The 68,440-nt window shown below is 39.1% G+C and overlaps 1 long non-coding RNA gene, 1 other non-coding gene and 1 pseudogene across 2 annotated transcripts; 2 read left to right on the forward strand and 1 right to left on the reverse strand.

Annotated features, from left to right (window-relative positions):
• Positions 1-12,790: 12,790 nt before the first annotated feature.
• Positions 12,791-48,045, forward strand: LOC143665371 (uncharacterized). Its single transcript, XR_013166919.1, has 3 exons — positions 12,791-12,834; positions 47,508-47,556; positions 47,782-48,045. It is a non-coding gene; the product is annotated as an uncharacterized LOC143665371 (long non-coding RNA).
• On the reverse strand, positions 12,793-19,484 carry LOC143665780 (cullin-2 pseudogene; annotated as a pseudogene).
• LOC143665829 (U6 spliceosomal RNA) lies at positions 47,492-47,596 on the forward strand. Its single transcript, XR_013167229.1, has one exon. It is a non-coding gene; the product is annotated as a U6 spliceosomal RNA (small nuclear RNA).
• Positions 48,046-68,440: the final 20,395 nt, after the last annotated feature.

Consider the following 68,440-nt stretch of genomic DNA (forward strand, 5'->3'; position numbering starts at 1 on the left):
GGGGAAAGCAGAAGAGTGCTAAAGATGTGCTTCATCTACTTTCCAACCTTGGTCAGGAACTTGTCAAGATCTTATTAAGTTGTCATCACAGACTCAAAGATACCCAGCCACTCTGGCTGATCGCACAGGTATGGGCTCGAGCCCTATAAACCTCCAAGCTCTGTCAGTCAAGCCATATTCCTCGTATATGATATATCTTTATAAGTGATCAAATCCGGTTTTGTTTTCTATAACATGTCCCATATCCAGTTACTAAGTATGAAAGAACGGAGAAGGGAAGGGGTTTCTCAGGAAGCGAACTATCTGATAATTTAAGTGTTCTCATGTTTGTTCATATCTGGTTTATTATAGTGGCTGATTATGAAATACATTTAAATAAAAATGTGGTCAGTTTTGGTGATGTCTCTGCCCCAGTGACTGCCTCCAATTGCAGTTATGGACAATGTTCCCTCTCATTTAAGAAAATTCTAAGACCCGACCAGGCAGAAGTTGATTTGAGGCTTCATGAGATCTGGCTTCAGTGATTGGGCCTTGGTAAATGCATCCCCAAACATTATTATTTGACTCCGTCATTTCGATTAAAAATAACCAAAAATATGACTTAAAAATTTCCACCACTCATCTCCACACGGCTACTTTTTAGAAAGTGAGATACACTTTTTTTTTGGCTGGGAAACCATACATCAAAGCCACATATTTGTACATGTATCAAATTGAGACCAAAGTGAAGAAATTCTAGCAAGTGCTCCAAATAATACTTCTTCACATGAAATATATGTAGAAAATAACTCTTTGCTTTATTGAACAAGTTTTAGACTTTGGGAGGCAAGAATTGGCCGTATTTCATTCTTCTACGTGCTATTTACTCTAGTTCTGAAAATAAAAATTAAACCTAGAAAACTATGCTTCTCCTCTCATCACCTTTTTTCCTCTGCAGTGAAGGAGCAGAGGGAAAATGTCAATAATGAGGCTCTCAGAGGTATTCCTTGTCCTTGTATCCTATTTAATTGGCTAAAAGTAGATGCTACGATGCTCGGCTTGCTGGTCCATTTTTTTCCTGCAACCACTCTCCAACAGTTTTGTTGCTCCAGACAAGGCAAGAGCCTTCTGTCTGCTGAAAGTTACTGGTTGATAATAGGCTCTGGACTCCTTTCATCCATTCTTGGAAGAATATTTGACAAGTTAGGCCACTTCTCTCCTCTGGCTCCCAAACTCCTTCTCAATTCCAATTTCCGTGAAAAGTGTACTTTCATAGAGACTTGCCTTTGGGTATGCCATTTTTGTGTGAGATTGACACTTTCACTGGCTCTGAAGCAGAATGAGGAGCAGACCTCAAAGGCAGGGCTCACAAGTACTTAGCTTACAGTGTGATATTTATTTCCCTGTCTTTCCCTTTGGATTAAGAAAATGTTGAGGAAAGGAACTATGTCTTGATGTCACCATATCTGACCCAGAATAATGTTTTAGTATATTTTAAAATTACTTACCTGCTTAAATTAATTAAGACGACACATAACAGTATTATTTAATCTTTACCATTAACATCAAAAAACAAACAAAAGTGAGAACAACAAATAACAAAGACAAACTAATTAGAGTTTGAACCTATGTTGAAGATTAAGAGTAATGATCATTTTGGTTCCTTAGGAAGGATTTCCTTAAGATAAATTAAATATATTATCTCATACAAGGATCTAAAATGCAGCAAAAGAAAAGAAGCAAAAAACAAACGAAAAGAAACAGCAAAAAGTCCCCTAAGACCAAGGAAACTCTAACTGCTTTTTTATATAAGAAAGACCATTTTTAATGGGCTATTTATGACAACTAATTAGGCCAATTCTCTCTCTTTCAGTCCTCACTTTGGGCATGATGAGTTTTGCTTTCCCACTTTGAAATAAAGCAGGATTAACAGTATTGAAAAAGTAATTGTCCACTTAAACTTGGGTATCCTTGATCCCTGTAAAAGAAAAATTGAACTCATCAGTCAAACCTGGAGGAGCAGAGTTGAACCACAATTTGGTCTTGTGTTGGGGAGTAGAATAAATAGAGTCTGAAATGTGAGGCTCTCCATCCATTACTGAGTATCATTGATTCTACCTGGAAGCCTACTCACTACCTACCAAAGGATTAAGTGGAGAAGTTAATAGTTCTGTGATGTGTGCACACTACTTGTCATTCCAGAGAGTACATTTTCACTTGGCTTCTTTGACAGACAGAAAAGAAAGAATAATACAAGGACTGTACAGCTGCTTCTGCATGAGGCAAGGGTTTTCCATCCATACTGTAGTATTTGGCCTCAAATCACTTTTTACACCTCACAGTGCATGTCTACGCAGCAAAGAAAGAAAAGGAGTTGGAACTGTATGAGGACACATGAGAAATGGAATTGCTCCTCTTGGCATTAGTCATCGGGTAATCTAAGAAGCTACTCCCTGAGACATGCCATATAGTTCTTCATTGCCTCAAGTGATCTTAAGGTGGGGACAGCCAAAACCAAGGCTTTTACATCTTGGCCATATATCTGCCACTGATGGCCCAACCCAGGTGTGGCCAGTGGGTCCTTGAGGGAACAATTGGGTGTCCTGCTTCCCCTCCCCCACAGAAGACACTGGGGGACCTTTTAAAGAAGTGATAAATAGCTTAGAAATCATGCAGACTTCAGTTTAAATATCAGCTCTCCCACTGTCTAACTTGTACAGAAGCTTTTCTGAGTTTCAGATTCTTTATCTATAAAATGGTAATAATGCCAAATAGGGTTACCGGTGGTAGATGGTGTAATGATACAGCTTTCACAACGTGACGGTGTGATTGTGAAGCCTTCTCTGATGCTCCTTTTATTTACCTTATCAATAGACGAGTAGAACATATGGAATAAATAATAGGGGGAACAAATGTTAAAATAAATTTAAAAAAGAAGATAAAATGAGAGTAAATGAAGCACAAAACAAAGTGAGCATATGGTAAACACTCAGTGAGTGGCAGCCTAATTATTACAGTTCTCTCCTCTTTTCCTCTTAATGTCCCTCCTCTGTTCTTTCCCCTCTCTCCTTCTTCCTCTCCCTCTGCATGTTTACCTTGCTTCTGAGTTGGGCTTGCTAGAGACATCTAAGACCCTTAGTTCCTGCACAAGACAGTTCCTCTGCCTGAGACCTCAATGGCTCACGTTCAAGACTCTTCTACCACAGGATAACTTCAGACAACTTGTAAGTACAGCCCATGAGTTTTGCTTCTTCACAAAACCCACCTTTAGAATGTTAATTGAAGTTTGCCTTCCACCTGAAGTAGCTTTTTTCTTATACGATTTGCCTATTGCGTGGCACAGTGGACTACCCCCAACACCATCCAAATACTGAAAATTAGAAAGCCATAATCCTTTTATTATTGTTGAATTCAATTTTTAAATACATTTTGAAACTTATTTGGAAATAATTTAATACTTACTGGAAAGTTTCAAGAATAGCGCACAGCTCTCCTGTGCTATCTTTTAACCAGATTCACCTAAATGATGCAATAGGTGCATCATTTGCTTTATCATTTGTTCTCTCTCTCTGTGCACACACATACACGCACACTTATGTAAACAAAGAGATTTTCTATGTCATTCGAAAGTAAGCTGCATACAAAATGTCTCTTTTCCCCTAAATACTTTAGTATATAATTCCTAAGAATAATAAAGTTATGTTGTACACTATGTTATACATATGTTGTGCATAATCACAGTACCATTACGAACTGTACTTTAATTAGGTCCTTGATATACTTTTGTCTAATCCATTGTCTTTATTCCAATTTTCTCACCTGGCTCAATAATGCCCTTTATTTCATTTTGTTCTTCCAGTAGAGAATCAAGACTGTGCTTTGTATTGACTTCCCTGTCATATCCCTTTAATATGGGCCTTTTCCATAGAGAATCTGAATTTTCTAGCAATGTATTTTTCTTCTCAGCATAGGCCTCCTAAACTCAGACTCTATGTTGAAGGACAATATTACCTCAATTTCTACCCATTCCTGAGATAATGGAACTTGCCTTTTCAAACTGTGTGTAAGAAGCATGATTTCGATCCTAGACTGTATTTACCTCTATGTTAGCTATTTGGAGAGTGAAAGAAATAAACACAGCTAAAATGCTCAATTCCATTGCTTCGTATTCTAGATAGGAATAATGGGAGAACATTGTATGGAATCTGTGGACTTACAAAAACTCATTAGGAATGACATCATTTCACCTATTGCGCTAACGTTTAAGGTTTTAGAGAACATTTGTCCATTCATTATTCTTCAAAGGGTCTTTTAAAAAAATATTTAAAAGAGCCATGTCCACATCCTCTTAAACAGTCTCTCATATGCGTTCGAACTTAAAAAAAAAAAAATCAGTGGCATACTTATTGAAAAATTTCTATGGTAAATGCCAAAGAAAACTTCAATTGCTAAAGAAATAAAAAATGTTGAAATTCCATTAGCATCGACTTTTGTTTTATAAAGCAATAGTCTAAATGACTTATGAATAACTGCCTTGTTGGGTCTTTCACTTGGGAAAAGGCTTTGCTGAGAAACATAAAGCCTTCGTACTTTCCTCTAACATCAAGCTCTTTCTCTGCCATCCTCGGGCCGCCCTCTCCCAAAGAAAGTCTGAGCCCCATCTGCACTGGCACCTTGAGGTTGTAGCCTGGACACTCATGTGATAACTCACACACACCCACGGCACCTGCTTGGTCCTGGAATCCATGCTCTGTGACCGGGAGACTCTTAATGAAGACGTGTCTGATTGTTGTACATAGCTACTTGGACAAGAGCCTGTGAGAACGAGCTAATGAATTGTAAATGTGAGTGCAAATGTAAATAAGACAGAAAAAAAAAATAGCAACAGATTGTCCCATCCAGATCGCAAACATTGATTTAGTATTTTCTATTCAAATCAGCACTTCCATCCAAAGCATGACCTCAGCTATTTGGATGCCCTGGCCACACATAAAGCAACGAGGAAGATGTCATCTCTGATGTGGTGTCTAGTTGGGTGTGTGAATCTCTTAGTTGGTCTGTGGTATAAAAATAGTACCGATCAACTCTTATTAAACTAATAAGCCAGCGTCAGCCAATGTCCTGTATTAACATATATTACATGTTACATGTAATAATTCCTTCAGTCTTCACACCAACTCTTTAAGGTAGGTACCAATATTATCCTCATTTTAGATTTGAGAAAACTGAGGCACAGAGAAGTTGAGTAACTTTCCCAGACTCACAGAGTGATTAAGTTTAATGTCTCTAATATTTTCTATGAAAGGTAAATATCAAGCACTCATCTTAACCTATCCAATCATAGACATGGGGATCTGAAAGAACCTATATGGGTTCAAAAGACAGCAGGCTCTGAGTAAGAATTGACAAAAAGTTAAAAGAATCTACCCCTGCATGTGATAGCCACTGCTATTTTGAAGAGTGGGCAAGATCCCCATTTGGCAGAAGGGAGAATGAAGGCCAGAAGGGCAAATGGAGATACTTGCCTGTGGGCATTTGGCAAGCCCTATTTTCAAATTATTGCTCTCAACGGAACAGATGCCAAATGGAATTATAATCACTGGATCTTTGGCTTTCTTTGTTCTTCCCTTTAAAATTATTCCCATTGCATGCTTAACTAAACTTTTAGTGATCCTGAGTGTTTTAGTTTGCTAAATTTTTCAAAATACCATATGCCAGAAATAGGTTAGCTTTTACAATGGAAATTTATCAACTTACAAGCTTATAGTTCTGAGGCCAGGAAAATGTCCAAATCAAGGCATCATCAAGGTGCTGCTTTCTCCCCAGAGACTGGCTACTGGCGATCCTGGGCTCCAAGGCACATGAGATGCCTAACAGTCCCTCCCTCCTCTTCTGGGCTCCGTTGCTTCCGCCTTCTGGCGGCCCTATCTGTGGCTGTTTTTCTGGGCCTCTTTGCGTCCTCTCTAGCTTTTCTGTGTGTCCTCCTCGCTCAGCTGCTGTTCTTTCTATTTCATCCTCTTATAAAGGACTCCGGTAAGAGGATTAAGACCCACCTTGGGCATGTCCCAACTGAAATAGCCTATCAAAAGGTCCCACCCAGAGGAATGGATTACCTTTAAGACGTGATCTTTTCTCCAAGTCATTACACTGAGGAGTTTCTAATGGAACAGCGAATATGATTGGAGAAAAAGGAGATAGAGAAGACAAAAAGACTTAAAATGGAGGTCTTTATTGTGCCTAAATTAATTAATTATGGGGCTCAGTGGTTTCTGGAATGCTCATGTTTTTTCTTTTAAATTTTTGAGGTTTGCAATTTGTAGGATTGAGGGTTTTTTAATTATAAAAATGTAACTGTTTATTCACACCTACAAATATAAGCACCGAGCTAAGCACTGATTGGAGTCTAACCAGATCTCAAGCTTGTAGCCTGTGACCAAGATATGGCTGCAGACACATGTTCACAGTCCCCTACCCCAAAACTGGAGACAGTATACCAATGCCATAGATTTTGTAAAAAAAAAAAAAAAAAAAAAGCTAGACTTCCATTTTCTCATTAATAAACCCAGACTCTGATAAAACTGGAGCTATATTATCCCATGGGAGACAATCAGAGGCCATGTATAGAGAGTTCTTTTGCATGGTTAGAAGCACCAGCTATGCTGTTGAGCAGTGTATGGGAGATGGGAAAGGGAGGGGAATAAAATGAAAGAGCAATCAGATCTAGCTGATGTAATTTCCCTGAACAGCAGATTGGGAATGAATGAGCTTCCAAGAGGGGATACAAACAGCAAATCAAAGAGTGTTGCGAACAGAACTTTAGGAACTGTTTTCATTTAAGGACAAGGAAAATAAAAGGTAAAGGAGACAGATACTAAATATTCAGTGTGAGCCTAAAGATTTTATTTTTCTTTTCCATGTAAATTGCTAAAAAGTCAGATTTCCCTCTTAAAGGCAAGACTGAAAAGAATGCCAAATAAGATTGGGGGAGGAGTAAATAAATTGATAATACATCTAGAGCCCTTAAACAGTTTCTGACATATGGTAGGTATTCAATAAATGTTCATCATCATCATCATTAAAGATAAAGACAACTGAAAATGAACAAACTGATTATCCCACTATCCAGTTTTAGATCAATACGTGTAAGTATGGCCTGTGTACATAGAATTTTTTTCACTTTGTATGTAGAAGGCTGAAAGGTTCTCAGTTTAATAATGCAACTTCCTATGGGCATTTGGCAACATAAGAAGTACTCTGAGCTCTTTATGCACAATTGATGCTGTTGAAATTTCAGTCTTTCTCCAGCCCACTAATTTTCCCCACCCATTGTCTAGAAAATTTAGAAAAACCGAATAACCTAGTGAAAACTTTTCATCATATGATATAAAGTATCTCTTGTAATTGTGCTGTTCTGCATAAATGGAGGTTGTCTTCAGTAAATCGTAGGCCATTTACTGTAGATACTATATTTACATGCCTTGGCAAACAATGGATAATTCCGTGAACCTGATTTAGTAAATACTGCCGTCTGTAGGATTTCAGTACAAAATTACAGCAACAAATAAAGGAAGTCTCTATAGCTTTTATTTAAATTTCAAGGAGGAAAGGAGATTAAAAGTCCTTTCACAGCGTACTTGATCACATTTCACAAAATGGAAAAACATTTTTAAGTGATATTGAAGGAAAGTAAAACAACCTGGCATGGCTTATTGTTTTAAAAGCAGAGTTAAACTAAGTAAGAGGAAAATTGAGTTAGAAATTCCAGACAGGAACCTTTGACCACATATTTAATTTCATATTAGGGATTAAAAATAATAAGATTATTTATCCAATAGTAATGGCATTTATTTTTTCAGCAAAACTTAATTCAGACACAGCATTATTCATATCTAATAAAATAGAACTACATATCTGCTTAGGTATAAAAACATTTTTATAGGTTTGGTAGCATTAATTTGTTGTTAATAAGAGTTGAGATGAAATTCAGAATATTCACTTTCAAACAAGTTAAAACTTCAATGTGGTTGCCTTAAAACCACACTATCTAAGAGATTGTCTTGAAAAATGAAGCAAGTTCTAACAAAAAATGAATAGTTTTAAATAAGAACAAAGTGTTAAATCCCCCCCCACTTAATCCTCCTGTTCAAAAACCTTTAAGACTAACAAAAACCTCCAATACACTTCAAAGAAGTCTCTTTTCAGAAAATTTCCCTTGTTGTTTAGAGTTAATAAGGACCTAATCTTATCTGAATATAAATTTGCTATTGCTGTGAAAAGTTGTTGCATTTACTTTTACATATTACTATAAAGAGGGTGGCAAAAACCTATGATTTCTGAAAGGACCTTATCAGGATATGATAGCCCAATGACGTCCTCAGCCTTTTCCATTTCCCATCACATCAGGACACAGAGCAGCATTTTAGGTAATTGTCAGATACAGTAGAGCCTCTTGAAGTCTTCTTGCAGGATTAACAGCAAAACACGACTTGTCATCACCCTGTTCCACCCCATCATCTTCCACCCTGATCGTGGGGAACTTGCCATCGAGCTGCAGAGGGAACTCCCCCGCCACAGGCTGGCTGGGCTGTGCAGTTCCCGAAGCCCCTGGCATGATGCTGATTTAGGGAAAGCTTCTCATCCTGGTTGCTTGTGAGGTTCTTGCCGGACAGGGCAAGATTTCATGGGAGTGGGTTGTGGTGAGCGAGGATGTGGAGGGTCTCCTGTGTGTGAGAAAGAAACCTCCTTACATCCTCCCCTATGTGTGCGGAGAGAGACAAGTCACCTTTTGCATGATTTGAACAGCTACCAGAAAAAGGGGGGCTACCTCCTTTTCCCGGATTACATCAGGACTTTCTTTCTCAGCATTCGCTGGGGGCATCATGCTACGCTGGAGCAAATGTTTCTGTTTAGATTCCATGTGGCTGGATATCAGTTAGTCATATACCATGGTCAGAAAAAGAGGAAGAAACTGCCTTCACTGAGTCAGCCTAAGAGAAAGGTCTTTTTGTACATGTGTGACAGCTAGCGCCTCCTTTGGGTGGGCGACAGGTTTGTAAAGTTTCCACCAGGGCCCCTAAAGTCATGTTAAGTGAAATCCAGGCAAATTATTTAATCTGTTTACTGGATCTAATGGCCCCAATACATAGCACATAGGAAGAAATTTCTGCCTTTGTATAACCAAAAAATACATTCAGAGCATGTTCATGGCATTTCCTCCCCATGTCCTATCAGACTGATCATTTTCATGAAAGCAATATTCTGCTCACAATTAAGTACATAATAATACATCGCCTATTTTTTTTTTTAGCATTTCAAACTAAATTTATTTTAACATTTGTTCCCCCTATTATTTATTTTTACTCCATACACATCGCCTATTTTTAACCACTGCTATGGATGCTTAGTAATTACCTAACGATGTGATTTCTCAGTTTCCCTATCTGAACTGGAACTCAGCAGTCCCTTTGTGCACTAACCTTTGATAGTAACCTAAGCAAATTAAATGGCAATTCCTACCAGGGTCCTTTAGATTCTAAGAACATTCTACAATGCAAACCAAATCTCTTCAGGCCATGAACCTCACAATCTTTTCATGATAATACAAGGACTAAGCAGACTTTTAAACAAGTCAGCTCTTCGAGGTCTCCAGTTAAAATATTATGTGATACTGTGAGGGGCCATAGAGCTCCTGCTAGTAAAATGCAATTTCCCACCTCAAAATCCCTTCAAGTGTGTCAGCAGTGCTTGTGCTCCCCAGGGCAAACAAGGAAAAATTAGTTTCTGTGAGATTTAGTTTTGCTGCCTTCTATATACTGTTGCCTCTGGCTATATTTAGGAAGGAGGAAAAACACCTATCTTATTCCAGTTTGACGAGGGTATCTTTGGTGTGGCCATTTTAAACTTTAGGCCATGTGAAATAGCACGGCCAGGTGGCTAAAGGAACAAGAAGTGTCTACGATGCCACAATAGCTATTCTCTTATATTTGAAGGTGGCTGAATGAGAAGATTGGATTTTTCTCTCTTTGATCCCAGAGACTTGAACTAAGGCCGGCTTATAGAAGTTACAGGGAGACTGATCTAATCTCAAAATTAAAAAAAAAATTTCTAAGCTAAAATTTTCAAAAAAGAGCTCATTCCTTGTGGAGGCAGTAGACTCTCTGTATTTGTGTGCCCAAGTATAACTGAACATACACTTGGGGCAGAAAAAGGATACATTGACCCATTTATTGACCTTCCCTTTACTGAGAACCTATTATGGGCCAGTTATTGCCTGGGCAAAGGGTTTGCGACCTCTCTCATAGTGAAGGGGTCACCCATAAAACATACACTAAGAATTTTAATAAACGTTTTCTACTTTTATATTTTCTATGTAAATTTATCCCAAATAACAGTACATGATTTAATAGATCAAAACATTTATTTTTGCACCCCATCAAGAAGGATCAATGGTATTAGTTTAATTGACAAGAAACATGTATATATAGAACAAGGCTACTGCTATGTCTCTTGTTCCCCTTTTTCTCTTTCCTTCCCCCCTCCCTCCCTATTTTTTATACTGATGAATTAACTACCCTGTAACAAATGTATAGTATGTAATGAAAATTCCCACATAATATTTACTTAGAACTTTTTGTTTTATTTCTTTCATTAAATAAGATTGTTTCCTCTAAAAATTAGTGCTTATAAAAATGTTTATTTGGTACAAAATTTATATTTTGACTAGTGCATTTCCTAATATAACTTATCTACATAGCTTGGTTGAACACCTTAAGTACATGGAACCTTGGGTAAGACATGAGATTTTGTTGGTTTGTCCAGAGAGATGCTCTAATGAATCCCAGAGTGATTTGATCAGTGAGCGGAAAAGTATTTGCAAAGCCCCCTTTGGGGAATGGTGAGAAAGGGGGAAAATTCAACCTCCCCAAGTTGAATTCTTGATATTCTCACAAGCAGTGTGGACAACCAAAGCTACCGGCTGAGCCCCCAGTCTTGGGGTTTGTTCATATGAAACTTAATCCCACAAAAGATAGGTCAAGTCTACTTAAAATTAGGCCTAAGAGTCACCCCCAAGAGAGCCTCTTTTGTTGCTCAGATGTGGCCTCTCTCTCCAGCCAACACAACAAGCAAACTCACCACCCTCCCCCTGTCTACATGGGACATGACTCCCAGGGGTGTGGACCTTCCTGGCAACGTGGGACAGAAATCTGAGAATGAACTCAGACTCAGCATCAAGGGATTGAGAAAAACCCTAGAATGAGCTGAAACCCAGCATCAGGGAATTGAGAAAATCCTCTCAACCAAAAGGGGGAAGAGTGAAATGAGACAAAGTGTCAATGGCTGAGAGATTCCAAACAGAGTCGAGAGGTTATCCTGGAGGTTATTCTTATGCATTAAGTAGATATCACCTTGTTATCTAAGAGGAAATGGAGAGGCTGAAGGGAACTGCCTGAAAATGTAGAGCTGTGTTCCAGTAGCCATGTTTCTTGATGATGATTGTATAATGATATAGCTTTCCCAATGTGATTGTGTGATTGTGAAAACCTTGTGTCTGATGCTCCTTTTATCTACCTTGTCAACAGATGAGAGGAACACATGGAACAAAAATAAATAATAGGGGGAACAAATGTTAAAATAGATTTAGTTTGAAATGCTAGTGATCAATGAAAAGGAGGAGTAAGGGGTATGGTGTGTATGGTTTTTTTTCTGTTTTCGTTTTATTTTTCTGTTGTCTTTTTGTTTCTTTTTCTGAACTGATGCAAATGTTCTAAGAAATGATCATGATGATGAATCTGCAGCTATGTGATGATATTGTGAATTACTGATTATATATGTAGAATGGAATGATCACATATTGGGAATGTTTGTGTTTCTTTCCTGTAATTTTTTTTAATTAATAAAAAAAATTAGTGCTTATTACTTTGAGAAAATCAAACAACTAAAAATTTTCAGTTAGTCTAATGGATAATTTTGAAAAGCCAGTTGAAAACTAAAATTTTGAAAAAGATTTTCAGATCTCCTTTTTTTGATAATTTTTTACTTAAAACTTACTCATCTTCAAAAATCTAGTCACATCTTTCAAAGGAATTCTGAGACTTGAATAATATATTAGAGCTTCACTTATAGAAAACTTTTCAACCCAATGCCCTCAAATAGATAGTTTTATGGAACAAGAAGACAGCAAAACCAGAGCTCATTCTAGACCAATTTATTATCTTGTACATGACCTGTGAGGACTTGTTCTTTTAGGGTAGCATCTTGAATTTTAGAACAGCCCCACAGAATGAAAACTAGGTGTCCGCGACTTCTCGCTCAGCGTCAAGCCCCCGGCCGGCGGGTGAGACAATGAGGAGAGACAGAGAGGCGCAGACAAATCCGCGCTGGTGAGAAACACAGATCCAAGACACGTAGCAGTTGTAAGCACAGACCTTTACTGGAGTTAAGCTTGCATTCTCTGTTACAGGTTCCGCGCGGGCGAAATATCCCGCGGGGGAACAACCTCTATGCGGCCGTCAGGCACGGCTCCCTGTGGGTCGTCTCCACCCACCCCGTCCGGGTAACCTCTTATATACTGTGCCCAAACCCAATAGGTTAGTGCCACGTATACAGAGGTGATTGGAAGATAGGGTTGGTGGGCGTGTGCGTCATTTGCGGAAGCAGGATGTGAGCGCCATCTTGGCTCACTCGATGGGCGGGGGGAACTCTAGAGCAGGCTGCAGCGTGTCCACTAGGCCAAACCCGGAAAGCGGCTCTCTACAACTAGGCTTTGTCATTTTAGAATTTTTAGACCATGACATCGCCCAGTGCTCTGGCAGTTTGTCCTTGGTAACAACAAACGAAGAGAAGAGTCAGAATAAGGTAAGTTCTTTTCTCAGATATACTGCTGACAGAATATATGATTTCACATTTTCCTTAAACTCAGTTTCCCCACGGATGAACACCAGAGTGTTATAGAACAGTAAATCAACCAATCACAGATTCTTGATTTGGATGTTTACAAAGGGAATTCTACTTTTTTTCTTTATTTTTTTTATTTGACAAGCAGGGATATCATGTTTGTTGTTTCAATGTAGATACAATTATTAGATTATCTGTCATCTGACAATATTTATGTTTTTTTATTTTGTCCTTTAAGTTATATTGTTAAAAAACAAACATAAAACACATCAACTGCAAACGTGAAGGGGAGAAAAAGCACAGCGCCCAACCAGATTTCCACATTTCAGCAATACTTCACTCATTCTTCTAATAAAGTTGCAAGAAATGTCACAATGACCTGAGCTTAAAATTATCCAGAGGCATTTTCTTTGAAGATCATGATGTGGCATGGTGATGCTGTAAACAGCAGAAAAACAGGGGCTGCCAAATAACCAAATTAGGAGGCACAGGCCTGCTTTTTCCCACAGGAACACACCAAATGGTGATGGCAGTGATCTGCTGACACCCCCACTTGGAGGACAGCAACGTCACACTATGGAGCTCTCCATCTGCTGACGCTTGGCTGCGTCCGAGGTGCTGTTTGCCTATCAGAACTTCAGTGCACTTCTTACTCATGCCGACGCTTGATTGGCTAATCACCTCTGAATAAGTGTATTATGTCAAAGCACTTTTCATGCTTTTATGATGCAAACTATAGCAGCTTGGTACATTTCCTGTGTTGTCTTTCTGCATCAATGCCGTTAATTTTCAATTTTGTTCTTTTACTGCTTAAGTTCATATTTAAATGAAAATGAAGGCTCTGCATCAATGTCTTCTTGTTCTGAATCATGGTTAATCATTTTTACATCAAGTAAAGATTTGATTGTTTTTTGTCAGCTCCTTTTCTTTCATCTGACTGCTGTCCCCAGCTCTTTATAGATGACAGTTTCACTGTTGTTAAAGGCAAGAAAAACTGCCCTTTGGTATGCGGTGACCATGGCTACGTATTGTTTCCCCAAATAGTTCATTATTACTTCACCTGTACTAAGATAATGTAATCACGCAAATTTCCTTCCACTGAAATGCTGGCTGTAAAATAAATCGAACATCTGTACATTTTTTTCCAATTCATAAGGAACTGCAAATGTAGTTGAAGGAGCCTGAGTAAGAGGCCATGTGCCAGCAGTAGAAAATATATTTGAAAACTAATTCCCAAATTTATTACTGTGTCTTGGTTTTTGATAAAATTGTTGAACTTGTTGCTGAGATCAGCACTCACGCTCATATCTGTATACATCCGATGTAGCTTGCTGGTAAACTCATAGCCACAAGCTCACTTTAATTTATTGATCATGGCTTTTAGAATCCAAAGACATTGATAATCCATGAATTAAATGTTTTGCCAGCATTCTTTCATAGAACTTTTGAAAAACGTCCTTATCATCAATATATTTGAGAACAGTAATGAAGCTCCTGAGTTTGGCCTCAACTTCATCCTCGGCCATCCCTTTTGCTGATTTCTTTAGTAAGTTGTCACAGTACTTAACAAGTAGTTCACATGCTTTGCAAACAGACGTGGGTTCTTTGTAATTTACTACTGACGTAAGATCCTTAGCCAAATTAATAAATTACATTTACAAATTACATATATAGAGAATATATAAAGCACTCATCAAGGGCTGATCACCATTCAAAAGTGTTGATAAATTGAACAGATTTACCATGTACTTTCTAAAACTGACTCCCCAAATAGTGTTGCCATATTTTCCTACTAAGGCCCTCATCATGATATGATTTTGCAGCTCCTGAATTATATGAGGTCAACCAGTTCATAAAGATTTCCCCAATTTGATGACAACCCTGAAACCAAAAAGATGTTACAAAGTTGAAATCCTTTAAGCACGCTAGCAAAAAAAATTGAATTATTCTTCTATTCTCCTTATAGTTACTGATATTATAAAATGTTGATCATATTTTGAGAAGATGCTCAAAGAGTATTAAATAAAAAAAATTTTAAGTGTGAAGTAGGTATGGCAGGCATTTACTTTATAAAAATATATTACTTTCCTGGGTTATGTGACATTTATGATATTTGTTGACTTTATATACTCTATATACATATAATTTATAAATGTAATTTATTTTAATCTTTGTTCTTATCCTTAAAAATTATCTATTGTGTCTTTTATATTTATTAATTTGGATTTTTTTTCTTAAAAAAAGTTCTTCAAAATTTAAAAGCTCCAGCCCCACATACCTTGATTTGCCCCTCCTAGGATCAGTAAAACTTTCAGTAGGAAATGATTTCTAAACTGAGCTCATAAAGTTATGTAGATTTTCACTAGGTGAAGAGAATAGAAGGATGGGAGAGTGCTTTATGCAAGTGGGGAGGTTTAAAGGAGGAAGTAAACATTGCATGTTGAAGGAACTGAATATAGTCCAACATAATGGGGGTATGGGCAGCATGAGAGAGAAGAGCATTAAGTGTGGGTGACAGTGTAGGAGACAAAGATGTACAGCCAGAGGGACAATTTTGCAGGATATTGCATAGACCCAGTGTGGCTCAGAATAATGCCCACCTCACCCCCCACAAAAACGAAATCCATATTCTTATCCCTGGAACCTATGAATATGTCATGCTACATGGCAAGGAGGAATTAAGGTTGCAGGTGGAATTAATTTTGCTAATCAGCTCTTAAAAATAGGGAGATTATACTAGATTATCTGTTTGGGTCCAATGTAGTCACAAGGGTTCTTAAAAGTAGAAGCAGGAGACAGCAGAAAGTCGGTGTCAGGAGACAGCAGCACATGAAAGACTCGACCAGTCATTGCTGGCTTTGAAGATGGAACGAGGCCGTGAGCCAAGGAATGGAGGAATCCTCTAGAAGCTGGAAATGTCAAGAAAACAGATTCTTTCCTACAGCCTCCAGAAGGAGCGCAGTCCGGTCAACATCTTGATTTCATTACCTTGAGACCTCTTGTAATGGTTAATTTTATGAGTCAACTTGATAAGGTTATGGTGTCCAGTTGCTTGATCAAGTACTGGCTCAGATATTGCTATAGAGATATTTCACAGTTGGGATTAGCATCTATAGTCAGTTGGCTTTAAATAAAGGAGATAGCTTTCAATAACGGGGGTGGGCCTCAACCAAATAGTTGGAGACTTTCAAAGCAAATAACTGAGAGTTCCAGAATAAGAACAAATTTTGCTTCAAGATTATTTCTTCCAGTTTCCTGAGTTTCTAGCCTCAGGAAGTTGGGTTCAAGACTTCAACACCACTCTCACCAGAATTTCTAGCCTCCAGCCCACCCTACAGAATTCATATCTTCCCATAATTGAATGAGCCAGTTTCTTATAATAAATCTCTCCCTCTCTCTACACTCCCTTACACACACACACACACACACACACACACACACATATACCCTGTTGGTTCTATTTTTCTGGACAACCCTGACTGATATATCTGTTTTGGACTCCTGACCTCAGAACTGTAACATAATAAATCTGTGTATTTTGTGTTGTTTTAAGTTATCAAGTTTGTGGTCATTTGTTACAGTAGCAATTAGAAGCTAATGTACCCAGTAAGATATGACAGTGGCCTAGTTTAGGCTGGAGGTAGTCATGTGAAAGAAAAATAGACATATTCCAGAGATCTTTATGCAGTAAAATTGATCAGAATTGGTTCCAGTGTTAAGTGGAGGTTGATAAAAAAGAGAAAAGGGGCATTCAAAAGAGTTTAGATGTCTCCAACATTCCTTGCCTGAGCAAGTTGGTTGCTGTTCACTTTATTTCCTACTATAAGAAATGCTGCAGGGGGTTAAGTCTGGGAGAGAAAGGTCATGAGTTCAGTGGTTCTCTTGTGCCATCTCTATTGTGAGATCAAGTAGAAATGTCCACTGTGCAACTGCAAATCAGAAGACATATGTAGTCAGAAAATGTGTATTTTGAAGCTGAGGGACGATAGGAGGTAAACGAGGTCATGGGGGCTCAAGAAATTTCCTAGAGAATGTGTGTGAAGTGAGTAGAAAAGAGAGTCCACGGGAAGCTCTGAAGAACTCAAACATTTGACGTCCAACTAGAGAAGAGGATGCTGAGAAAGGAGGCCAGCCTGAGAGGGAGAGGAAGCCAAAGGAAAATCATCTTTCAGCAGTAGCAACTCAAGCCCTAGAGTCCTTGGCAAAAGCAATTTTCATACAGTGGTGGGAACAGCAATGCATTCTACTGAGGGAAGAGTTGGAGATGGTAAATGGTAAAATGGAGATCAGTGCTTCAAGAAGGATGAAGAGCAATGAAGACAAGGGCTGGTGGTTTCCAGGCAGCAGAAACACAGTGAGCCATGATAATGTAACAAGAATGGTGTATTGGTCTAGGGCCATGAAAAAGAGGCCAGGTTAGAATAGGGACTGCCAGAGGCCAGAAGATGGGCTCAAAAGAAGACGAGTGAAGGCTTTTGAATATCACAAATCTAATCCACATTGTCCAATCTAGGTCTGGGCTGTATCATCATTCCTCACATATCTAGGAGTGTGCTAATAACTTACTGATTTATTTTAAGGTTATTAGCAACCTGTCTGCCAGCTCAGTAAATTATTAACTAGGATTCTGGGCTTTGCTTTATGAACCTATTTACTTTTTCACACCTACAGTGTGTAGAAAGCAAAATCCCAAGGGATCCTTCTCTTGGGCCAGAGGAGAAACAGCTCTGAACTAATACAAAAACTCCCATGAACATGTGAAAATCCTAAGTTGGTTTACATACAATTAAATATGACTATCATAAAGCTGTTTATCACTTGTATAAAAGTCTTCTATTGGCAGAAAAACTCTGGACCATATTTTTAAACAACACAATAGCGTGATGTTCTGCTTTCTTTCTCCATCAATAAGTGATTGAATGTAACAGGAACCACTGAAAACTGAAACATTCACTTGACAACATCAGCCAAGAGTTCACTGATTTGAGCTGTTGGGAAAAGTATTCAGAGGAGCTGGCATTCTGCCATCACCTCTACAATTTGGAAGCACCCCCCCACATACACACACAAAATTAATCCTTACTCTATTTTCATTCAACAAGAAGTACTGCCAAAATATTGTTCATCTGCTGAAGCTAAACACTCAATGAAATCCAGAGGTAAAATCGTAACCTAGAGACATAAAAAATAAAAAAAGAATTGAAGCAAGATACACATCTGTCTGGACTGCATTTTTATTTTCTCAGCTACCCTGTCCAATTCATAATCGATTCATCATTCACGACTGCTGAGTGGTGGGAACTGAGTGAGATGGCTGTGGCCATGGAATCCAGGGAGAAAGCCCAGCACTGTTGGTTTACTCTCCCTTCAACAAATCATATCTGAAATTAAAAAAAAAAAAGAAAAAAAGGAATTTCTGCCAGAAATTAGTCCAGGATTATTTTCTTGTGTGTACAAGCAAAGTAACCCACAAATTATAGGCTCAAAGAGGCCAAGTTGTCACTGTGAAGGTTAAAACACAAACAAGATTTAGTTCTGAAAGCTGGCTTATCTAAAAAGTTTCAATCATCGATGCAAGTTCATTTATGTTAATACTGTAACTGATCTCCTGGTCTTCACTCTAGGCCCCTCCAATCCATTCTATACCCAGTGGCTGGGCCACGTTTTTATAATATGAATCTGATTATGCCTCTGTCCTGCCTAAAAAAGGCTAATGGCGTCTCTCTGCCATTGGAATGAAGTCCATACGTCTTGCTGCTGCCCAGAATGTGCATAATTGGACTCAATCTTAACTCATTTGCTCTCCCCTTTGATCACTAAGACTTGGCCATGTTGGCTCCTTTCCTGCTCCTCAAACAAGCCAAACATTTTCTTGTCTCAGGGACTTGGTACCTGCCTATCTTTCTGCCTGGAATGCTTCTCCTCTAGCTCTTTGCATCCTGGGTCTCAGCTCTGTAATGCCACTTTTTCTGAGAGGCTTTTCCTGACCACCGTTTTGAAAGTGGGCTTCCTCTCTAACTCATCCATACTTCCTTAAAAGCACTTGTTATAACCTGACATGAACTCGTCTACTTATTAGACTTCTTGGTAATTGTCTCTCTCTCTCTCATTAAAATGAGGGCCAAGGTCCTTTTCCATGTTATTCACCATTTTATACTTAGGTCCTATCGCAGCACCTGATATTGGAGAAGTGAAGAACACACTGTATGGCCATCTCCCATCCCTCACCTATCCCCCTCCTTTTCCCCTCTTGTTAGTTTGGATGCAGGTGTTTTTTGGTTCCACTGTTGTTTGTTTACATGCAGGTGTTTGCTATGTTTCCATTGTGCTTGTTTGCATGAAAGTGTTAGGTATGTGTCTGTTGGGACCACAGGCAGCCAGGGAAGACAATGTCAAATCTTAACCAGTCCCAGCTCTTTACCAGGGCACAAAGTCGCTCACTGGCAGAGCCCCTCCCCCGGAAGATATAGACGCTCATCACTCTCGGTGCAGGGATCACTCATCCCCAGTGCAAAGAGAGGTGCGAGGGGCTCCTGCAGTTGGCTTCCTTGGGGGATGGTTGCAAGTGGTCCCTCATCTCTGATGCCAAGAGAGACATACAGAACTGACATCCATTGACCCTCACCTGAGCAGCTGGCTTCTCTGGGCGACTGGCCAAGATGGGCTCTTCTCCCCTATGTTTTCAGACCCTTTGTGCCATGCAAGCAATAAAGCAGCCACTTGCTGAAAGCCTCCATTGTGTCTAAACTTGTGCTCTGAGGATGCACTTTACAGCACAGAATATGTGTTAAATAAATATTTAAGTAATGAATGAATGAGTCCTTTGTCTAAAATTTGTTTTATGGTTTCAGACTACTGCCCCGTTGAAATCATTTTCTCTTACCACCCTCTCCTCCATCTTAGTTTCTCAGCATCAGAAAGCTGTTCTTCCACAAAGATTTGCTACATGGCTGTTGGCAATTTTTCAGCCATTACACTACGACTTCTGGTTTTCCCTTGCTTTATTCCATTGCCCTAAGAGAAATGTCAGTCTCACAGCTTTTCTTCTGTTACCTTGCTGGTGGTGTACCTCTATCTTTTCCTCAATAGTGAGCATTGAGGTATCTTGTCATCCTTTCCAGCTGAAAAAGTAAGGTTTCAGTAAACAGGTCTCTAAGCTCACCTAAATGACAGCATTATTGTGCTGCAAATCTCAGCCTTCCCTCTAAAAGGCAGTTATGGTCTGGAGATAAGACTCAAGAGGCTAGACCACAGGACCTATTGGGCTCTGGAGGATTTCAGTAGGTCTGGAGTTTAAAGTTGCTTTGCTGCTCTTTTACCAAATCAGTCTCTCAAAATTTTAACTCAGTTTTTTACTTTAGAAGTTAAATTCACTGACAGCTTCCAGGTTTATAATCCATAATATTCGATCTTAGAGGGTATTCTACACACAAGGAAACAAGAGTCTGAGAAAGGTCGTACAGCCAATTAGTAACAAAGTCATAAAGGCTGTACCCCATATTGCTTGTCTCAGACCAGAGGTCCTTCCTGCCATTGTGGCACATTATACGTTGCAGACAAACGTCCTTGGTAGCATTGGGGCAAGAGTTCACTGTGAAAGGCCAACTGAGAAATTACTCTAGAGGTCCAAGGTAGATTCCTGGCCTTGACTGGTGCTTTCCATGTCAAATTTAGATTCAACCAGGCATTTGTTAAACACAGACAAACTATATTAAGAGTAAAATATGTTCTAACGTCAAGAATAAAGGGAATAAAATCAGAATGCAATCCTTGGTTCCAGATTACTCTATTGTTTGAATGTTCTAGTTTTTAGTCTTGTAACTTCTTTTTTCTTTATGTATACTTACTCGTTTAGTTATGTCATTCAGATACATGGATTTAAATGTCAACTATACCGTAATGATTCCCAAATGTATATCTCTAGCCCAGATATCTGCTCTGAATTCTAGACTTAATCCCCAACTATTTAGGTGACATCACCCCTTGAATGTCTAAAGGATAATTCACACTTAATATACCCAAAACAGAATTCTTTATTTCACTCAAGAAAAACCTGTTCTTCCCCAGTTCACTCTACTTCAAAGGGCCATCATGTGTTCATTAAATTTATGACAACTAGCAAAATCTTATTTCTTCTGCTATCTCTATATAGATTGTATTCAGTCATTGCTTGATAAATCCAGAAAGGCTTCTGAAGGAGGTAGAAAATCTCTCCTTGGAGAATCCTATTTTTTGACCAGAAATAGAAATTATAAAGCTTTCTTTAAGAAAGGAAATAATTTAAATTTTCCATGAAGTAATTTTTTATATGCAAGTAAATGCATTCCTTTGAGGGAAAAATACAAAAAGAAGTAAAATCATCCATCTCATGAACCCATGGCCCATGTAAAATTACTGTTAATTTTTGGGTACCTGTATGTGTATATACATACGTATTTTTAATATTTTACAATATACTCTTCCCTATGTGCGCATGCATGTTTATATATATTTTTTACTAAAATGTGATCATGTGACACATATTAGTCTATAGCTTTCCTTTCATGCTTAATAATGTGTCATAAACATATCTTTTATGTTCAAAAATATATTTAAAGATTGTATAATAATACCTTTTATGGATTCACTATTTTATGCTACCAATCTCTACTATTGAACTTTTTGTTCATGTCACTTTTTTAACTAGTATAAATGACAATGCAATGAAGACCTTTGTACATGTTTTTCTGTGCCTGATTATCTGCTTAGAATATATTCCTAGAGGGAAATTATGGGTTAAAAGTGATCATGTTTATATGATTTAAAAGAGTAAAATTCTGAAATCGCTCTGGAAAAAGAGTAAGAACAACGGAGTTTTAATAATTCAACTCAACCAACATTGCTGATTCACAATGCCTTAGAAGAGAATAGAATTTTTTTTGGAAGGAAATTTAGTACATTAAGAATGTACCAAAAACAGGGTGGGCCATGATGGCTCAGCAGGCAGAGTTCTCACCTGCCATGCAGGAGACTCAGTTTCAATTCCTGGTGCCTGCCCATGCAAAAAAAGAATGTACCAAAAATAACATGTTGATATTCTTTGCTTTGTCTATTTAATTCCATTAACTGAATTGGGTTATGGTTTGTTAAAGTCAAGTCCATGAAATGTTTGTCATGAACACCTGCAACATGCAAACACAGCTTTTGGAGAGAATTCTATTATGTATGTCAAATTTGAGCACCCTTTTATAAAATTCTCAGCAAGCCGTGTGTCGAGGGAAAAAAAATGCCTTGAAATCTACAGTTCGTTTATTTTAAAATTTCCTTTCTATATTTCAAGAGATTCTTGCTCCCTCTTCTGTGAGAAACTATTTCAAGTTTCTCTGGAAACTTGAAAATCAATCTTTTCACCCTCCTCATACCCCTGACAGCCAACACATAGGGTAATAACTGCTCCTGAAAATTCCCTCCATGATGTTCCCATGCAGCTCAAGCTTCCATTCTAAATATTACTCAAAGAAAAGCAACACAACTAAGGGAAACACTTTTTATTTATTTATTTATTTTGTCACATGGACAGGCACTGGGAAACAAACCGTGGTCTCCAGCATGGCAGATGAGAACTCTGCCACAGAGCCACTGTGGCCCACCCTGGAAATACTTTCATAGACAGTTTGAAATACTGCAACCAGGAACTTTGAAAAAGATTTGATATATCTGTTAATGAGTCTCAAGGCCAGGATTCATGCTATAGCATTGGAAAAAGTTGCTTTACTATTCGGACCTCAGAATCCTCATTTACAAAAGAAAAAATTGGAAAATAATCCCTAATGACCCTTCCAGATTTAACACTGGGCAACTCCAGGAGTAACAGTGAATTTGGTGTATTATTGCCACTGAGGAACATTCCCTGGGGGGAAGGATACTGGTGAGAGGTGTAGAGAAAGCTGAGTTGATGGAAAAAGCATGCTCTCTTGCGGTGTCTAGACAAATGGGCCAAAGCTAAGACATTTATTTCAAAAATGCCTAAGCCCCTCCAATTCTGTGATCAGTCTCAGGTTGTAGTCTTTGATTTAAGTGCAGTTGAAATTCTCATATTTTAGGTTCTTTCACTAAAGCTCAGATATCTTTCTACAAGACAGTTCTAACCTAAGAACATGGACAAAATGGTGATTTCGAAAAAAAAACCTTTTTATCTAGAAGAAAACCTCAAAACCAAAGAAGTTTGATTTTAATCAAAGACAAACATCCGTGCAGAGTATTTTCTATTGCTTATAATAATGCCTTTTGACCACAAATGATGACTTATCATTGAGCTAATCAATATGAAATATGAACAGAAAATGTTCTTATGAAAAATATTATATATTTTTTATTTTGGTAATCGAGTTTATGGTCTATAGAAATCTCTATTATATATCATTTTCTTAGTTTATTGCATTATATTCAACTCTTATAAAACTTGTCACTGTAAGAGCAAACCTGCAGTTTAAAAATATTCTGAAGAATACAATACAGCAAGTGAGATAGTAACAACTGTTTTCCACAATTGCTGATATGACGCTAGAATTAGGTAGAGACTGGCCAAGCTCTGTAGAAACTGGTTAAAAAAATCAGTGTGTTGTTGTTGAGATGACACCTTATAACAATTATCATGAAAGAGGGCATGACTGGATGCTCTGAATATTTTTGAGAATTAGAAATGCATTAGGTGCAAAACCATCTGGAAGTGGGGATATTTAAACACTGGTATTTTTTATAACTCAAAGATTTCACATGAGATAAAATTCAAATACAAAACAAAGCAACTGGATTTGTTCCTAAAGCTCAGATTCTCAGGGCCCCTTGCTTGCAAGTCACAGTGAACCTCCAGTTCACTGATTGACTAAAAGATCCATCTCCCCCCAGCTCTGTACTGCTGGCCACACACTCAAAGAAGAGTAAAGACTAACTGGGCAAATGAAACAGAAGATGTTTTATTTTAATACATTTGATCACTAACAGATTCCAAAATAATACTTCATTTTCAAAGACTTATTGAAAAGGAAATCAGATAGCATCAAAAAACATTTTTAGTACATGATTCTCCTCTACCACCATTCACCAGCTCATTATCTTGCCCTCACTCGCTCAGCTCCCTCAAATACACACCCAAAATCGAAACCACTGGCTCTTTTGCACAAAAAGGAAAACGTGCATGCTACACAGATGTACTGCAGCCCTTGGGATTCGAACCACCCAAACAGTCTGAGTTAATTACATCAACTGATGTAACCTAATTCCTTTAAAATAGGTGTCTGGCTGTGGAGAATTTTGAATAGCTATTTAAACTTTTCCTTCCCCCCTTGGAGAAGGTTGGAAAGTAGGAGGATATTTTTACCTGAGGAAAGCTTCCTATCACTTTTATACTCTTTTCTCATTCATATTTTTCTTTATTCTTTTAGTGGGTAGATCTTTTATAGAATCTCTTAATAGCAGGAATGAAACTTTCATTTAAAAGATAGGGTAAGAGGATATTAGCTATAAGGCAGCAGTAGGTCGGGTTGTAAAAATAACAATAAAAATAAGCATTACCCGAAAAACCTTAGGATGTCCTCCACCAGACAAAGTCAGTCATGTAAAGACATTTCTTCTAACTATTTTCTCACAGAGATTAGGTGATCTCAGTGTTTCCTAAGCTATTTTCTGGCAGGGCCCAAGAGTTGCTATCAGCCCCGTGAATCTGTGTTCTGTTGCACAGATGGTGGGGAATGAGATTGTTTTGAAAACAATTTCTTGTATGGCTACCCCTCCCCAAACACCAAAACTAAATCCATTCCACACTTCCATATTTACACTTTGAGAAAAATCTCCAAAGTTATAGGAATTTATGATATGACCAGTATGTTTCTATGTAGAAATCAAGCCATCCTAAATGCTGCCTAAAACATTTTAGCTTGCTTAGCCGTGACTGGGCTGGAAAATCGAAGCAATGGCCTGGCCACTGAACAAAGAAAACAGCATCATTAAAATACAGTAATTCTATAATTCTGTCTGCTAAAACAAATGCATCTTTATGGTACTCAAAATGAAAACCTGCCATGTTGGCAGAGGAACTGGTGAGAGTGAAATCGAGCGTAAGTGCATATCTAATAAAGATTACTAGAGGAACTCATTTTTTTTAAATTTCCAATTGTGGAATAAAGTTAAATACTGAAGAATTATCAGGAAAGTAAAAAAAAGGTGACAGTGCATGATTAACTTATGTGCTTGCAATTCTAGGGCATAGTTCAGTGAGCAAAGGGGAAGAATGTTAGGTTTAACATAGTATCGCATGTTTATAATACTCCAATAATAATTAAAGAGTACCTTTCCCTTAGAAAGTCCTAGCTAGTGAGTGGAAGACAAGGACAGGTGGAGTGTTTTACACGAGCATATCATGCATTCAGGAAGAATTTACCAACTAATTAAACAAGGTAATTGATGATACCTAGCAGTCCTGAAATAGTATGCCCCATTCAAGCAAAATGACTGGAGAACAGCCAACTAAACTGAACCCAAATAGCCTTGTTGGATTGTGATGCTCATGCATTCTTGTTGAGGGGCTATTGGGGGCATCACCTCTGAGTAAGTCTGGATGTCTGGATGTGTTTCATAGGACTTCAGGTCACAGTGCCGAATCAGCCACCACATTCCATGAGCAATACAAAGCTGAGATCATTTGGAAAACCTAAGTGATGATTTGGTGATGCCAGTTTTAGAGCTCTGAAATATAAGACCATCACAATCATTCAAATGGAATAGCCATCTCAGTGTTGGAGATACCCTGATTGGAGGTTGTGGGTATGTTAGCACAGTTTTGTTTGCAATAAAATACAACTCAGACTAAGCTTTAAGCAGAATACCTAAGTTTCTCAGCTCATGTAACTGGGATATCAAGGGATAGAGTTGAATGTAGGCAAAACGACACAGATTCTCAGTATCTCAACTCTAGTTCTCTTTGCTTGATTTTGTTATGCATGTTGGGCTGCCTGGGCCTGGAGACAAGACAACTGCTGATGGATGTAGTTTCAAAACTTTTTGATTTAGCATTAGCTTACCCTGATTTAGCATAAAGTGGGAGAGGTATATATTTTAACATTAGCTTTCCCTAATTTAGCATAGCTTCCTTTTCCAACTATACAAAGCAAGAAAGATATACTTCTCCCAAGAAAGAAGTGTTGGCAGATCCTCTTCCTGGCCACATATCTGAACCTAAGACACCCCTTCAGGACATTCCTTCAGAGAATGAATATAAAGTACAGGTTCAGTATGATAATGTCAATAGTTCTTCAAAGAGATCACTCAAACACACACACAAATGCACATTCACCATATTAGAAAACCCATTTTAAAATCTGGTAAGCCAAAGTAAACTATGAATCTCAACCAGATTTCTCTTCCCTCTTACCACCTCTAAACTTCAGTTGGTGAGAAGGGAGAGGTGATGAGCGACCCTGTTGCCACCCGAATTTTCCCACACCGAGTTTTACTAGTTCAAGGCAAGGCAGAGTTATAAATTTCAACAACAATAAGAGTAATGACTGTCTATTGTTCATTAAAAAAAAAGAGTAAAAATGCCATAACTAGAAGTCAACTATAGAAATCAGAATTCAAGCCTTACGAAACTGAAGTGCAAAGTCCGTAAGCAAATAATTCTAAACATGATCAAGAATCTTAGGGCACAATAAGTCTCAACAGTGCTGTTCCACATTTTCACAAAGATTCCTTTGGGGCTGAAATTTTTCATGTTTTTTCTTAGCCCAGAGATAATTACTAGAAGCTTTAGCAAAAACTACTCAGCCAAACAAAGCCTTTTTTTTTTTTTGCCAGTGACCTATGAACTTCACAGGCTCAAAAGCCAGTTCAGAGAAAGATTGATTTGGACTGTTTAATTTGAAGACCATCCAATTAAACTAAACGCAGTAAAATTTGACTTGAAAATAACCCAAGAAAATTTGCTCCCAGGAAAGTGCTGTCTTGCTCAAGTTTGTAGAAAATACCCTAGGAATAGTCCATCTCAAATCACAGCACATTAGAATCTCTCCTTTGTTAACACCAGCTGATTTAACAAGCTGATTCATTTGGGATGAAAGAAATATCCCAAATTAGGTTTCTCTTCATTTAGTAGTTGTATGCCCATCCCATACCTTCCCATTAAATAATCAAGTCAATATTAAAGTTGATGACCAGATTTTGTAGAATATCCACTTTCACCAGACTTCATTAAAGACTTATGAATGGATCAAATGTAAAAAAGAAAAAAGAAATAAAAGAGCAATTTTATGTGGATCAAATGCAAAAAGAGCAATTATATAAAAAGCAATAAAGGTTTATTTTCATATTGGGTACAATTAGTTTTAAAAATGAACTATCTCCAAATTCCACTTTGAGGAATTCATATTTTTTTCTTGGGAAATGAATGAGGCTTCTTTTAGGTTACTAATAATAGTCCACTTTCCAGGAAGGAAGAAGGAGACATCAATGTATTTACAAGAAACTCAATATATTCACACACATACACACAAATGTTTTTAAATACATTTATTGATTGATAGATAGATAAGTATTAAAATGCTTTGCCAAATTTAGTTATGATACCCTACGTAACTATTCTAAGATGGAGGAACAGTTTCAGTGGGAATTTGGCAAGATTAGAACTGAGCTGAGGCTCCTAATCCTGAGATTTAACATCAGGCACTGTGGAAAGTTTCCCACTTTGAGGTAAGGCAATCCTGGAATTAAATTTCAGTTATACCCTAATCAAGCCTGTGCCAGTTTGAAAATATTTACTAACCCAGAAAAGCCATGTTTTAAGACTAATCCAATGTTTTGGGGGCAGCTGTTTCTCTTAATCCTCATTCAACATTGTAATATGGGGCTTTTGATTAGATTATCTCCATGGAGATACAGTGTGCCCAATTGTGGGTGTGACCTTTTGATTAGGTGGAGATGTGACTACACCTATTCCATGTAGGTCTTGATTGGTTTATTGGAATCCTTTAATAGAGGAAACATTTTGGGGAGAGACAGAAACAACAGAAACCTCAGAGCCTCAGAGCCCCAGAAACTTCACAGCAGAGCTGACACAGATGCAGACACATGGAGAAAAGAGACACGGATGTTTGAAGATGCTTGAAGACCAGCAGACACTGCCATGAGATGTTAAGCAAGCTAGAACCCGGAGAGAGCCAAGGGAAGCCAGGAGATGAAAGGCAGCCCCAGAGAAGCAAAGTGAGGAACGTCCACAGTAACAGAGGCTGAAGGCAATGGAGCCCAGGAGCAAGGGACCAGCAGATGCCAGTCACATGACTTCTTAGCTGACAGAGGGGTTCCTGAACCATCAGCCTTTCTTAAGTGAAGGTAACCTCTTGTTGGTGCCTTAATTTGGACACTTTCACTTCCTTAGAATTGTAAACTTATAACTTATTAAATTCCCCTTTTTAAAAGTCATTCCAGTTCTGGTATGTCACATTCTGGCAGCTTTCAAACTAACACAAAGCCACACAGCCTCAGAAAGTTATTGAACTCTCTGAACCTTAGCATCCTCAGCTGCAAAACAGAGACAATAACTAACTCATGGTGTTGCTTTGAAGACCAAATAAAGTAATGTGTTTATAATGGTTAGAACATTTTTTTAAAATTATTATTTTAGAATCTTAGACTTGGAGAAACTTTGGTTCATTTAGTCCAACTTTTGGCCCAATGCAGGAATGGTCCATACAAATATTTCTTAACAAATGATCCTACAAACTCCAGTGAAGGAGAGCTCAGTATCTTCTATATAGTCATTCCATTTTTATAAATATTTTCCTTGCAATGAATCCTAAATCCACCTCCCTGTAATCTGTATCCATTAGCCTTAGTTCAATATTCTGACATTAAATGTATAGTATATTTAATCCCCCACCTTTATAATAGATCTTAAAATATTTGAAAACGATAAAATAGAAGGAATGATTATAGCATTAACTCTAAAAAGAAAGTCTTTTTTTATTGAAACAAATATTTTTAAGGCCTTTACCCATTTTTTTCCAGACACTAGGACATCTTGATTGTTCTTCTCATATATGTACTCCAGTTGGCAAATTTATTTTAGTTTTCGTGATATCAGGCTTTCCCTATAATAATGTGACTGTTCCATACACTTTATTTCTGGGTTTTGTGATTGTACTTATGATTTTAACTTTCAGAATTAATTTAACAGTCTAATGTTAATGTTTTTGCCTACGCTCCCAAACAACAACACCGTGTTCTAGTCACTATATTAAATGTATATGTTTGCTACTTCCGTTTCCACTATTTATTTTAGATGTCAGACTGTCCTCACGTGCCCACTTCCTTTTCTAAATACAGCATTTAGAAATTCACCTAGTGAGGTTCTGTTGATCATGTAGTCTCTCAGTTTTTGTTTTTCTGACTATGTTTCTGAAAAATAACTTTTAATAGATAATTCGACAGGGACTTTCTCTCAGTACTTGAAATATTATTCCACTAGCTTCTGCCTTCCATTGTAGCAATTGGAAAGTTAGCTGTTAAGTCTAATTTGACCATTTTTAAAATCTCCTCTTGTCTCTGGTGTACTGCAGTTAGATTTTGACGTATTGATGTATTCTCTTTCCTCTGTCTGAGATTGGTTGGGATTCCTAAATCTAATATAATGATTAGTGTCTTTTATCAATTCTAAATAATTCTTAACCATTGTATCTTCACATATTTTCTCTCTCTCAGTTCTCTATTTGTTCTTTCTGATACTCCAATAAATATGTTAAACTCTTTTTGTTATCCTCTTTATCTCTTAGCCTTTCTTTCAGATAGTCCATCATTTTGCTTTTCTGATACAATCTGGGTAAATACATCAGCTCTATCTTCCATTTACTAATTTCTCCAATTATACTTAATCTACTGTTTATATATCCATTGAGTTTTTCATTTCAATTTTATATATATATATATTTTTTTCATTTCTAGAGGTTCTATTTCATTATTTTTTCTTATTCTTTTTCATGTTTTATATATCCTCTTTCATTTTTTAACTATTGTAAATTTTATCCTGAATCTTAAAAATACGCAGTTTAACAAAGTGGTTAGGAGTAGGCTCTGAAGTCAGACTACCCAGGTAACTATCCTAACTCTATAATTGAAGGTTTATGTGCCTAGTTCTACATTTTGTCATTTCTGCTAGTTCTCACTTATATTGCCTTGCTTGTGATTTCTAAATGTGATCACCTATTCATTGAGAATTTTTATAGAAAGTCTATGAGGCTTTAGTAGGAACAGGTTTCTCCAGAGAAAATGTTCATTTGCCTCTCACTGGTATTTGGAAGTATGACCATTTTTTGTCTTTGTTAAAATAATTTTTCATATTGGGATTTTCTGATCATACAGATTATTTGGTTTTGATCACTAAACCCAGGTGAGTTTAGTATAGACATTCAAGTCACTCTTTCAGTGAGGGTGTAGTCCATTTCATTTTTGGCCTCAATATATTTTCCTTACTATTTGATAGCTTCCCCATTCGTTTAAGGTTGTGGTTTTCATTTAAAATTGGAGTGGGGGGTTGGTGGAGATTTTAAGTTTATCTGGTCCTGCCTTATCTTTAGAACTGGAAGATGTTTAAAATTATGATCCAATATATCAATTGCCTATAACAAATTTATATTTATTAATGTCTTCTTCAAGGTAGAGACAAAAATGTCAAGGACTTTTGATGCTAGCTAAGGTCGATATCTCTATCTGTCCATTGATCACATTCCCACTTATCTACCAAAAGTCCTCCCAAAATTATACCTTTATTCAATCATTCCCCTGCATATAACAGAATATTTTAGGCATGATTAAAGAAACTCTTATGACTTTATATCCCATTTCTTTCTCTTTGCCCTTATAGCAAAAGTCTGTGAACATATTGTCTACACATTTTCCCCAAACTATTTGCTCCCATTTTATCTTAAATCTACTTGAATGAGGTTTTTCCTTGCCACTCCATTAAAGCTGCTTTTGTAAAGCCTACCAATAACTTTCATCTTGCTAAGTATTCATTTTACTTGCCCTATCAGCTGTATTGCCAAAGCTGATCACTTGTCTTTGTACACTCTCTTGCCTGGTTTTCTCTACTTTCCTAGTTGCTCTTCAGTCTTCTTTGCTGATTCTTCTGCATCTCCCTAAATTCTAATATAAGGCAATGTAAATCAGTGAAGTTGATGTTGATCCTTGAGAAGATTATAAAACAGATTCATGCTATTACTTCTGTACAGTTATATATTTATCAAGAACAAGTTTTTCTAGGTCAATCATGTGTTTGATATATGTCATATGTATTATTCATAGACATAATTAATTATATTTTCACCAAGTCTTCAGATGCTGTCATTCTGTTGTTTCTGTAGAAGAGATGAAAAAATGTCTAGGAAGTTGAACAGCCAAACGCAATAAACACAGATTAAAGGATCCAAATAAAAAACAGGAGGGATCTTTAGTACTATTCCACAGAGTTATGTCCTTTCTCCCAATTGTTTCATTCATTAATCAACTGATTAATTATGCAAATATTTATTGAGTGCCTATATTGCCAGGCACTGATCTGGGCACTGGGCATACAGCTGTGAACAAAATATTTAAAAATTCTGGCTTCATGGGGACTTTTATAATGGAAGAGATAGATAATGAGCACATAAGTAAAATATACCATATGTTACATACACAAGGGCTAAGGAGAATAAAAGCAGGGAAGGGAGTAATGATAAATAGGGTCACCAGAGTAGGCCTTATTGCAAAGATACATATAAATAAAGACCTGAAGGAAGGGAAGGAGGATGCTTACTACTGCTTACTCATAATCGTATTACAGCATCTAATACAGAAACCAGCCATATTGGTGCTAAATAAGGCTTCTGAATAAATAACAAATAAATCAATATACGAAGTCTGATTATCTATAAAGAACTTTATCCTAGAAACCATAGTAGAATCATGAGAATCCTTTCCTATAAAACAAAGTTATCTGACTGGTTTTTCACTCGTAACTTTTTGATGACTCAACAGAGCCACAACTTGAAGGAATCAATTCTCTGGTCACCATGGCTGCTCTGGGAGTGTCACCTGTTCTTACTTCTCTTATCACAGAAATGGTTAGAAAAATGACCCTGTATGCCGTGTTTAGAGGATGTTTTACCTAGGGGGTAAAGACAGATGTTGTGGACTGAATTTCGTCCCCCAAAAAGCAATGTTCAAATTAACCCTCCATGTGGTGAATGTGATCCTATTTGGAATAAGATCTTTAAAGATATTATTAGTTAAAATGAGGTCAGACTGGTTTAGGGTGGGCCCTTAATCTCATATGACTGGTGTCTTTACAAGAAGAGGAAACTTGGACACAATTAGGAGAGCGACAGGATCGTCAAACCACCAGAGGCCAGAGAAGCAACGCAGTGATTCTTCCCGAGAGACTTTAAGGGAAGACGGTCCCTACCCACATCTTGATTTCAGATGTCTACCTTCAAGAACAGAAATAAATTTCTGTTGTTTTCAGCCACTTAGTTTGTGGTAGTTTGTTAGGGCAGCCCTAGCAAATCAAGATAGGTTGCTACATCTGGGAGCACAATTCAATAGTAGTACTTCTATTTCTTTTGAGATTTGAGGTAAGGTCTTTGGGGGTGAGGGGGAAGAAGGATGGAAGAAATCTGATTGACTCCACATATAAAATAGAATCAAGCCAACAGAATTGTTTAAAAATGTAAAACAAGTATCTCCAACAGATTTCAGAATGTCCTTTAATATTGATAAGCTTTTCTTTCTAGGGTTTCACCAAGGTTTTTCAAGCTCATGTTTCTCTAAAGTTGCTTGGGTTTCCTGAGAGGAACTAAGGCTGACGTTTTTCCTCTTAGCATCTAGCTCCCCAGCAGTGCACTCACAGGCCTTCTCACTCTTTCTTCTTTGGATTCTTAGAAACAGCCAAAAATATTAAGAAAGTTGTTATGATTACCTCTATAACATCAGTAGTCATTAGAGAATTACCTTCATTTCTTGTAATTAAATTGCTTGTGATTTTTTTTTTAACACACTTTCATCAAGCTAACCAGCCAAAGCAAACCCAACAAAGTTAAATTTTCCTAGAAGACTAAGGATGAAAATTCAGCGATCCCTAACGGGGACAATGGGACTGGGTTGGCCATGTGATTTTTCCAGAACTTTACCCTGATCAGAAGAGATTACATTGTTCTCGAATTCAAGAGGAGATGAATTACAGAGGTCCTAAAGGCCAATCTATATGGCACCACTCTTCCTGTTTTTGAACATAATGTCAAATGGTCAATGACTATAAAGGGCTGCTTTTCTTTATGATATGTACATTCTAATTATAAAATGAACCTTACCATATTTTATTTCCCACTTTGCCATCCCAAACTCCTAGAGAATTAAATGAAAAATAAGTGGGAGCATTCAAATGCGGGCTTCTGTCCAAGCCAGTCACTAGTCCAAAAACCAGTTTTTAGGGAACACCTTCCTTAAAACCCTTCTCATCCCCCATTAGTCCTGAGATTCAGATTCCTATCAGCAAAATATAGTTGATAAATAATACTTGTACTCAGCTAATTGTGGTAAAGCATTTTAAGATCTTTGAGAGAAATACAGGATTCAAAACTAAAATATTCAAAACCATATAAATGTCTAACTTCGGCTATATTAAATAAGAATGTGTATTCATTAGAATAGAATTTGGAATAAAGTTTGGTTCTGTAATATACCCATTTTGGGAAAATATATATGTATCCCAGAGGTACAATTCATGAACACAAAAAATTGGTATACTAAGTAGGTCTTCTTAGACTCTCCATTAGATATTATTGGCCTAGCTCTATTTCTTTTATGTAACTGGAAGTAATGAATTGTGCTCTTTATTCTATAAATTGTTTCTTTTCACAAAATCCAGTTTCTCAAATAAATGAGGCTTTTTTGGTTTTCACTAATATCAAGATTTTCTACACATCTACACCTCTTTTCATTCCATCAAAATAGTCAGAAATTTACTATCAACTTCTGGAGATGCTAAGAAGCCTAAATAATGTTAGTATTAGCCAAATTCGGATAAAGTCATTTTCATGAATTTCAACAATCTGGGTGAGATAACCATTTTATAACTTGCCAGAATATTGAGCTACTTACTTGATTTTATAATTATGATTTTAATATATTTATTTGGAAAGTAACTGTGCTCTTTATTAAAAAAAATTGTGATGGGGGCACAATTGCAAAGGTTTTAGAGATAATTGGCTTGAATTGTGTTATTACATCTCAAGTAAGTCTACCTGAATTCTTCCAGTTTTGTCTTTAATTATCTTTGTGATATTAGCCAGGACATTTATCTATCAAATCCTTAATCTATAAAAAGAGGAGCTTCATTTAAACACCATCCAAGATTGCTTCCAGCTCCAAGGGTAGCTAAATTCTTCCATATTATTTTTTAATGGAATGGCATTAGAAGAATGAACGGAATTGACCAATCCAGTCTTCTGTTTCTACCCTGTTCTGGGCCTGCTAAATTTCTGAATCATTGCCATATGCATGACTTCTTCTGAGGGGAAGTTCTCTGCTTAGAGCTTTCCAGAGGCAGCTCACGGATGTCACAACTGACTGAACAGGGCATGGTCACTCAGCTTACAGATCCCCTCCACCCACCCCCACCCATGTCCTATTGCAACTAAATGAGTAGGGCCAATAACATTCGCTAAATGCCTAGAAATTTCAAACTAGAAGAATAAAATAAGTCAATTATTGATGGAATTTGTAACTACACAGTCGTTGGAAGCAGAGGAACTAGTGAGGCCATAGTGTATTTTGTGCCGTCTCAAAAAATTTAGAGCAATTTAATACAAATGTTAGGGAAGTTTTCTCCTCCTTACCAATACCACATTAATTTGATTTTTTGTTAAAAACCATCAAATAAAAGGTTCAGAACCCTTTGAGACAGATATCATTCAGAGATTATTTCAAAAAGGGTCTTTTGCTTTCTACTCAAGATTACATTTAAATATAGTGAATTATTAGCCATAACAGTTCCTCAACCTTCAGTGGTGATGCTCCCTCTAGAACTTGCAGTAGGCATGAGCAAACTGAAGACATCCTTGTTTTAGGAGAGCCAAACTTGGACATGACCTGGCATGGCATCTCTCATTTAGAATGACCTGCCTTCCTCTTTTACACCCAGGATGACTGACAGTATTAAATTCTATTACAGCTTCTCCTCTTACAATTGAGACATGAAGAAATCAACCTTCCACACTCTCTAGCAGAGACTGTAAAGTAATGTTCCAATTTGCTAAAGCTGCTGGAATGCAATATACCAGAAATGGATTGGCTTTTATAAAGGGGATTTATTAAGTTATAAGTTACAATTCTAAGGCCATGAAAATGTCCAAATGAAAGCATCAACAAGAGGATAACTTCACTTACAAAAGGCTGATTGTGTCTAGGGCTTCTCAGTCACATGGGAAGGCACACAGCAGTGTCTGCTGTCCTCTCCTGGCTTCTGGTTTCAGATGGCTCTATCAGCTTCTGGTATCTCCTGGGATATTTCCTTCTTCATCTCCAAACATTTGTGTCTTGGTTTCTCTGTGTCAGCTCTGAGTTCTCTCTCATAAAGGGTTCCAGGAAAGGATTAAGTCCCACCTTGAATGGGCAGAGTCATATCTCCATGGAAACAATCTAATCAAAAGGTCCCACCTAGAAATAGGTCTGCTCCCACAAGATTGATTAAAACAACATGGCTTTTCTAGAGTGCTTAGTTTCAAACTAGCACAAGTAGCTATGCAAAAAATCTCAGTCTTTACCATAAAAATCCCTCCCCCTGTTTGTAAGCAGAATGATCTGATCAGATTCTCCAATCAAAAGAGGCTGAGTAGAACACCCTCTAAAATTAATAATCTATGGGATCTTTAATCAGGGAAAAATCAGAGAATCATGGAGTTAGATGGACATTTTAAAAGTTATCTAACTGAGCTATTGCTTATAAAGTAAACTATTCAAAATGGATCATTATTGTTCCTAGTTTGAGAACTCTTAAACCCTTATTTGATGGTGTTCCAAGAGAATGCAAAATACCCCCCAACCATGGTACTTGAAAGTGGTCTAGAGAAAGGTCTTCTACCTTCTCATTTCCAGAATCCAAGTTTCCTCCTATCTAATCCCAAAGATGGGAGTCAAGTTGACCTCAGATTTGTCAGATAATCTGTTGTAACTCCAGGGCTTTCTGCCTCAATCTCAGAGCAATCTCAGCTGAAGAAGCCAAAGACCAAAGGCAGCTCCCAAAATTACCCATTATGGATAGAAATCTTCCTTTACTGTTTCCATGATTCATTCAGTCAACATTCGATTGTGATTATAATATTCCAGACATTCCTCTGGGCACTGGAGATAGAAGACAGAAACAAGATCTTGGCTGTTATGGCTTGTATTATCCGGGGCTCTCCAGAGAAACAGAACCAGCCTATATATATATTAAGAGATTTAGCATAGAATTTGGTTCACATGACCATGGGGATTTAGTAAGTCCAAATCCCACAGGGCAGGCCACAGTTTGGGAACTCTGATGAAGGTGACCATGGATTTCCCAGGAGAAGCTGGCTGGCTGAATAATAGAGAAAAATTGTTCTTCATGATTGCTGAAATCATCAGTTGTCTCTCTAAGCCTTCAACTGATTGAATGAGTCTTCTCTCATTGCCGAAGGCAATCTCCTTTGTTAATTGTGGATGTAATTAGCCATAGGTGCAATTAACTGACTAATGATTTAAGTCTATGAAATAATTTCACAGTAACAATCAATCCAGTGCTCTCTTGACTAAACAAGTGAACACTGTAACTTAGCCAAGTTGACACATGAAATTAACCATTATAGTCCAGCTCATGTCAACTTGGCACCCTTATACATATCCTTAAGCCAAATTAGTCTCTAGATAAAGACAATAACATAGTCAAACTTTCATCTAGATAATTCAACTGTCCTGTATACAACAAGAAACTCACTACTTTCCCCAGAAGAGGGAAAGTCCTTGGGTAATATTCACTCTTAAATTTGATACACTCTAAGTTAAATATTATGACATAATATAGCAAAGTTAGCACAACTTACGTTATATGATAAAGTGATAAAGAAGAAAAACAAAGATATTTACTTTATGTATATATACAAACTTGTTTATAACAAAACAAGGATGAAATACTCATAACTATGACAGACCTCATTTCTGCAACTGGTCATGTGGTCATAGCTCCTATTTTGACTAACTTCTTCCACTACTCATTCCATTTTCCCTTTACCCTCAGGAAACACCTCAATTGGTGGTAGTTCTTTACCTGGCGGGGTGACCCAAACCTTCACAGGGCATGGTTATACTAAGAGATACCCTAAGGGATCTCCTCCATTCCAGGTAAACTCGTCTTTACCTCTATTTTGTCCTACTTTTCTGTGATAACCAGGATGAATCACCCCAGAAAGCACAGTAATTCTCTTCTTTGCCTGTTGAGTCAGAGACATAAGGAGCCCAAAGTAACTGGGGGTGGGCAGTCTAAACTTTCAGTTCAATGAAATTATTGCTGTATCTCTCCTGGTGGGAGCACACTTCCTTTTGGAACTAAGACCTGTATACCAGCAGAGCTTAAGCTTTCTAGGAGAGGAAGCAAAATATTTTCTGGTGGATTACTAGGGGTAATAGTGACTACTCCCATTTTTCACCTCTTGATTCTTGGTGCTATGAATCCTGGCTATGGAGAAACAGCACCATGGAGAGGATGCTGATTTGGAGCCTATACAACCTTCTGAAGAACGTGGCCCAGCTCTGCAAGTTATTGCCACCCAGTTGGTGTCATAACTGAGTCTTCAAAAGGCCATTCCACTGCTCTATCAACCCAGCTGTGTCAGAATGATGTGGAACACAGCTCTCACATCCAATATGGAGAGAGAAAAATAAAAGTGAACAAAGGAATACATGAGACTATGTAGACTACAGCCCTGATGAAGGCTGGGTGTCTTCTTTAGATTATGAAGCTGACTGCTGAAGAGTTTATGAACAGGAATGATAAGAAAGACAGTCAAGAAAGATTTTTAAATTATCTTCTCCTTCAACAGACTTCTGCAGCAGCATTTATTTCTAGAGCACTACCGGATAGCGCAAGAACAGGCAAAACTGCCAGGACTGGTTCTCTCCCAGTGTACACAGATCTATCTGTGGGATCACCAAAAACACCTCTGCTTCCTGTGGGTCACAGAAGACTGGAGAAAAAGGGGGAAAGATTCCTGAATGGCCGTCCACTTAGTCCTCTGAAAAGCCTGTAGTTTCCTTAGGAAGAGGGGGGAAATACCCCCTTATCTGCCGGGGAGAGAAAGCATACAAAGTCCCTTGCCAGTTTCTATTTAGTGCCCAACCACCTTGGAAAAAGTAAGGAACCCAAAGGATTAAAAGCTGTCCCTTTATTTTCTAGGGTAATCATTTAAAATCCCCCATATTAAGAAGCCTACTTTATTATTCCACAACTGAGTTAATTTCAAAATCCTTTCTCAACAGTGTTCCTAATAAAGAGCAGATGTGGGAAGCACCTCACAATCAGGAGAACCCTCACTCATATCTCTCCTATCCTCTGTCTATTGCACATAAGCCAAATGTAAACCAGCAATCACGCATGTTTCCAATCAGCCCTCCAACTTTCTCCCCATGGAAGTAACTCTTTGGCTTGCACAAAGGAAGGAAATGTTTTCCTTCAAAAAGCAATACCAGGACAGGGAGCAGCTCTTTCTCACTGACCAGCCAGTGCGAAAATCAATGCAGGAGCAAGGGAAAGACAAGAGAGGACCTGAGCCAGCAGAAACAATTAGAAAGGCAGAGGAGAATCAGGGAAACATTTATACAGTCTGAGAACATGAAGCACATCTTCCTAAAAATCCACCCTTTTGTGGATTCATAAGGAAGTATGGTCCACGCTGAGGAATGCTATCGCTACCTTATCTCACTCATCCCTGACCATAAACTGAACAAACAAACGTGATATCTTAGAGTCCCAGAGGCGGGGATAGGGAGGAAGCTGACTTTCATAGTATGTGGAAGGAGGGACATTAAACAAGTGTAGCTGAGAAACACAAATGTCCTTAGGTCCTTTTATAAGAACTCTCCCTCCTTTTCTGTAGGGAAATTTAAATATTTTCTCATACCACGAAGAATAATAAAATGTCAAAATTATCCAAAGAGTAGGTCCGCATAAACAAAACCTGTTCAGGAGGAAAGGCAAGTAAAGGTATAAAACTAAAAGAGTCATTTCTCCTTCCAGCCTCACTCGCACTTTTCTAGATCTGCCCCCTCCAATGCTTCTGACCCGTTCTTAGAAAATGTATGAACTCAGCTGTGAAAAACTGCAAACTATTTGAGGCTTCCGGGCATTTCACGAAAGAAACAGGCTACATGGGAATATTGTTGTTGACATTGGCTTTTGTCTGGAGCTTTTAAATATACATGCAGAAAAAAGATTATTTGTGAGACTGAGGCGTTTCTCTGTCTGCAGAGCCTTTATCAAAAGTAATTAGAAACAAGCCTGTCTCCCTTCTGAAAGGCTTCTCACTGGAAAAAGCACCAGTTGGGTTGTGTGTGCTGTCCTTTTCTGACAGCAGATCTCAAAGCAAAGCAAAATACCATCCATAGTAACAATCAAAACACTAGAAGGCTGGTGGTTAATTCAATAAAACCCTTGAGCACACAGACAGCTGATAATGCCTAACCGACTAAACAGATAGCGAGTGGCTGACAGTTCTGGGAATTAAACTGGATATTTATTTTAATTCGCTTAATTTAAAATTGGAATAACATTTTATTGTACAGTGAGTTTATATAAATTTTTTAATGCTTGGTTTAGTTCCATGCTTATTTGTACATGGCAATCTTTAAATATTTATCACATGTAGCTTTTTATGATACTTTTAATTTTCCCAAAACACTGCAGAAAAGAGTTTAATACAATGACCATAAAAATCAGTAGACCATCACACTATGTTTAAAAAAGCCTTCCCAGCAATAAGCAGCCTGCAGTCAAATCTTGTGCCTCTGCCACCTTCTAGCTCTGTGAGTTTGGCCAAGTAACTCTCTAAGCCGCACTACAACCATCTATTAAATGAGATCAAAATAAGCCCAACACATAGGGTTATTGTGAACTTTCATAGGTAGAATAATTAGTAGAATGCGTGGCACATAGTAAGTGCATATTATTACCCACTCTCTTTTCCAACTTGGCATCAGCTAACTAATCCACACATTTGCCCTCAGGAGCTCAAAATCCCAGCTCTTGAGTCACACTGCTCATCAGAAACCTATTAGGATGGGAATTATTAGAGACCACATGGCTCTTTTCACTTAATAAAGTCCAAAATGCAAAGCCCAGTCATCAGCACAGAAAAGCTCCTGTAAGAGACATTAGGTAAAGAACACATTTCATTTGAATTATAGCAGAGAGAGCTGCTCATCAGAGACCCAGAGAATGCTAAATCCACAGCAGATCTTAGGCCACTTCCATAGATGGAACACAGGCTAATCAACACCCACCGTCCCACACGACCTCTTCACCCAAAGCACAGTCACACTCCACCACCCCACCATTATCGACATTTTTAATATAGAAAAAAAGAAAAGTATTCAGTGAGTTGTTTTGGTTTTCTCAGATTCATCCACGTTCAAAAGCAAGCCAGAAACACATCTAGGGTCTCCTAACAAAATAATTTGGGGATCTTCTCATTCAAATTCAGGGTATTTCATTAATACAAATGAAAATATATGATTCTTACACGCCACACATACTTTTTTGCTGGCATTAGAAGGTAAAAATACAAGCAAGAGGCCACACATCACTTCTTTGTCAGAGAAATGGCAGCCACTTCCTGGTCAAGGTTTGGATCCAAATGTGGCTTCTGAGGCAGCCTCTCAGTTACTCCTTCTAGGAAATAAAGTCTGGGGGACACAGGACATGGGCATCCTGTTTCCCCTATCCCCATTACCGCCACAGGAGAGATGCCCTTCAATAAGTGAACCTGGTTCCTTTCATCCAAGTCCCAACCAGCAACCAGTATAAACTTCTCTCCCAGGCAGCTCAGGGCTGCCAATTGCAGTAACTCTGACCAGAGGAAGGGGACTAAAAAGAGATTCTGTTGGCTACAGTGAAAATCGCCAAAGCTTCTTACAGTAACTTAAAATCACACATCTTTCAATGAAACTTTGCCAATTGATTTTTAACATTCCAGGACAGAGAATCTTTCCAGAACAAAGGTCATGCTATGGAGATATCTCACTGCCGCCTTGGCTTTCCATACCATGGTCTGCTCAGCCACCACAGTGATCAGTGTCTTCTCCCAGTTTGCAAGGTCTCCAGCCCTTCAGGTCATCCACAACCCTACTTGAGCTCTCAGATTTCAGTAGAGTGTACCTCTAACTTCCCTCCTGATTTGGAAATGCTACCAGTTTGTCCACTTAGACCTGCAGCTCCAACATGCTTACCCAGAGAGATTCTCTCCACCAAACCTTTATTACCTCTCTGTGCATCTCAGTACTTCTGTGTGCAAACCTTCATTCAGAAAATGGGGGGGGGGGGTTGCCTTTCTCTAACCCCTTCTTTATAGTACTTCTGCCATTTTCACTACTGAAAGCCTGCAGCAGAGACTCTAAACCTCTTTCCTCTCTCAACAGTGAGGACTGACAACCTCTCTCCAAGAAACTACCTTGGAAACTTGGAGCCACTTCCATGCATGCAATTAAATTGCAGAAATGTAGACACACTAATTCAGGGACTGAGTTTACAATTCAGATTGCAACTGAGGGCAACCTCACCTGCCATTCCATTCAATGAGACAGGAGAAGAGAATCTGCCTTTTCCTTAAGTATGATTATAGTATTTAAACATGTTTTTTTAATAGCATGGCCCCTAACACCAGCCAACCATTTCATCTGGTGCTCATCTGTTTGAAAATCAGAGGGAAACTGGCTCTATCTTGGTTTCCAACAGACCAACTTCCTTGAAGCTTTCCAAGAGTTATTTTCTCTCCATGTATTTTCACTTACTCATTGCCTTTGGAAATCTAATCCCCTCTCCCCTACAACATGTGACCCTCCTGCAGTTCATTCTTGCCTGGCATTTGATAAATCATTGTGGTTTTTCTCTTAATTTATTGTTATGAAACAAAAATAAAAAGAGTCAAATCAGGAAAGCCACCACTTCTTCCCTCTTGGGACACTCCACTTCTCCTGGTAAATCTGTGGTCTGAGTCACCCTAACAGAAGTTTAGAAGGATGGGAAAAGAACAGTGAGCAGGTTATTTTGAAAAGCTATCAAGTCCACTTAGCCCTTCAAGCTGGCATTCCATAGGAATCGTTTAAATGCCTTTAAAACATTTATCAGAGTCATTCCTGAACAGCCTTCCAAAGAGGCAATGTTTAGATGGTTCCAAAATATGGTAAGACCACTTCCCAGCTACTCTTCTGAACTTTTGATATTGAGGTGGCCCAGCTGTTGTGGTTTGAGTTTTGCTTTTGTTGTCTTCTTCCAAAAACAAAACAGAATTCACTAAATTTCTTGAGGCATGGAGCCTGTAATGCAGTCGGAACAGCCATGTGTGAGGGAGTTCTAGCTGGATCCTAGTGGAGATAACTAAGATGCCAAAAGATTTTAGAAGGAATGAAAAGACAGCAAACGTGGGTGCAGTAAACCTCAATACAGACAAGGTAGCGAGTTCTAAAGCAGACCCTGCTGAGACTGCAGAGACCTCTTGTCCTGGCAGACGAGACAAGCCTTGAGATATGAGGCTAAAAATCATTCAGATAAAAAGCCTAACATGCTTAATGGAAAGGTCCTAGAAGTAGGGAGCTGCAATTTGAGAAGAGGAGAGAGCCTTAAAAAATTATATATATATATATATATATATATATATATATATATATATATATATATATATATATATATATATATAATTAGAGAAGAATTTAGTGGCTGAGGAAGTGAAAAACACATGGCATATTGCTTTCAATTTTCCCAGCATCTTCAACCCAGAAATACGCGGTGATGTGTCTGACATTCTTGCCATCTGCACATTCCTTGGAGTGCAACACTGAGCTTGGATAATGAGAGAGGCAGGTGGCCTTGTGTCACACACACAAGAATGTCTTGGCCAAGTGGCACCGGGAGGGTTGGGAGAAACGTTGTGTGTTTCCTTTGGTGATATAATTTATTTTGTTAGCTTTGTAAGGATAATACAGACAGCAGCATCTACTCGAACTCTGACAATCACTGAGAACTAAGAGGAGCCAGTGCCACAGCCAGGTCTACAGTAGCATCTCTCATCAATAGCAGCTCTATTATCCAAGCTGTTTTAACACGGCAAAGTGGTTTTGGCAACATTTCACAAGCAATATTTTGTGCTTTTCTAAGTTTCCTAGCTTCCCTACAGTTAATTTAGAAATTTAGAAATTTGCAATATTTCATATGACAAATGTCAGCCTCTGCTGTGCAAAAATTAGGAGAATTATAGCATCTATAACAGGAATATAATTATTACCTGTAAGCCAAAATTATAATGAATTCTTTTCTTATTTACCAATACTCAATCCTCTAAATATTCATATAAACTTGAGTGCTGCTTAAAGTATCTCAAAGACCGTCATTATAAAACTAAAACAATTTCCAAGTTTGTAAGGAGAACTTTTCTTCACATAATCTCAGTTTCTACAGGGTCAGTTCACAGAGTAGATATTCTGAGAATGAGAATATTTCACAAAATTATCTCCCAGCGTTATCCAGACAGGATAGGCTGTGCTGTAGTAACAAATAAACTCTGAAATCGTAGTGGTATAACAGCAGATTCTCTCCTCTCTCAGGGAATGCCTGATGGGGGCGGGGGGCATGTTTTCCAGCGGAGCTCTCCTTCATGAGGCAATTCAGGGACCTGGGTTTTCTCCCCTTTTCTGTTCTCAGGGACAAAAGTTGCAGGGAAAACACTGACTTTTAATTGCTACTCATAGTCCATTGGCCCAAACTTGTCACATGACCTCAAATTAACTGTAGGGAGGCTAGGAAATTTAGAAAAGCACATGAAATATTTGGCTTGCACTAATTGTCTTTGCCACATTCTCATCCCTACATTTATTTCTCTCCATTTCTGAAGCTGGGTGGAATTAGGCTTGGTGGCCCTTCCAGAATGACAGAAAGGCTGGCCCTATACATGGATAGTGTACAAGTCACCTCTGGGTGATGAGATCGTGGGGCAAACACGAATGCTTCTTTCTCTAGCTGTGACTAAAACGTCTATACTGTTCTCTCACTTGGGTTAAGACATCCAAGACCACTTTTAAAATACAAATATTAACTGGGAGGAATATACTCTGACCTAGGATGTTTATCAAAGTTAGGCTGTTTGCCAAGTAAGGAGTCTTAAAGGGGCACGTAGGAAATTCCTGTGTAGGTGACGGGCCACAAGCTCCCTCCCAAGATGAAGCCTCGCCCTATGGGCACACAGCAGCTGGCCTCAGGAGGAGGAAGCCTCTCCTTCTTCCTGTTGACTTGGCATCAGCTATTCACATCTTACCTAGAGCTGGTTTATGAGATGAACTTCAAGATGCTTTCTTGGTTCAGAAGAAGAAAAAAAAAATGAGCTAGTACGTTAAACTGGACAATGAGCTGTCACTCAAACAGACCTGGGTTTGCGCCTCTGGTTCCACCATGGGCATACCTTGGAGATATGGTGACTTCAGCTCCAGACCATCACAATAAAGCAAACTTCGCAACAAAGCCAGTCACACAAATGTTTTGGTTTCCTGGTGTGTAAAAAAGTTATGTGGATGCTAAACTTTAGTCTGTAAAGTGTGAAATAGCAGTATCTCTAAAAAGACAAAAGAAACCAATGTACATAACTTAATTAAAATACGACACAAAGTAAGAACATGCTGTTGGAAAAATGGTGCCAATAGACTTGCTCAACACAGGGTTGCCCAAAACCTTCAATTTGGAAAAAATGCACTATCTGCAAAGTGCAATAAAATAAGGTATTGCTGGTACTTACTGGTAATGGGAGTTGGTCAATTTATTTAATGTCTATGACCCTCTTTTGTAAAATGGGAACCATATCTCCTGATATTGCTTTGAAGGTGTTGAGAGAATAAAATAATGTAATACATCTGGCTCAGAGTCTGTTCTCAAGAGATTTAATTCCCTTGCAGATTATTCTTGGAGAAGAGACAGGGAAAAGTGGAACTTCAATGTTAGGAAGCCAATGTGAGAGTGCAAGTGGGGGACAACATGGAGAAACCGGTCAACTTGTCACTATGGGAAGAAGGCTTCAGGAAAAGAGAAGGAAAGGGAACTGAGGACAAACTCAGACCAGTCCTACTTTCAGTCCAATTTTCATTGTCTCAACCACATTCATCGTGCTCTCTCATTTGGTGAGAAATGGTAGAGTTGGTGATAAATTAGCCTACAGAGACTCTGAAGTTCATTAAAACAAGTCTGGAAGCTTTGGGTTCCATATTCTGGTACATCTGACCTCTCTCTCACATAGAGTGATGATTCTGGGACATACCTCTGGGTGTCAATCACTAGGGATATGAGGATGACACTGTGACTCCCAAAATGAGGCTGACAAGAGGAAAGAATTTATTTCCCAGCCTTAAAGATCCATTTTTCTTGCAGTGTCTTAAGTTATGGCAAAGGTAGGGAAAAACCCTCAACTAGACAGTACATTAGCATGGTTTTCAAGTCAAAAGTCTTATGAAATTTTCCTAGAAATGCTGCCAGTACCTTCTATATAAAATCAAAAAAAGTATTCTGTTCTGCAATGCTACTTTTGCTGAACATTACATAAGTTAGAGAATTCTTGAGGAAAAAAAATCCCATCTTTGAAGTACAACTTTCATGATAACACACTTGCTCCGGAAAAATCATTTAGCCCAAAAAAGAGCTACTCACAATGTCAAACAAACAAACAAAAAATTGCAGGGCTCCAAGTTGCCAGCATTTAAGCTCACTGTATTTTATCTACAATTAAATCATTATGATAACCTTTTGGACTGGAGCTAGATTTTTTTATTATTGTTATTAGATGTGTTCAAAAACAAATTTATGATTGACTTTCTTACAAGAAACTGCTCTGCTGCCAGATATATGACATATATATATATCCCTCATCCCTCATATGACAAATATATATATATATATATACACACCAAAAATCTGTGGAAAGCAAATAAAAAGCATGGTTCCCAAAAGTATAGATTAAAAGTAGCCTCAAAGTAGACTTTTCATTGAAAAGAAATGCATCATGGTGTAGGTAGTATTGCATATGCCACCCACTAGTCACAGGGTCCTGGAACAATCTAGGTCCCTCAAATCCTGCTTAAAGTCCCAGGGTGGAATTTTCCAGGTGCCTTCCAAAAACCTAGGATAAAAGTGAAAAGGTGGCTATCTCTAGAAACAATGGACTCATGATCAGATTTAATAATTCAGCTGCATCATTTTACTAGCTATATGACACAGGAAAAAAATTACTGAACTTCTTTGATTCTCAGATTCCTATCAGCAAAATGAAAATAGTAATACTCCTTTACAGGATCGCCTCAAGGATGGAATGTAATCATGTGGAAATCTCCACCACTGCCTTGGCCACATATCGGAGAGTCAGCTGCTGTTCCTCTTTGCTCCATATTAATCCATGTGGTCTTTTTATTGAAACTGAACTTTCAGATATGCTCTTTAGTCATGAGGCCTTCAACCAATGAAATCCATAAACAAAAACGGAGCTATTACATCGTGTGAAAAACACTAGATATTGATGGTAAATTCAGAACGACCTGACTTAATTGTAGGCTGTATGGTATTTAAGAAATTCATTTTGGAAGGTCTGGAAGTGGGGGCTTACAAAAATAACTCCCTGTTCTCCAGAGCAGCTGAAACTAAGGCACTAGAGCCCAATAGGTCTATTGATTTTAAGGTTCTGTGATTCAAATGTGAGCCCCAATTTAAGGTCTCAGGGCAGTCTCTCAGAATCTTTAGTCAAGAGGCTTCTCACATGGACAATTATATGTTTAGAAATGGTTGATTTTCCTGAGCAGTGTGGCTTGGAAAGGGATAACACTTGTAGAACTCCTGGATCCAATGTATAAATTATAAATCGTTTTGCTCACAAATTTCAAATGGGAACAGTACACATCCTAACAAAATATGACTCTAAACACTACTTAACTTTGGCTTTGAGGTTACCCCAAACCAGGATCCTGCTGGAATCATAGGGGATGATGTTAAGAAAGAATGACCCTTCCTCGTCTTTGTCTATAAGGATGAGCTACAGTTACGCAATAATCATTGCTGGTTTCTCTTGGTATTCACTGTGAAGGCATAAGAAACACATCGAGTCAGAATCCCAGATTGTGGCTAGCCATAATTTAAGGGTTTGACCTAGGTATCAAAGATGATTCTTTTAATTCTATTCTGTCCAGGGAGCAGCAACTTACAACTTCTTGATTTATTTTGTTCTTATGATATTGAATAAGGGAGTTGATGGTTTAGTTGGTTGCTGGTAATTGGTTGTTTTTGTTTGTTTCATTATGCTTTTTGGTGCTTGCTTCCACAGCCCATATACCAAACTGGAATGATACAAAGAAGATTAGCTTGGCCTCTGGGTAAGAATGACACATGTTTCATGAAGTGTTATGGTCTTTTGTTCATATCAGGGAAGAAGGAAAACATGTGCCACATGTACCATCATAGCTCAAATTTACTTCAATAAGAGGGCACTGAAGCCTTTCATTATTGCTGATTGTCTGCCCATTACTATCAACCTTCCTGGTCCTGCGTCTTAGAAACCCTCCCTGATAAGCCCAACTACCCATTTTCTCCTTTATTAGATCCTCCCTGGATAAATCAAGATGACGTATGTGGAGACAGGAAATGAGCCTCAGTGGACAAAGTGATGGACTAGAAAAGCTCCTCCAGTAGCTGCTCTTCCCCATTTCCCACAGTGAGTGCCCCACAGGAGCTCGCAGTCTTTGAACAGCTGGTTGTTCATGTCAGAATGCTCTGGATCTTCCTATCTGGTCTGAGGGATAAGAAATATTTATAAACGACCACAGCACCATAATAATAATGTCATGTGTTCCATAATAAATTGCAGTACTCAAGTGTCTCATGATCTCCTTTGATCCTCACAAATATTCTGGAGAGGAATCAGGGTGTTATTTCTATTTTATAGATGAGGAAATGGAGGCTCCAAGGAGTTATGGAACTTGGCCAAGATCAACCGGCTAAGAATTGGGAGAGTCTGAAATAGAATTAGCTCTCTCGCTCTTACCCCTGTGCCTATAAGAGTCCCATGCAGGCTAGCCAGCAATTCAACCTGATGAAAATGGACACACGGTTACAGAGAAGAGAGAAAAGACTTTTAGTGTTGGAAAGTGGAAACTTAGTCCTGTTTATTCACTGTTTCATGAATTAATATTAAGACCCCACTCTGACTCCAGGTCTGTGGGGCTCCACTAAGTTTTAGTAATAACTGCATTATAGTTATTTTTAGAGGACTCATTAATACCAGACATGTTGCAAGGTAAACTATATGCATTGTACACACACACAAAATCTTATTCTCATAATATCTGTATGAGGTAAGGATCATCACACTCATCCTACAAATAATGTAACTGGTACATAGAAACTAAGTCATTTGCATGGGGTTATACAATCTGCAAGTGACTGTCCCCACATGCTATCACCATTGCTCCTATTCACTACACCGTAACAACACTGGGTGCTAAGTGCTAAGAATGGGGTTGATTGCATGAATACCTGCCAGAGCACCCATTCATTCTAAGATGCCTGAGGCTTAATACAGAACATTGTACGTTAATAACATGCAGAGGTTAATGTATTTGCAGAGAGATGCTCTAGAAAACATTGTCCATTTCTACCTTGGAGGAGCAAGAGGAGTAGTACGTTAATTTAAGATCCATTAAAAGCATAGAAACCATGTCAGGAGGAAGAAAGGGCCCCATTGATCCCAGGCTGATGGCAGAGCCATTTCCCACTGGTTCCTCACCATGCCACCTTCTGCTCTTCTGTCTTGGGCAGCTGACATGCATCCTAGGGTGTCCTCAACATCTCAGTACCCCCAAGGGCTGGCCACATATCAAGAACAAGGAAGGAGATTTTGGTCATAAGAGTGTAAAGAACTCAGACAGTTTCCAAGAAATGTTATAGAAATACATGCCCTTATTTCAAATAGAACATATTCCTATCTCTAGCGCCATATTGGCTTAATTTGATAAATTACTCTGCTGGCCCCAAGCAGCCCTATGATTTCATTTTACGTATAAGCATTAATATTGTTATTGCAATACTGCTGGCTCTTATGTTTTGCCAAATGGTACAAGCTTGTACGTTTGTGGTTTAACTCTGTCTTCTGTTTATTTCCATTGTTGGCACAATTCAAATGGTTCCATTAGCATTCAGATATAGAAGGAAAGCAAATTAACCTCTTCTTTGTTGATAGCTACCATTGTAGCCTTGTTTCAGATATTTCTGAGAATAAAGAGCATTGATTCTTCCTGCAGAAAATGTATACCATAATTGAGATCCTGGTTAATGACAGCTGTTGGTGTGGAAAGCTGTTGTGTTCTGGGTCAGCATATGGCCAGCCTTCTGTTTAGCAGAGACCCCAGTCTAGAGACTAAAAAGCTGGTGTGGCCCAATGCTAACCATGGATGGAATGCCCTGAGAGAAGTTTTCAAAGCATGGTTTTCCTGAAAAGCATGAGAAGAAACTGTATAGGTTTATAAAGATACTAATGGAAACCGATCTTCATTTACTATTGTATAAAATATTTGGGAAATGAAATCTGAGGGTTTCCATTATACTTTTTTTTGACACAAAGCTCCTAAAAAAAGAGTAATTTAAACTAATGTAAGGTGTTAATAATAGGGTGGTATACAGGAATGCTATATTTTATGCATGATTTTTTTATAGATCTACAACTTCTCTAATGAAATAACTGGTTAAAACAAAAAGAGTTCTTTAAGGATATTCTGCCAGCATACTAAGTTCCTCATGCTTTGTTCTCAAGCTTGGAAGTAAGTTTCAGAAAATTACATGGACTGGAGAAACCATTGCCCACAATGGAAAACGGACTGGCATCAATCCCTGAGAACCTTTGAGACCTATGGCAAAAGAGCTGGGCTTCTCCGTTATATAGGAAGGCATATAGTGGTGTCTGTTGGTCCTTCTCTCCCAGGTGTGTTGCCTCCAACTTATGGCTTCAGAGACTTCCTCGCTTCAGCTTCTCTGGGGGTGTCTCTCTGGGGCTTTTCTTTTCAATGACCTTCTCTCCAATTCATTTCTTAGCTACTGTATGTGTCTTAGTCTCTGCTTTGATTTCCTAAAACTGCTGGAATGCAATTATCATAAATGGAGCAGCTTTTATAAAGGAAATTTATTAAGTTACAAGTTTACAGTTCTAAGGCCATAAAAATGTTCAAACTAAGGCAAGAGAAAGATACCTTGACACAAGAAAGGCCAGTGTCCATCACATGGGAAGGCATGTGGCTGGTGTGTGCTGGTCTTGGTTCACAGTTCACATGCCAGTGGTTTCCTCTCTAAGCATCTGTGGACTTCACTTAGCTCTTCCAGGGCAGAATGCTGGGTTCTTCCTTGCTTAGCCTCTCATGGGAAAACATATGGCAACATCTGCTGGGCTCTGTATCTCCAATCGTCTGTTTCTAGGCATCTGCTCTGTCTGTCAGCTCTCCAAGTGTCTCCTTTGGCATTCCAAGCATCTTCAAATGCCTGTGTCTCTTTTGACTCTGAAGCAACTGGATTTTCTCCAAAATGTCTCTCTTTTTAAAAGACCCCAATAAACTAATCAAGATCCACTTTAAACGGGCAAGTCATATCTCTATCAAATCAAAAAAAAGCCACAGCCACAATTGGGTATGTCACACCACTATAGAATAATCTAATCAAAAGGTCACACCCACAATTGAGTGGGTCAATCTCCATGGAAACAATCTAATCAAAGATTTCCACCCTACAGTATTGAATCAGAATTGAAGGACATGGCTTTTCTGGGATACACAACACTTTCAAACCAGCATAGTCTCTTATAAAGAACTCAGTAAGAGGATTAAGACCCTATTTGAATGAGGTGGCTCACAGCCCAGTTGAAATAACCTAATCAAAAGATCCATCTATAATAGATCTATACCCACAGGAATAGATTTTTAAAAAATCATCCTTTCTGGGGTACATACACTCTCAGACCCACCACACTGTGATTAATAGTTAAGATCACAGCTGTGCCCCTCTGGAGGGCAGTATGGTGGCTCCTCAGGAGGCTAGGAGTAGGGTTGCCATATGATCCTGCAACCCAGTTGTTGGGTATATGCCTGGAGAAACTGAGAATGGGGACATAAATGGACATTTGCACACTGGTGCAAATGGTGATTGTTCACAATTTGCAATGAATGGAGGTGACCTAAGTGTGCAAAGACTATGGAATAGAAGGGGCAACTGTGGTATATACATACATAGACAACTGAGCACCTGCAAGAGGGAATGAAGTTGTGAGACATGTAATTAGGTGAATAAAACTTAAGGGCAGTATGTTGAATGAAATGTCAGAAACAAAAAGATGAATATTATCATGTCTCACTCATATGGAGTGAGAAGTCAAGAGCATGAGTTATCAGGTGGGGGCCTATTATAAAAGGTCCTAGATTTTAAGCTCTTAGAGCAGTCACATCTATTCCGGAGTTGTAACTATTATTTCTAAATTCTGAATTCTGAGATACTACATTATTTGTGTATAACCTGGTCATTTCTTGAAACTTTGGGTATTTACATGACAACCTGAGACTCAGAGTTAGAGCAACGAAGCTACAAAAGTCAGCTGTACCCCATACAGGAACTGTTTAAAAAGGTGAAAAAGTGGTCAGACTTCAACTAAAGATATGAAAAAAGCTGATCTGGATAGGACTAAGGAAAATCAGAATACAGAGTAAAGGATTATATGGTCTATATTTTGAAACTTCAACTTCTATGTGAAACCAAAAGAAGAGATGTTTACTTGGTGCAAAAGTTATGTTTTGGATAGCGCATTATCTAATTTAACTCGTATGGTCAGTTTATTCAAACACTGTTAAGTACACAGAATACTGAATAGGTTAGTATGATGCCCAATACATCCTAGAGTAATTTGGGCAGAGAACAAAAAAGTATTTGCAAAGTTCCCTTGGAGAACTGGGGAGATAAGAGAAAATATTAAACTACCCCATCTGGGGAATTCCTGATATTCTCACAAATAATGGGGACAATTAATTCAATAGGCTGAGATTTCGATCTTGAAACTTATTCCTGTAAAGGAGAAGCTAAGCCTCCTTATAATTATGCCTTTACCCCCAGACAACCTGACCTCTCTCTCTAAGCCAACTTGGCAGGTGAACCTTCTGCCCTTTTACCTACATGGGATATCACTCCTAGGGGTGAAAATCTCCCTGGCAATATGGAACATGACTCCTGGGATGAGCTGGGACCAGCATCAATGGACTGAGAAAACCTTCTTGACCAAAAGGATAAAAAGAGAAATGAGACAAAATAAAGTTTTAGTGGCTGAGAGATTTCAAACAGAGTTGAGAGGTTGTTACCCTGGAGTTTATTCTTATGTATTATATAGATATCCTTTTTTTCCTGGAGTTTATTCTTTTTTATATAGATATCCTTTTTTAGTTTATGGTGCATTGGAGTGGCTAGAGGGAAGTACCGGAAACAGTGAACCATGTTCTTATAGCCTCTATTCTTGAATACAAAAGTGTAACTATATAGCTTTTACAATGTGACTGTGTGATTGTAAAGATCTTGTGAGTAAAAAAAATAAGGACAAAAATAAATAAATAATGGGGGTGGGTGGGTAAGGGATAAAATAGGTAGATTGAAATATTGGTGGCCAATGAGAGGGAGGGGAAGGTAGTACGAGATGTATGAGTTTTTCCTTTTTTCTTTTTATTTCTTTTTCTGGACTGGTGCAAATGTTCTAAAAATGATCATGGGGATGAATACACAACTATGCAACTACGTGATGATATTGTGAGCCATTGATTGTATACTTTGGATGGACTGTTTGTAGATGAAGATATCTCAATAAAAATATTTTTTAAAAATCACAGCTCTGGGGTGAAATCGCCTGGTTCAAATCCCATGCCCACCACTGTGATCGTGTATAAGTTATGTGACCTATGTCTCCATTCTTTCATTTGCAAACTGGAAATAATAATAGGACCTATACAGTAGGATAACATGGGTAAATTAGTAAGTTATTAAATGGCGCATGCTTAAAACACTGCAGGGAGAAGAACTCAATGAACTTTAGCTAACATTACAATTATCATGGTTTCATTTAGTTTTCGCAAGGAGCCACTTAACAGATGAGGAAACTGAGACATTAAGAAGATGAACAAGTGGAGTTGTAGCTGTTTTCCGTCTCCCCTAAGAGCTTCTTGAGAGCTAAGGCCTTCAGCTCTGGGTCCTCAGTGCCTGCCACAATCTCTCCCTGGATTGGAACAGCTACTCAGAGAACAGAATCAAACCACACCGACCTTCAGTACTCCTTCTTTTATTAACTCAGAGTACCAGCTTGATATGTAGGGTCTACTTTCATGTTAGGATTTTTTTCTCCTAAAACCCATGTGACAGGTATAAAAGAAAAGCCCAAATGATTGACAAATTAGAGACAGGTTGCTATACGGTTTTGTGCCCTGTTTTGCTATTTGAAATGAGTCCCAGGTTGCAAATCAATTAGGAAAAGGAATTTATGTAAGACATATAGAAAATTACACATTTTCTGTATATTTTCCCCGCAAAAAGTCAGTTTAAAGAGGCCAAAGAAAAGCTTAATGAAGTATTTGAATGGCTTTTTAATTAATTTATTTACGTTTCCTACCAAAGTAAGATTTGGTTTCTGGGAAATTCCTAACTAATCAATGTCCACACAACCGGAACAGCCCTGGTTCAGTGGACAAAGACTGTGATTTTCCCAAAATTTGAACAAACAGTCTACTCCCATACAATGTGGAAGTCTGCTGGACTCCTTTCTTTGGGGGATTCTAAAGGAATGTAGCCAAATAATGCAAAGTCTGTTTTTGGCAGAATATTAGCATTTCATTTACATCACAAAAGCCCACAACCAATCCTAATCCAACAAATAAACTATTCTCAGTCCTAAGAAGACCAGGAAAGAAAAAGTTTTGACTGAGTCAGTGCCCAGGCAGCATTTCCAGGAAAAGCTGCAAAGATTAAATGCTTTCAACCCTTTGAAACCAAGCCTCCTCCCAGATTTTATCTCCTTGGCTACATTTTCAGAATCACCATGTATGTAACTTGCTTTAAATGACCTTGAGTTTGATTACCATTAGGAGTTTAGAGAGTGGGATAAATTAAGATTTTTTTAAATGAGAATATATTTACTTTCCTTCATGGAATATGGTCTCTGGAGCTCTTAGGGTACTCACATCTTTCCAGTTCAAGGAACATGAGCTCATAATTCCACTAGGTACATGCATACACACACACACGTGCGTGCACACACACACATGTATTGGTGCTCAGATTGGCCACAGCAGGGAAACTGCACAGCCTGAAGACGAACGTTGGATGTAGAACATTTTCTAGATGGGAAATGTCTCTACTAGTGATTTATACAAAAATAAGGAAGGCAAAAGAACACAAATCTAGGAATTCTGTTGTCACCAGTAATTTTTCACTCCACTGCTTTGCCATTCTGGTGTAGGCAGAAACTGTCCCTTGATGTCAAAGACTGTCAATGGCACCAAGTTAAAATGAAGACTCATCCAAGCAGCAGTTTACTCTCTTTCTACTACATACATACTTATGTATGGTTCGTTTCCCTTCATGGGCCAGAGTGCCAAACTCAATTTCTCCAGCTCTTCTCCATCAGATCACAAGCTCTCCTTTGTCTCCTTCTCGGCCCACTAAGCTCAGACAAAGAAATTATTCTCAAATTACTCCAATGATAAAATCTTTTTTCTGGTGAAGTCTCTCACATTTGTTTTCAGTTTGTTTGCAAGTGTTGTCTTCAGTAACCTATCCCTGTATTTCTTTCTTGGGAAGAAGAGAACATTTGTTCTGCTCCTTTTATCTCATATTCAATGACCACCTCCTCTTGCCTGACCTCTTTGTATCTTTTTTTCTGTGATTCTTCCTAAATTATGTATTTTGAATGATAAAATCATATGTACATATATGGGCCCTAAGGACCCATCAGAGTTATAAAACAACTACAACAACAAGCAAACAAGCAAACAAAAAAACCACATGTCTACTTTATCTTTGAACTCCCTCTTGAGCTTCCTGGATATCTTCTGAATTTTGAAATACCCACCAAGGCAGCTGACCAGATAGCAAGTCAGACCCCTAGTTCATTATGCTTGACCCAATAAAAAATAAAGCCCAACTGCCCTAAACCCACCCCTACATAAATACAAACTCTGCTCAAATGAGTAGAAGTCAAGCTAACTTCTTAAGCATACCAAACATCATTCGCCATCCCTAGAAGCATGAAGCAGCTTCCGTTTTTGCAAATGGTCTGGCTTCCTTGCTCCAGAAAACTTCTGGTGTCCTGAATAAAATGCTGTAATCTGCGAACTCGACTGTAATTTGTCTTTTGACACAAACAAGGGGAATTTAATAGAAGAAACTGATTACTCAGTGATAGAAGAGTTGAGAAGCCAAACAGAGATCAGTGAGGCAATCCTGAAATTAGCAACACATAAAACTACTGCCACCCTAGAGTGGACACGGGATTAGCAGGGTGCAGGAGCCAGTCAAGCTGGAACCAAAGCAGCCTGTCCAGCAGGATCTGGAGACATGGGGGAAACAGAGCTACTGCTGAAAGACCAGCCAAGACAGAGAGAGGGAGAGATACCCTGGCCCCTCTCTCTCCCATTTCAACTCCCATTGGCCTCTCTTTGGCTCAACTCAGCTGGAAGCCTGGGAAATGCAGTCTACCGAGTTGACATGAGTCATAAATCAGCCTCCTTATCATTCACAGGGAAGGGCCATGAAGGAACTTGAGAGCAAAGAAGCCAAAAGCTGACTGGCAGAGTCCCTAAAGCAATAGCCTACCTAGTCCATATAAATGGCAATGCCTCCAATCCTCCTCCACAATATGATGATTCCTAACATTTAACAAAAGTCATAAACGGATCTCGGGCTGTAAACCAAACACTTAGAAGAGGCCCCTCCAACTCTGACAGTCTATGTTTATTCATTTCTAAGCAGTGAAAAAGTAGCCCTGTGCTAATCAAATATTCCTTCAAAATATTTTTTTGAGAATCAATGAACCGCAGTGCTAGGTTATGTGGAAAGTAGAGATGACAAGGCTCTTAAAATATCATTGGGATAGGCGAAGAAGTGAAGGAAGAGGAGTCGGTTAGGGGGTGACACGTCGGGACAAGGACCGCAGGGCAGGAGCGGTCTACACCTACCACGAGGAAGAAGGAAGACACAGCGCCTCGGGCCGCGGGACCCAGCACCTCCGACCGGGCGGGATGCCATGCGGGCATCTCCCTGCAGCCCTGCCCCAACCCTGCTGGCACCCCGGGTGGCCACCTGTACGAGCGGGAGACCATCCTAGGGTACATTCTGCACCCATAGAAGCGATCTCCTGGGAGGTGAAGGCCTGAGAGGAGCAGCGCAGCACCCTGCGGGAGCAGCCGGCGGAGCTGCAGGGAGCCGGGCGTCCCGGGGAAGGAGCTGCTCGCGAGCCGGGCCTCAGCCCCTTGGCACGCGAGGCCTCCTGGGCAGCGGCCCACAGGATGCCCAGCCTGGGCCCGGAGACAAAGCCAAGGACAAGGCGCTGCCCAGCTTCTGGAGCCGGTTGCTGAGGCCCGAGGCTGAGGCCCCCAGGCGGGAGAAGCCGCTGGCCCCCCTGCCCCGCCCGGCCCCCCGACTGGGAGCCGCTGCGTAGGGCGCACCCGCTGCCCAGCTGCTTCCCGCCCCTCCACGGCTCTGTGGACCGCGTGGGATGGTCACTCGCTCTGAGCGCTCCGTGGGCGCTGTGCCGCCGATCTCACAAATCCGGTATTTGTGCCCCCAGAGACTTTTAGAACTTTCCCGGGCCCCCAGAGCCCTCGCACCCCACGCCTGTGCTCCTAGTCCACCGGAAACCCGCACCCGCGCCACGGACATCCACGAGCTCTTGCACCCGCACCACGGACACCCACCTGTGCAGTGGTCCCGAGGAATCCAAGCCAGGGCCCTGGGAGAGGTATAGGGAAGGCAGGTCTCAAGGCAGTGGCAGAAGCCAGGTTTACCCAGAGGCTGGTCTGCTCCAGGGACCCCCAGACCCAGTCCTGTCCTGACACTTTGGATCCATCCCCAGTTCCCCACCCTCCAGATCTTTCTACCCCAGCAATCCCCCACTTCATCCTTTTACACCCAGAGCACTTCACTGCATCCCTTCCCCTCAAAACCCCCAATCCGCTTCCTAAGACTTCAACCACCTGAGTCCTTCAAGCTTTTTCTCAGCTACCTTAAGGTCCCCCATCTTGTTCATCAGTGGAACCCCCCAACTAAAATAAGAGCTTCAAGGATGAAAAAAAGAGTCATTGGGAAGATTAGATAGTCCAAGTAAATCACTAGTGGAGAATGGTGGTTCCTGGGGCAGCAAGAGGCAGTAGGTGTATGGGATTCTCGTTGTTTCTCCTTTTTCTCTTCTTTCTTTGAGGAAGAAATGGAAATATTCTCGTATAGATTGTGTGGTGAATGCATAACTGTGTGATTATATCAGGAGCCATTGATTGTACGCTTCGGATGAATTGGATGGTGTGTGAATAAAACAGTTTAAAAAAATAAACAGAAGGATGCACGTGCTGAAGAAGATGTGGGAAGAGTGACGAACCCTAGTCACTGTTGGTAGGGAAGCAGACTGGGGCAGCCCCTCTGGAGGGCAGTGTGGTGGCTCCACTGGAGGCCAGGTATGGGGCTCCCATGTGATCCTGCAGCCCTGTCATTAGGTATCTACTCGGAGGAACTGAAAGCAGGCACATGAATGGACATTTGCACAGCAAATGTTTATGGCAGCATTATTCACGACTTGCAATGGATGGAGATGGCCGAAGGTACATTGAGGAATGAACAGAAGGGTGAACTGTGATGCATACACATGGTGGAATAATGAGCGGCTGCAGGAAGGAATGAAGTCATGAGCCATGCGACCAGGTGAATGAACTTTGAGGACATTATGTTGAGTGAGATAAGCCAGAAACAATCGGACAAATATTGTATGGTCTCAATAATACAAACTAAGCATAAAGAGCAAACTCTGAAAATTGAATTTGAGAGTAAAGGTTATGAGAAGACAGAAAGTTGGCAGAGACTGGGCAATTGGTGATTAAAGAGTACAAAAGGTTCGATTAGGCTCATTGTAAAGTTCCTAGGTTGTAAACTCTAACAGCAGTCACATCTATTCCTGAGTTTTCAGTTTATTTAAACAATATAATTACATGGGGCCTAGAATAGGGAATGAGATCTTGTTATTCTTAACAGATTAATGTAATGCCCCAATACATTCAGGAGTATTTGGGGCAGAAAATAAAGAAGTATTTGCAAAGTCCCCTTGAGAGACCTGGGGAAAATGTGAAATTATTAAACTTCCCCACCTGGGGAATTCCTGATATCCTCACAAGCATCAAGGACTCCCAATTTAATAAGCCTAGCCCTTGATCTTGAGGTTTGCCCTCATGAAATTTATTCATGCAAAGGAAGAAGTTAAGCCCGCTTATAATTATGCCTGGGTCAAGAGAACCTCTTTTGTTGCTTAGATGTGGCCTCTCTCTCTCTAAGCCAACTCTGCAGATAACCTCACTACCTTCCCACCACGTGGGACTTGATTCCCAAGGATGGAAGTCTCTCTGGAAAGGTGGGACATGATTCCCAGTGATGACCCTGGCCCTGGCATCATGGGATTGAGAATGCTTTCTTGACAAGCAGGGGAAAATAAATGAAACAAAGTTTCAGTGGCTAAGAGATTTCACATTGAGTTGAGAGGTTATTCTGAAGGTTACTCTTAGCAAACTTCAGCCAGATATTGAAAAATTGCCGCAATATGCCAAACACCAACCAACAGTATTTCTAAAACCTGTGAAGAATGCCTTGGGCTCTATCTAAGACTCCATAAAAGTTTTTCTTAGTAAGTCTATTTTTCAGAAACTGAAGACCTCCAGATTGTTCCTATGCCAGATAAGCCCTGAAACCCAGAGGTAACAGTCTCTCCAAGAGCATCAATCAGCTTCGTTCCTCTACCCCATAAGGTCAACACCCCTTTCCAGCATGAAGAAGTTAAAATGGCTATTACCCAGACAGCCCTGAAGATTGAGAGAATGACCAAATGAGAGGGAGGAGGTGTAACTGAGAAATCAGGATTTAACAAAATGATTATGACCACTGACTCATTATGTAGCTATTTCTTTTTAGCTTCTGGTATATTGGAGTGGCTAGAAGAATGTATTTGAGTCATTGAACTGTAATCCAGAAGCCTTGATCCTTCATAATGATTGTGTAACTATATAACCTTTATCATGTGACCATGTTATTATAAAAACCTTGTGACTGGCACTCCCTTTATCCAGTGTGTGGGTAGATGAGTAATAAAATAAAGACAAAAAATAGAAATAGGTGTGATATTTTTGGGGTTTTACTTTTATTTCTTTTTGGGGGAAGTGTTTATTTTTTATTTTTATTTCTTTTTTTTGGAGTAATGCAAATGTTTCAAAATTGATTGTGGTGATGAATGCACAACTCTGATGATACTGTGAGTCATTGACTGTATACTTTGGATGGGTTATGTCGTGTGAATATATCTCAATAAAACTGCATTGAAGGATTTTTTTTTAAAGGCAGTAGGTGAGAAAAGACAAGTGAACAGAACATACCATCAGTAGGCAAGCCTCAAGAGGATGCCTTGGGAGAAGTCAGCCTTCTGTCCATCCTGGAGGGAGGTGGGATTTGGCATGGCATAGAGAAGCAGTTAAGGAAGAGCTGTGTGGGGTCAAGATTCAGAGGCAGAAGCACATACATAATTTATCATCAGGAGCAAAAAGGAATGTGAAAAGGATTGGGAGTTTTTCTCAGAATGGAAGGAAGAACTGATTGTTCCTCTCAAGTCAAATGCTTTCCCACGATTCTTACAGCAGGAAAATGATGACGTAGCTTCAGGTGAGGTATCATTTGCTAGTATAGCAAGCATCCCATAATGTTTTTAAGTAGAATAGCCATTGTAAGGAATATATGGTATGTAACTGCAGTAGTTCCAATTGTGCTTCATTTGGAAGCATTTAGTACTTTTTAAATTTAGACTCACCATTTTATCGTTCGCTGATACTGGTTGATGACAATTTAGAAAATCTTGCCTACGGAAATTCATTTCATCTGCTTTTGCTTTATTTTTTTTCCCTCTTCTTTTAAAAGGAACCTCCTTTCGGATATTAACATGGCTACAGCACCTAGGGTTGTACTAGGCTCTTGGCTATATTGTTAGTATGACAACCATGTAAGTGCAATGTTATTAGACGAGCATAACTGGATCAACCTCCTATAGAAAACAGCCTTTTTCAGTTGTGAATATTTTGTGTTACTTCTTTCTTCACACATTTACTTTATCCCTACGATTCAACTCACAGTCATTCAACAGTGTTTGCCGAGCAGATACTGCCAAACCTGATGGACGCCATTCAACATTTATTCTATTTGACAGTTATATAGCATTTGACACTGTTCACCATTTTTTTCTCAAGACACCTCTTCTTGGCTTCTTCAACATCATACCCTCATGATTTATTTCCCACTTTCTAGTTATTCATTCTCTGCCTTCTACCTTAAATGCTGCTCCCCAGGGATGTGGGCTCAGGCCTCTTCTCTTGTTATGCTACATTCCTTTCAAGTGGCCTCAATCCCCACCGATGACTTCAGTCACTCCTATGACCATTATATCTATGACTCCCAAATTCATAGTCCTCACCCCAACTTCCCTCCTGAGATCCTAACCCAAATATGTGACTGCATGGGGTATTAGGTACTGAATGGTAATTGATTATCACAAATAAGCCCTGTGGATTACACACCCTAAGTACATCTCTAAATCACCTCTTTGTCTTTATTTTCAGCACCATTATGTAGATGAATTATCACTTTTCTGCCTGGATGTCCTACTACTATTTCCCCTCCTCTACCCTTACGCTTTGATCATTTCATTGCTGCCTGATCTTTCTGAAATGCAAAGCTGATTACCTTACTCCTCTGACAAATAATGCTTTGAAAGCTTCCTGTAACCAGTCATCCATACGATAGCTGTGGAGACCCATTCTTTTAGTCTGCCAGAGGTGTCATGAAAATAACACACCGTGGGGTGGCTTAAACAGTCAGCATTTGTTGTCACGTGGATTGCGAAATAGAAGACTGAACTCAAGGTGTTGCCAAGGGTATGCTTTCTTCCAGGAGTCGGTGGCACTCTGGTGCTAGCCTTGGGGTTCCTCGGCTCGCATCTCTGCCTCCTGTCACTTGGAAATCTCTAGCTTTTGTGTCTGCTCTTTCAGTTTTTGCTGACTTTCATCTTCTTCCTATGTGGCTGTCTCTAACTAACTGGGTCCAAATTATTTTGCTCATAAAGGATTCCAGTAATGTGGATTAAGTCCCACTCTGACTCAGTTGGGCCACACCTTAACTAAAAATAAAATCTTCATGAGTCCTATTGAGACATGAGTTCATACCCATGTATATCCAGGAGTGGAGATTAAGATTAAGAACATGCCTTTCACTGGGGTACATGAGTCAATTTACCACACCCATCTACCATATTTCTAAATACTTAAAATCCATAAATCAAGCTAATAAGCTGTTAAATATGTTCTATCTTCTTCTTTTGACAAATATGCTCTCAAAATAACCTGGAATTTCTGGTTCAAATTTAGACTTCTCAGGCCCTGCAGCATTCCCTGCTGGAACTCGGCTGCACCCAGAGAACCATGCCCTGAATCATTATCTTTCTCCCTTCTCCTCTTACCCCTGGCTCTACCTGTATAGCAGGAGCTTCATGTACGCATGTAGACACCCCAGCTTCAATCTGAACCCTGCCCACATTCCCCGCACATAACCATCCCTCTTGCCTAGCAGATACACACAAATGTGGTGTGGTCCACCTTCAGGAGAAAGGCCAGGGAAGAGGCTTATGCAGACCTGGAATTCCAGGGCCCCAGGTATCCAGGCTGTGATCTAAAAGATGGAGGGGACAGGCTGTGCATGTCCACTTGACCCTGCAAACTTCTTGCCCTCTGTAGAAGAGATATGGCTATACATACTTTTTAACATGATTTCTACCATAACCTAGTTCCCTATTTACTATCCATCCCTCTCACTATACATGAACTACTTAGAGAGTAGGGGGCTCTGTCTTTTATCTGCATAATACTAGTTCTTTTCATTGATGTTTTTCAAAGTAGGATATACATACCTCTGAGGGTACTTAATTTCATGGGAAACAATTTCCAGGTGTTCAACTTTCATATGTAATTTTTTCCTAAAATTAATAAGCCTGTGAACTCACCTGCGGTTTTTTCCATTTTCTCTTACACACCTGTGCTTTCTTTCTCTCGACTATGTAAAAATATACCTCTCGGTGACTTCCGGAGAAGATGGCGGCTTAGTAAGACGCGCGGATCTTAGTTTCTTCTCCAGGACAGCTACTAGGGGAGTAGAAACGATACAGAACAGCTCCCAAAGCCACAACAGAGAAAAAAAAAGACAGCGTACCCCATCCTGGAACGGCTGGCTGGCTGAGAGAAGCCGCTCGGGTGAGATCACCGAGGCGCGCGGGCTTCACCGGGCAGGGCGGCAAGCGGCCGGAGTCACTCCCTTCCCCCTTCCCGGGCCGGCTGGGAGAATTGGAGAGGCGGTCCCCTGAAACTGCAGCGGCTGGCGCCCACACCACGCGCAGCCCCCCGGACCAACTGAGAGAATTGGATCGGAAATCCCCAGGCCGCGGAGAACGGTGACAGGTGGGGGAGGCCCCTTCCAAACCCGTGACTCCCCGGGAACTTACACTCTCCGGGGCGGGTCGCTGCCGCTGGCGCCCTCCCGCCACGCTTCTCGCCCTGGGCCAACTAGGAAATTCGGACGGGCGCTTTCCTGGGCTGCGGCGGCCAGCAACCCTCCCCGTGTTCGGACCCTGGGACGGCTCACACTCTTCCAAGCCGCTTCGGCTAGCAAACCTCCCAGACGGCGAGAGTTTTCCAAAGTTAAAGGTCCCACAGCACCTTTTACTGGTGGGACCCGCAGACAAACGTGTGCCACAAGCACCACCTACTGGGCAGGATAAGAAAAACAGAACCCAGAGATTTCACAGAAAAATCTTCCAAACTTTTGGATCCAATACCCAGGGAAATCTGTCTAAATGCGCAGACGCCAACAGAAGATAACAGATCACGCTCAAATAATTGAAAACATGGCCCAGTCAAAGGAACAAACCAATAGTTCAAATGAGATACAGGAGCTGAGACAACTAATGCTGAATATACGAACAGAAATGGAAAACCTCTTCAAAAACGAAATCGATAAATTGAGGGAGGACATGAAGAAGACATGGGCTGAACATAAAGAAGAAATAGAAAAACTGAAAAAACAAATCACAGAACTTATGGAAGTGAAGGACAAAGTAGAAAAGATAGAAAAAACAATGGATACCTACAATGATAGATTCAAAGAGACAGAAGATAGAATTAGTGATTTGGAGGATGGAACATCTGAATTCCAAAAACAAACAGAAACTATCGGGAAAAGAATGGAAAAATTTGAACAGGGTATCAGGGAACTCAAGGACAATATGAAGCGCACAAATATACGTGTTGTGGGTGTCCCAGAAGGAGAAGAGAAGGGAAAAGGAGGAGAAAAACTAATGGAAGAAATTTTCACTGAAAATTTCCCAACTCTTATGAAAGACCTAAAATTACAGATCCAAGAAGTGCAGCACACCCCAAAGAGATTAGACCCAAATAGGCGTTCTCCAAGACACTTACTAGTTAGAATGTCAGAGGTCAAAGAGAAAGAGAGGATCTTGAAAGCAGCAAGAGAAAAACAATCCATCACATACAAGGGAAACCCAATAAGACTATGTGTAGATTTCTCAGCAGAAACCATGGAGGCTAGAAGACAGTGGGATGATATATTTAAATTACTAAAAGAGAAAAACTGCCAACCAAGACTCCTATATCCAGCAAAATTGTCCTTCAAAAATGAGGGAGAAATTAAAACATTCTCAGACAAAAAGTCACTGAGAGAATTTGTGACCAAGAGACCAGCTCTGCAAGAAATACTAAAGGGAGCACTAGAGTCAGATACAAAAAGACAGAAGAGAGAGGTATGGAGAAGAGTGTAGAAAGAAGGAAAGTCAGATATGATATATATAATACAAAAGGCAAAATGGTAGAGGAAAATATTATCCAAACAGTAATAACACTAAATGTTAATGGACTGAATTCCCCAATCAAAAGACATAGAATGGCAGAATGGATTAAAAAACAGGATCCTTCTATATGCTGTCTACAGAAAACACATCTTAGACCCAAAGATAAACATAGGTTGAAAGTGAAAGGTTGGGAAAAGATATTTCATGCAAATAACAACCAGAAAATAGCAGGAGTGGCTATACTAATATCCAACAAGTTAGACTTCAAATGTAAAACAGTTAAAAGAGACAAAGAAGGACACTATATACTAATAAAAGGAACAATTAAACAAGAAGACATAACAATCATAAATATTTACGCACCGAACCAGAATGCCCCAAAATACGTGAGGAATACACTGCAAACACTGAAAAGGGAAATAGACACAAATACCATAATAGTTGGAGACTTCAATTCCCCACTCTCATCAATGGACAGAACATCTAGACAGAGGATCAATAAAGAAATAGAAAATCTGAATATTACTATAAAGGAGCTAGACTTAACAGACATTTATAGGACATTAAATCCCACAACAGCAGCATACACCTTTTTCTCAAGTGCTCATGGATCATTCTCAAAGATAGACCATATGCTGGGTCACAAAGCAAGTCTTAACAAATTTAAAAAGATTGAAATCATACACAACACTTTCTCGGATCATAAAGGAATGAAGTTGGAAATCAATAATAGGCAGAATGCCAGAAAATTCACAAATACGTGGAGGCTCAACAACACACTCTTAAACAACGAGTGGGTCAAAGAAGAAATTGCAAGAGAAATTAGTAAATACCTCAAGGCAAATGAAAATGAAAACACAACATATCAAAACTTATGGGATGCAGCAAAGGCAGTGCTAAGAGGGAAATTTGTTGCCCTAAATGCCTATATCAGAAAAGAAGAAAAGGCAAAAATGCAGGAAGTAACTGTTCACTTGGAAGAACTGGAGTAAGAACAGCAAACTAACCTCAAAGCAAGCAAAAGGAAAGAAATAACAAAGATTAGAGCAGAAATAAATGAAATTGAAAACAATAGAGAAAATCAATAAGACCAGAAGTTGGTTCTATGAGAAAATCAATAAGATTGATGGGCCCTTAGCAAGATTGACAAAAAGAAGAAGAGAGAGGATGCAAATAAATAAGATCAGAAATGGAAGAAGAGACATAAATACTGACCTCACAGAAATAAAGGAGGTAATAACAGGATACTATGAACAACTTTACGCTAATAAATACAACAATTTAGAGGAAATGGACGGGTTCCTGGAAAGACATGAACAACCAACTTTGACTCAAGAAGACATAGATGACCTCAACAAACCAATCACAAGTAAAGAAATTGAATCAGTCATTCAAAAGCTTCCTAAAAAGAAAAGTCCAGGACCAGATGGCTTCACATGTGAATTCTACCAAACATTCCAGAAAGAATTAGTACCAATTCTCCTCAAACTCTTCAAAAAAATCGAATTGGGGGGAAAACTACCTAATTCATTCTATGAAGCCAACATCACCCTCATACCAAAACCAGGCAAAGATATTACAAAAAAAGAAAACTACAGGCCAATCTCTCTAATGAATATAGATGCAAAAATCCTTAATAAAATTCTAGCAAATCGTATCCAACAACACATAAAAAGAATTATACATCATGATCAAGTGGGATTCATCCCAGGTATGCAAGGATGGTTCAACATAAGAAAATCAATTAATGTAATACACCATATCAACAAATCAAAGCAGAAAAATCACATGATCATCTCAATTGATGCAGAGAAGGCATTTGACAAGATTCAACATCCTTTCCTGTTGAAAACACTTCAAAAGATAGGAATACAAGGGAACTTCCTTAAAATGATAGAGGGAATATATGAAAAACCCACAGCTAATATCATCCTCAATGGGGAAAAATTGAAAACTTTCCCCCTAAGATCAGGAACAAGACAAGGATGTCCATTATCACCACTACTATGCAACATCGTGTTGGAGGTTCTAGCCAGAGCAATTAGACAAAAAAAAGAAATACAAGGCATCAAAATTGGAAAGGAAGAAGTAAAACTATCACTGTTTGCAGACGATATGATACTATACGTCGAAAACCCGGAAAAATCCACAACAAAACTACTAGAGCTAATAAACGAGTACAGCAAAGTAGCAAGTTACAAGATCAACATTCAAAAATCTGTAGCATTTCTATACACTAGTAATGAACAAGCTGAGGGGGAAATCAAGAAATGAATCCCATTTACAATTGCAACTAAAAGAATAAAATAGCTAGGAATAAATTTAACTAAAGAGACAAAAAACCTATATAAAGAAAACTACAAAAAACTGTTAAAAGAAATCACAGAAGACCGAAATAGATGGAAGGGCATACCGTGTTCATGGATTGGAAGACTAAATATAGTTAAGATGTCAATCCTACCTAAATTGATTTACAGATTCAATACAATACCAATCAAAATCCCAACAACTTACTTTTCAGAAATAGAAAAACCAATAAGCAAATTTATCTGGAAGGGCAGGGTGCCCCGAATTGCTAAAGACATCTTGAGGAAAAAAAACGAAGCTGGAGGTCTCGCGCTGCCTGACTTTAAGGCATATTATGAAGCCACAGTGGTCAAAACAGCATGGTATTGGCATAAAGATAGATATATTGACCAATGGAATCGAATAGAGTGCTCAGATATAGACCCTCTCATTTATGGACATTTGATCTTTGATAAGGCAGTCAAGCCAACTCACCTGGGACAGAACAGTCTCTTCAATAAATGGTGCCTAGAGAACTGGATATCCATATGCAAAAGAATGAAAAAAGACCCATATCTCACACCCTATACAAAAGTTAACTCAAAATGGATCAAAGATCTAAACATTAGGTCTAAGACCATAAAACAGTTAGAGGAAAATGTTGGGAGATATCTTATGGATCTTACAACTGGAGGTGGTTTTATGGACCTTAAACCTAAAGCAAGAACACTGAAGAAGGAAATAAATAAATGGGAGCTCCTCAAAATTAAACACTTTTGTGCATCAAAGAACTTCATCAAGAAAGTTGAAAGACAGCCTACACAATGGGAGACAATATTTGGAAATGACATATCAGATAAAGGTCTAGTATCCAGAATTTATAAAGAGATTGTTCATCTCAACAACAAAAAGACAGCCAACCCAATTACAAAATGGGAAAAAGACTTGAACAGACACCTATCAGAAGAGGAAATACAAATGGCCAAAAGGCACATGAAGAGATGCTCAATGTCCCTGGCCATTAGAGAAATGCAAATCAAAACCACAATGAGATATCATCTCACACCCACCAGAATGGCCATTATCAACAAAACAGAAAATGACAAGTGCTGGAGAGGATGCGGAGAAAGAGGCACACTTATCCACTGTTGGTGGGAATGTCAAATGGTGCAACCACTGTGGAAGGCAGTTTGGCGGTTCCTCAAAAAGCTGAATATAGAAGTGCCATACGACCCAGCAATACCTTGCTGGGTATCTACTCAAAGGACTTAAGGGCAAAGACACAAACAGACATTTGCACACCAATGTTTATAGCAGCGTTATTTACAATTGCAAAGAGATGGAAACAGCCGAAATCTCCATCAACAGAAGAGTGGCTAAACAAACTGTGGTATATATATACGATGGAATACTATGCAGCTTTAAGACAGGATAAACTTATGAAGCATGTAATAACATGGATGGACCTAGAGAACATTATGCTGAGTGAGTCTAGCCAAAAACTAAAGGACAAATACTGTATGGTCCCACTGATGTGAACAGACATTCGAGAATAAATTTGGAATATGTCATTGGTAACAGAGTCCAGCAGGAGGTAGAAACAGGGTAAGATAATGGGCAATTGGAGTTGAAGGGATACAGACGGTGTAACAGGACTAGATACAAAAACTCAAAAATGGACAGCACAATAATACCTAATTGTAAAGTAATCATGTTAAAACACTGAATGAAGCTGCATCTGAGCTTTTGTTTTGTTTTGTTTTGTT

The sequence above is a fragment of the Tamandua tetradactyla genome, chromosome 21 (genome assembly GCF_023851605.1).
Source record: "Tamandua tetradactyla isolate mTamTet1 chromosome 21, mTamTet1.pri, whole genome shotgun sequence".
NCBI lineage: Eukaryota > Metazoa > Chordata > Mammalia > Pilosa > Myrmecophagidae > Tamandua > Tamandua tetradactyla.